We start from the raw sequence: 72,089 nt of genomic DNA on the forward strand, positions 1-72,089 counted from the left end.
TAGCTTACGGTGATAGTTGTGTTGATCCTGCTGAAAATCAGAAACTTTTGCGTCCAGTAAATTAGTTTTGATAATTCACATAAATGTGATTTTTATCTGATTCTTTTTGCTATGGATTGGTACGCAAATTGCTCAGGTTTTCCTAATTTGGTAGAATTTTAGGAGTTCCAGAAGTATATGTTTGATACGGATTACTACAGACTGTTCTGTTTTTGACAGATTCTGTTTTCATTGTGTTGTTTACTTATTTTGGTGAATCTATGAGTAGTATCGGAGGGTATGAACCATAGAGAAGTTGGAATACAGTAGATATTAAATTAATATGAATTTAGAATGAGTTCACAACAGTACCAAAAGTGGTTTTATTTTCTTATACTAACGGAGCTTATGAGTTTTCTGTTGAGTTTTGTGTTGTGAAGTTTTCAAGTTTTGGGTAAAGATTCGATGGACTATGAAATAAGGAGTGGCAAGAGCCTAAGCTTGGGGATGCCCAAGGAACCCCAAGGTAATATTAAAGGACAACCAAGAGCCTAAGCTTGGGAATGCCCCGGATGGCATCCCCTCTTTCGTCTTCATTCATCGGTAACTTTACTTGGAGCTACATTTTTATTCACCACATGATATGTGTTTTGCTTGAAGCGTCATTTTATTTTATTTTGGTTTGCTTGCTGTTTGAATAACATACCAAGATCTGAAATTCTTAAATGTTAGAGAGTCTTCACATAGTTACATAATTATTCAACTACTTATTGATCTTCACTTATATTTTTCGGAGTAGTTTGTCATTTGCTCTAGTACTTCACTTATATCCTTTTAGAGCACGGCGGTGGTTTCATTTTGAAGAAATAGATGAACTCTCATGCTTCACTTATATTATTTTGAGAGTCTTAAACAGCATGGTAATTTGCTTTGGTTCTGAATTTAGTCCTAATATGATGGGCATCCAAGAGGGATATAATAAAAACTTTCATATAAAGTGCATTGAATACTATGAGAAGTTTGATACTTGATGATTGTTTTGAGATATGAAGATGGTGATATTAGAGTCATGCTAGTGGAGTAGTTGTGAATTTGAGAGATACTTGTGTTAAAGGTTGTGATTCCCGTAGCATGCACGTATGGTGAACCGTTATGTGATGAAGTCGGAGCATGATTTATTTATTGATTGTCTTCCTTATGTGTGGAGGTGGGGATCGCGCGATGGTTAACTCCTACCAACCCTTCCCCTAGGAGCATGTGTGTAGTACTTTGTTTGATGACTTGTAGATTTTTGCAATAAGTATGTGAGTTCTTTATGACTAATGTTGAGTCCATGGATTATACGCACTCTCACCCTTCCACCATTGCTAGCCTCTCTAGTATCGCGCAACTTTCGCCGGTACCATAAACCCACCATATACCTTCCTCAAAACAGCCACCATACCTACCTATCATGGCATTTACATAGCCATTCCGAGATATATTGCCATGCAACTTTCCACCGTTCCATTTATTATGACATGCTCCATCATTGTCATATTGCTTTGCATGATCATGTACTTGACATCGTATTTGTGGCAAAGCCACCATTCATAACTCTTTCATACATGTCACTCTTGATTCATTGCATATCTTGGTACACCGCCGGAGGCATTCATATAGAGTCATATTTTGTTCTAAGTATCGAGTTGTAATTCTTGAGTTGTAAGTAAATAAAAGTGTGATGATCTCACAAGTTGGGATGATGGACGCTATGATTCCCTCACAAGTTGGGATGAGTCTCCGGACTTTATGAAAAATAAAAGAGGCCAAAAAATCCCAAATAAAAAGAGAGGCCAAAGAAGCCCACAAAAAACAAAAAATTGAGAGAAAAAGAGAGAGGGGGCAATGCTACTATCCTTTTACCACACTTGTGCTTCAAAGTAGCACCATGATCTTCATGATAGAGAGTCTCCTATGTTGTCACTTTCATATACTAGTGGGAATTTTACATTATAGAACTTGGCTTGTATATTCCAATGATGGGCTTCCTCAAAATGCCCTAGGTCTTCGTGAGCAAGCAAGTTGGATGCACACCCACTCAGTTTCCTTTTGAGCTTTCATACACTTATAGCTCTAGTGCATCCGTTGCATGGCAATCCCTACTCACTCACATTGATATCTATTAATGGGCATCTCCATAGCCCGTTGATACGCCTAGTTAATGTGAGACTTTCTCCTTTTTTGTCTTCTCCACACAACCCCCATCATCATATTCTATTCCACCTATAGTGCTAAGTCCATGGCTCACGCTCATGTATTGCATGAAAGTTGAAAGAGTTTGAGAATACTAAAGTATGAAACAATTGCTTGGCTGAAACCGGGGTTGAGCATGATTTGAGTATTTTGTGTGACGAAGATGAAGCATGGCCAAACTATATGATTTTGTAGGGATGAGGTTTCTTTGCCTATGTTATTTTGAGAAGACATAATTGCTTGGTTAGTATGCTTGAAGTATTATTGTTTTATGGCAATATTAAACTTTTGTCTTGAATCTTATGGATCTGAATATTCATGCCACAATAAAGAAAATTACATCGATAAATACGTTAGGTAGCATTCCACATCAAAAATTCCGTTTTTATCATTTACCTACTCGAGGACGAGCAGGAATTAAGCTTGGGGATGCTTGATACGTCTCCAACGTATCTATAATTTTTTATTGTTCCATGCTATTATGTTATCCATCTAAGATGTTTTATATGCATTTATATGCTATTTTGTATGATTTTTGGGACTAACCTATTAACCTAGAGCCCAGTGTCAGTTTTCTGTTTTTTCCTTGTTTTTGAGTATAGCAGAAAAGGAAAACCAAACGGAGTCCAATTGACCTGAAACTTGACGGAGATTATTTTTGGACCAGAAGAAGCCCACAGAGCATCGGAGATGGACCAGAAGAGTCCCGGGCTGCCCACGAGGGTGGGGGGCGCGCCCCCTGCCTTATGGACAGCCCGGAGACCCCCCCTGACTTGTTCCCGACGCCAATACCTCTCATATATACCCAAACTTCCAGAAAGAAACCTAGATCAGGAGTTCCGCCGCCGCAAGCCACTGTAGCCACCAAAAACCAATCGGGACCCTGTTCTGGCACCCTGCCAAAGGGGGGATCCATCACCGGTGGCCATCTTCATCATCCCGGCGCTCTCCATGACGAGGAGGGAGTAGTTCACCCTCGGGGCTGAGGGTATGTACCAGTAGCTATGTGTTTGATATCTCTCTCTCTCGTGTTCATGAGATGGTACGATCTTGATGTACTGCGAGCTTTACTATTATAGTTGGATCTTATGATGTTTCTCCCCCTCTACTCTCTTGTAATGAATTGAGTTTTCCCTTTGAAGTTATCTTATCGGATTGAGTCTTTAAGGATTTGAGAACACTTGATGTATGTCTTGCATGTGCTTATCTGTGGTGACAATGGGATATTCACGTGATCCACTTGATGTATGTCTTGCATGTGCTTATCTGTGGTGACAATGGGATATTCACGTGATCCACTTGATGTATGTTTTGGTGATCAACTTGCGGGTTTCATTTGTGAACTTATGCATAGGGGTTGGCACACGTTTTCGTCTTGACTCTCCGGTAGAAACTTTGGGGCACTCTTTGAAGTACTTTGTGTTGGTTTGAATAGATGAATCTGAGATTGTGTGATGCATATCATATAATCATACCCATGGATACTTGAGGTGACATTGGAGTATCTAGGTGACATTAGGGTTTTGGTTGATATGTTTCTTAAGGTGTTATTCTAGTACGAACTCTTGAATAGATCGATTCGAAATAATAACTTTGAGGTGGTTTCGTACCCTACAATAATCTCTTCGTTTGTTCTCTGCATTGCAATACCGTTTGTGCTCACTTTTATCATTAGTTACCTTGCTGTTTTTATATTTTTCAGATTACAAATACTCATATCTACCATCCATATTGCACTTGTATCACCATCTGTTCGCCGAACTAGTGCACCTATACAATTTACCATTGTATTGGGTGTGTTGGGGACACAAGAGACTCTTTGTTATTTGGTTGCAGGGTTGTTTGAGAGAGACCATCTTCATCCTACACCTCCCACGGATTGATAAACCTTAGGTCATCCACTTGAGGGAAATTTGCTACTGTCCTACAAACCTCTGCACTTGGAGGCCCAACAACATCTACAAGAAGAAGGTTGCGTAGTAGACATCAGAGCATGCGCGTAGTACTTTGTTTCGATAGCTAATAGATTTTTGCAATAAGTATGTGAGTTCTTTATGACTAATATTGAGTCCATGGATTATACGCACTCTCACCCTTCCACCATTGCTAGCCTCTCTAGTACCGCACAACTTTCGCCGGTACCATAAACCCACCATACCTACCTATTATTGCATTCATAGCCATCCCGAGATATATTGCCATGCAACTTTCCACCGTTCCGTTTGTTATGACACGCTTCATCATTGTCATATTGCTTTGCATGATCATGTAGTTGACATCGTATTTGTGGCAAAGCCACCTTTCATAATTCTTTCATACATGTCACTCTTGATTCATTGCACATCCCGGTACACCGCCGGAGGCATTCATATAGAGTCATATTTTGTTCTAAGTATCGAGTTGTAATTCTTGAGTTGTAAGTAAATAAAAGTGTGATGATCTTCATTATTAGAGCATTGTCCCATGTGAGGAAAGGATGATGGAGACTATGATTCCCCCACAAGTCGGGATGAGACTCCGGACGAAAAAGAGGCCAAAAAAATGAGAGAAGGCCCAAATAAATAAATAAAATGAGAGAGAAGAGAGAAGGGGCAATGCTACTATCCTTTTACCACACTTGTGCTTCAAAGTAGCACCATGATCATGATAGAGAGTCTCCTATGTTGTCACTTTCATTCACTAGTGGAAATTTTTCATTATAGAACTTGGCCTGTATATTCCAACGATGGGCTTCCTCAAATTGCCCTAGGTCTTCATGAGCAAGCAAGTTAGATGTGTTAGGGAACGTAGTAATTTAAAAAAAAATTCCTACGCACACGCAAGATCATGGTGATGCATAGCAACGAGAGGGGACAGTGTTGTCTACGTACCCTCGTAGACCGAAAGCGGAAGTGTTAGCACAACGCGGTTGATGTAGTCGGACGTCTTCACGATCCGACCGATCAAGTACCGAACGCACGGCACCTCCGAGTTCAGCACACGTTCAGCCCGATGACGTCCCTCGAACTCCGATCCAGCCGAGTGTTGAGGGAGAGTTTCGTCAGCACGACGGCGTGGTGACGATGATGATGTTCTACCGACGCAGGGCTTCGCCTAAGCACCGCTACAGTATTATCGAGGTGGACTATGGTGGAGGGGGGCACCGCACACGGCTAAAAGATCAAACGATCAATTGTTCTCTCTAGGGTGCCCCCTGCCCCCGTATATAAAGGAGCAAGGGGGAGAGGTGCGGCCGGCCAGGAGGGGCGCGCCAGGAGGAGTCCTACTCCCACCGGGAGTAGGACTCCCTCCCTTTTCCTTGTTGGACTAGGAGTGGAGGGGGAAAGAGGATGGAGAGAGGAAGGAAAGGGGGGAGCCGCCCCCCTCTCCTTGTCCTATTCGGACTAGGGGGGAGGGGCACGCGGCCCTGCCCTGGCCGCCTCTCCTCTCTTCCACTAAGGCCCACTATGGCCCATTAAGCTCCCGGGGGGTTCCGGTAACCTCCCGGTACTCAGGTAAAATTCTGATTTCACCCGGAACACTTCCGATACCCAAACTTAGGCTTCCAATATATCAATCTTCATGTCTCGACCATTTCGAGACTCCTCGTCATGTCCGTGATCACATTCGGGACTCCGAACAACCTTCGGTACATCAAAACATATAAACTCATAATATAACTGTCATCGAAACTTTAAGTGTGCGGACCCTACGGGTTCGAGAACTATGTAGACATGACCGAGACACGTCTCCGGTCAATAACCAATAGCGGAACCTGGATGCTCATATTGGCTCCCACATATTCTACGAAGATTTTTATCGGTCAGACCGCATAACAACATACGTTGTTCCCTTTGTCATCGGTATGTTACTTGCCCGAGATTCGATCGTCGGTATCTCAATACCTAGTTCAATATCGTTACCGGCAAGTCTCTTTACTCGTTCCGTAATACATCATCCCGCAACAAACTCATTAGTTGCAATGCTTGCAAGGCTTAAGTGATGTGCATTACCGAGAGGGCCCAGAGATACCTCTCCGACAATCGTAGTGACAAATCCTAATCTCAAAATACGCCAACCCAACAAGTACCTTCGGAGACACCTGTAGAGCACCTTTATAATCACCCAGTTACGTTGTGACGTTTGGTAGCACACAAAGTGTTCCTCCGGTAAACAGGAGTTGCATAATCTCATAGTCATAGGAACATGTATAAGTCATGAAGAAAGCAATAGCAACATACTAAATGATCGAGTGCTAAGCTAACGGAATGGGTCAAGTCAATCACATCATTCTCCTAATGATGTGATCCCGTTAATCAAATGACAACTCATGTCTATGGCTAGGAAACATAACCATCTTTGATCAACGAGCTAGTCAAGTAGAGGCATACTAGTGACACTCTGTTTGTCTATGTATTCACACATGTATTATGTTTCCGGTTAATACAATTCTAGCATGAATAATAAACATTTATCATGATATAAGGAAATAAATAATAACTTTATTATTGCCTCTAGGGCATATTTCCTTCAAGATGCACACCCACTTAGTTTCTTTTTGAGCTTTCATAAACTTATAGCTCTAGTGCATCCGTTGCATGGCAATCCCTACTCAATCACATTGATATCTATTGAAGGGCATCTCCATAGCCCGTTGATACGCCTAGTTGATGTGAGACTATCTCCTTCTTTTTGTCTTCTCCACAACCACCATATTCTATTTCACCTATAGTGTTATGTCCATGGTTCAGGCTCATGTATTGCGTGAAAGTTGAAAAGGTTTGAGAACATCAAAAGTATGAAACAATTGCTTGGCTTGTCATCGGGGTTGTGCATGATTCGATTATTTTGTGTGATGAAGATGGAGCATAGCCAGGCTATATGATTTTTTAGGGATAACTTTCTTTGGCCATGTTATTTTGAGAAGACATGATTGCTTTATTAGTATGCTTGAAGTATTATCGTTTTTATGTCAATATTAACCTTTTGTTTTGAATCTTATGGATCTGAACATTCATGCCACAATAAAGAAAATTACATGGATAAATATGTTAGGTAGCATTTCACATCAAAAATTCTGTTTTTATCATTTACCTACTCGAGGACGAGCGGGAATTAAGCTTGGTGATGCTTGATACGTCTCCAATGTATATATAATTTCTGATTGTTCCATGCTATTATTTTATCAATCTTGGATGTTTTATAGGTATTTATATGCTACTTTATATTATTTTGGGACTAACCTATTAACCTAGGGCCCAGTGCCAGTTTATGTTTTTTTCATTGTTTTTGAGTTTCGCAGAAAAGGAATATCAAACGGAGTCAAGTTGACCTGAAAATTTACGGTGATTATTTTTGGAAAATATGAAAAATACTGGAACGAACAGATATCGGAGAGGAGTCCCGGGGCCACCACAAGGGTGGAGGGCGCACCCCTAGGCCCCCCCCCCCGTCCTTGTCATCGCCTCGTGGGACCCCCCCTGACTTGTTCCCGACGCCAACACCTCTTATAAATCCTAAAAAACCCAGAACAGAACCTAGATTGGGAGTTCCGCTGCCGCAAGCCTCTATAGCCACCAAAAACCAATCGGGACCCTATTCCGGTACCCTGCCGGAGGGGGGAATCATCACCGGCAGCCATCTTCATCATCCCGACGCTGTCCATGACGAGGAGGGAGTAGTTCACCCTCGGGGCTAAGGGTATGTACCAGTAGCTATGTGTTTGATCTCTCTCTCTCGTGTTCTTGATTTGGCACGATCTTGATGTACCGCGAGCTTTGCTATTATAGTTGGATCTTATGATGTTTCTCCCCCTCTACCTTCTTGTAATGGATTGAGTTTTCTCTTTGAAGTTATCTTATCGGATTGAGTCTTTAAGGATTTGAGAACACTTGATGTATGTCTTGCATGTGCTTATCTGTGGTGACAATGTGATATTCACGTGATCCACTTGATGTATGTTTTGGTGATCAACTTGCGGGTTCTGTGACCTTGTGAACTTATGCATAGGGGTTGGCACATGTTTTCGTCTTGACTCTCCGGTAGAAACTTTGGGGCACTCTTTGAAGTTCTTTGTGTTGGTTTGAATAGATGAATCTGAGATTGTGTGATGCATATTGTATAATCAAACCCGCGGATACTTGTGGTGACATTGGAGTATCTAGGTGACATTAGGGTTTTGGTTGATGTGTGTCTTAAGGTGTTATTTTAGTACGAACTCTAGGGTTGTTTGTGACACTTAGAGCATCTCCAGCCGCGCCCCCAACACGCCCCCAGGCAATTTTTTCGCGCCGGCGCCCAAAAATTGGCCCAGTCGCGCCCCCGGGAGCCCGTTTTCGCCGGTTTGGGCCAAAATTGGCGCCGGCAGACCCAGTCTGAACTCGGCGCGCTGGGGGGCGCGCAAGCGATTCTGACGCGAACTAACTGCGGGCCCGCCGAGCCAGCGACACTCGCCTCGTCGTCCTCACAACGCCTCGGTTTCCCGCGGGGAATCAATGCCAAGGGTGCCGCCCGTTGATACGTCTCCAACGTATCTATAATTTTTTATTGTTCCATGCTATTATATTATCTGTTTTGGATGTTTATGGGCTTTACTATGCACTTTTATATTACTTTTGGGACTAACCTATTGACCCAGAGCCCAGTGCCAGTTTCTGTTTTTTCCTTGTTTCAGTGTTTCGCAGAAAAGGAATATCAAAAGGAGTCCAAACGGAATGAAACCTTCGGAAAAGTTATTTTTGGAAGGAAAGCAATACATGAGACTTGGAGTGCACGTCAGGGGATCAACGAGGAGAGCACGGGGCAGGGGGCGCGCCCACCCCCTGGGCGCGCCCTCCACCCTCGTTGGCCCCTCGTAGCTCCCCTTACCGACTTCTTTCGCCTATATATTCCCATATACCCTAAAACCATCGGGGAATAGAATAGATCGGGAGTTCCGCCGCCGCAAGCCTCTTTAGCAACCAAAAACTAATCGGGACCCTGTTCCGGCACCCTGCCGGAGGGGGGATCCCTCACCGGTGGCCATCTTCATCATCCCGGCGCTCTCCATGACGAGGAGGGAGTAGTTCACCCTCGGGGCTGAGGGTATGTACCAGTAGCTATGTGTTTGATCTCTCTCTCTCTCTCGTGTTCTTGAGGTGATACGATCTTGATGTATCGCGAGCTTTGCTATTCTAGTTGGATCTTATGATGTTTCTCCCCCTCTACTCTCTTGTAATGGATTGAGTTTTCCCTTTGAAGTTATCTTATCGGATTGAGTCTTTAAGGATTTGAGAACACTTGATGTATGTCTTGCATGGGATACCCGTGGTGAAAATGGGGTATCCTATTGATTCACTTGATGTATGTTTTGGTGATCAACTTGCGGGTTCCGCCCATGAACCTATGCATAGGGGTTGGCACACGTTTTCGTCTTGACTCTCCGGTAGAAACTTTGGGGCACTCTTTGAAGTTCTTTGTGTTGGTTGAATAGATGAATATGAGATTGTGTGATGCATATCGTATAATCATACCCACGGATACTTGAGGTGACATTTGAGTATCTAGGTGACATTAGGGTTTTGGTTGATTTGTGTCTTAAGGTGTTATTCTAGTACAAACTCTATGATAGATCGAACGAAAAGAATAGCTTCATGTTATTTTACTACGGACTCTTGAATAGATAGATCAGAAAGGATAACTTTGAGGTGGTTTCGTACCCTACAATAATCTCTTCGTTTGTTCTCCGCTATTAGTGACTTTGCAGTGACTCTTTGTTGCATGTTGAGGGATTGTTATATGATCCAATTATGTTATTATTGTTGAGAGAACTTGCACTAGTGAAAGTATGAACTCTAGGCCTTGTTTCCTAGCATTGCAATACCGTTTACGCTCACTTTTATTACTTGTTACCTTGCTGTTTTTATATTTTTCATATTACAAACACCTATATATATATCATCCATATTGCACTTGTATCACCGTCTCTTCGCCGAACTAGTGCACCTATACAATTTACCATTGTATTGGGTGTGTTGGGGACACAAGAGACTCTTTGTTATTTGGTTGCAGGGTTGTTTGAGAGAGACTATCTTCAACCTACGCCTCCCACGGATTGATAAACCTTAGGTCATCCACTTGAGGGAAATTTGCTACTGTCCTACAAACCTCTGCACTTGGAGGCCCAACAACGTCTACAAGAAGAAGGTTGTGTAGTAGACATCACCCGTCAGCCTTCCAATGATTCCTCACGGGCGGCGCGGCGACGCCCTCCCTCCCGCCACGCGTACACATGGCGCCCAGCCGCTATAAAAGCAACACCTCTCCCTCGCCTCTGGCCACACCCCGCCGTGCTCTGCCTCTCTCTCCTCGTGCGCAGCCGCAGCCGACGTTCCTCCCCACTCTCCCCAAGCCCAGCCACGACGATGTGCGAGCGATTCCCTGGCGATGGGGCGGCGGCCAACGGCTTCGACCGTCGCTCGCTGCACGAGTAGGAGGCGTACTTGCTCTTCGAGGCCAACATCCCGGCGCCTCCCGACATGCGCGTGTTGGGAATCGTAGCATAATTTAAAATTTTCCTACGCTCACCAAGATGCATCTATGGAGTCTACTAGCAACGAGGGGAAAGGAGTGCATCTACATACCCTTGTAGATCGCGAGCGGAAGCGTTCCAATGAACGTGGATGACGGAGTCGTACTCGCCGTGATCCAAATCACCGATGACCGAGTGCCGAACGGACGGCACCTCCGCGTTCAACACACGTATGGTGCAGCGACGTCTCCTCCTTATTGATCCAGCAAGGGGGGGAGAGGTTGATGGAGATCCAACAGCACGACAGCGTGGTGGTGGATGTAGCGGGTCTCCGGCAGGGCTTCGCCAAGCTTCTGCGAGAGAGAGAGGTGTTGCAGGGGAGGAGGGAGGCGCCCAAGGCTTAGATGTTGCTGCCCTCCCTTCCCCCCACTATATATAGGGCCAAGGGAGAGGGGGGCGCAGCCTTGCCCCTTCCTCCAAGGAAGGGTGCGGCCAGGGGGAAGTCCTTCCCCCCCAAGGCACCTCGGAGGTGCCTTCCCCATTTAGGACTCTCCCTTTTTTTCTTATCTCTTGCGCATGGGCCTCTTGGGGCTGGTGCCCTTGGCCCATATAGGCCAAGGCGCACCCCTTACAGCCCATGTGGCCCCCCCGGGGCTGGTGGACCCCCTTGGTGGACCCCCGGACCCCTTTCGGCACTCCCGGTACAATACCGATAAAGCGCGAAACTTTTCCGGCGACCAAAATAAGACTTCCCATATATAAATCTTTACCTCCGGACCATTCCGGAACCTCTCGTGACGTCCGGGATCTCATCCGGGACTCCGAACAACTTTCGGGTTTCCGCATACATATATCTCTACAACCCTAGCGTCACCGGACCTTAAGTGTGTAGACCCTACGGGTTCGGGAGACATGCAGACATGACCGAGACGCCTCTCCGGTCAATAACCAACAGCGGGATCTGGATACCCATGTTGGCTCCCACATGTTCCACGATGATATCATCGGATGAACCACGGTGTCGAGGATTCAATCAATCCGTATGCAATTCCCTTTGTCAATCGGTATGTTACTTGCCCGAGATTCGATCGTCGGTATCCCAATACCTTGTTCAATCTCGTTACCGGCAAGTCTCTTTACTCGTACCGCAATGCATGATCCCGTGACTAACGCCTTAGTCACATTGAGCTCATTATGATGATGCATTACCGAGTGGGCCCAGAGATACCTCTCCGTCACACGGAGTGACAAATCCCAGTCTCGATCCGTGCCAACCCAACAGACACTTTCGGAGATACCCGTAATGCACCTTTATAGTCACCCAGTTACGTTGTGACGTTTGGCACACCCAAAGCACTCCTACGGTATCCGGGAGTTGCACGATCTCATGGTCTAAGGAAAAGATACTTGACATTGGAAAAGCTCTAGCAAACGAAACTACACGATCTTTTATGCTATGCTTAAGTTGGGTCTTGTCCATCACATCATTCTCCTAATGATGTGATCCCGTTATCAATGACATCCAATGTCCATAGTCAGGAAACCATGACTATCTGTTGATCAACGAGCTAGTCAACTAGAGGCTTACTAGGGACAGGTTGTGGTCTATGTATTCACACATGTATTACGATTTCCGGACAATACAATTATAGCATGAATAATAGACAATTACCATGAACAAAGAAATATAATAATAACCATTTATTATTGCCTCTAGGGCATATTTCCAACAGTCTCCCACTTGCACTAGAGTCAATAATCTAGTTCACATCACCATGTGATTAACACTCACTGGTCACATCACCATGTGACCAACATCTAAAGAGTTTACTAGAGTCATCAATCTAGTTCACATCACTATGTGATTATCACTCAATGTGTTCTGGTTTGGTCATGTTATGCTTGTGAGAGAGGTTATTAGTCAACGGGTCTGAACCTTTCAGAACCGTGTGCTTTACGAATATCTATGTCATCTTGTGGATGCTACCACGCGCTATTTGGAGCCATTTCAAATAATTGCTCTACTATACGAATCCGGTTTACTACTCAGAGTCATCCGGATTAGTGTCAAAGTTCGCATCGACGTAACCCTTTACGACGAACTCCTTTCCACCTCCATAATCGAGAAAATTCCTTAATCCACTAGGTACTAAGGATAAGTTCGACCGCTGTCATGAGATCCTTTCCCGGATCACCATTGTACCCTCTTGACCAACTCATGGCAAGGCACACTACATGTGCGGTACACAGCATAGCATACTATAGAGCCTATGTCTAAAGCATAGGGGACGACCTTCGTCCTTTCTCTATCTTCTGCTGTGGTCAGGTCTTGAGTCTCACTCAATACTCACACCTTGTAACACAGCCAAGAACTCCTTCTTTGCTGATCTATTTTGAACTCTTTCAAAATCATGTCAAGGTGTGCTGTCTTTTGAAAGTATCATCAGGCGTCTTGATCTATCTCTATGGATCTTGATGCCCAATATGTAAGTAGCTTTATCCAGGTCTTCCTTTGAAAAACTCCTTTCAAACAACCCTTTATGCTTTCCAGAAATTTTACATCATTTCGGATCATCAATATGTCATTCACATATACTTATCAGAAATGTTGTAGCGCTCCCACTCACTTTATTGTAAATACAAGTTTCTAACAAACTTTGTATAAACCCAAAAACTTTGATCACCCCATCAAAGCGTATATTCTGACTCCGAGATGCTTGCTCTGATCCATGGAAGGATCGCTGGAGCTAGCATACCTTTTAGCATCCTTAGGATCGACAAAACCTTTCTGATTGTATCACATACAACCTTTCCTTACGAAAACTGGTAAGGAAACTTGTTTTGACATCCATCTGCCAGATTTCATAAATGTAGCTAATGCTAACATGATTCCGACGGACCTAAGCATCGCTGCGGATGAGAAAAACTCATCGTAGTCAACTCCTTGAACTTGTGAAAATACTCTTTGCCACAAGTCGAGCTTCATAGACGGTAACATTACCGTCCATGTCCGTCTTCTTCTTAAAGATCCATTTATCTCAATGGCTTGCCGATCATCGGGCAAGTTCACCAAAGTCCATGCTTTGTTCTGATACATGGATTCTATCTCGGATTTCATGGCCTCGAGCCATTCGTCGGAATATGGGTCTACCATCGCTTCTCCATAGCTCGTAGGTTCATTGTTGTCCAACAACATTATATCTCAGACAGGATCACGTACCACTCTGAAGTAGTGCGCATCCTCGTCGTCCTACGAGGTTTGGTAGTGACTTGATCCGAAGTTTCATGATCACCATCATAAGCTTCCACTTCAATTGGTGTAGGTGCCACAGGAACAACTTCCTGTGCCCTGCTACACACTAGTTGAAGCGACGGTTCAATAACCTTATCAAGTCTCCACCATCCTCCCACTCAATTCTTTCGAGAGAAACTTTTCCTCGAGAAAGGACTCGTTTCTAGAAGCAATTACTTTTGCTTCCAGATCTGAAATAGGAGGTATACCCAACTGTTTTTGGGTATTCTATGAAGATGCATTTATCCGCTTTGGGTTCGAGCTTATCAGCCTGAAACTTTTTCACATAAGCATCGCAGCCCCAAACTTTTAAGAAACGACAACTTAGGTTTCTATAAACGGTGTCGTCTCAACGGAATTGCGTGGTGCCCCTTTTAAAGTGAATGCGGTTGTCTCTAATGCCTAACCCATAAACGATAGTGGTAATTTGATAAGAAACATCATGGTATGCACCATATCCAATAGGGTGCAGTTATGATGTTCGGACACACCATCACACTATGGTGTTCCAGGCGGTATTAATTGTGAAACACTTTCCACAATGTCTCAATTGTGTGCCAAACTCGTACTCAGATACTCATCTCTATGATCATATCACAGACATTTTATCCTCTTGTCACGATGATCTTCAACTTCACTCTGAAATTACTTGAACCTTTCAATAATTCAGACTTGTGTTTCATCAAGTAAATACACTCAGCATCTACTCAAATCATCTGTGAAGTAAGAACACAACGATATCCACTGCATGTCTCAGCACTCATTGGACTGCATGCATCAAAATGTATTACTTCCAATAAGTTGCTCTCTTGTTCCATCTTACTGAAAACGAGGCCTTTCAGTCATCTTGCCCATGTGGTATGATTTGCATGTCTCAAGTGATTCAAAATCAAGTGAGTCCAAACGATCCATTTGCATGGAGTTTCTTCATGCATATATACCAATAGACATGGTTCGCATGTCTCAATCTTTTCAAAAACGAGTGAGTCCAAAGATCCATCCACATGGAGCTTCTTCATGCGTTCTATACCAATATGACTCAAATGGCAGTGCCACAAGTATGTGGAACTATCATTACTATTTTATATCTTTTGGCACGAACATGTGTATCACTACGATCGAGATTCATTTTAGGTGCAAGACCATTGAAGGTTTTATTCAAATAAACAGAGTAACCATTATTCTCCTTAAATGAATAACCGTTTTGCGGTAAACATAATCCAATCATGTTCAACGCAAACACCAAATCTCGATGGTAGAGGGAGCATGCGATGCTTGATCACATCAACCTTGGAAACACTTCCAACACATATCGTCATCTCACCTTTAGCTAGTCTCCATTTATTCCGCAGCTTTTATTTCGAGTTACTAACACTTAGCAACCGAACCAGTATCTAATAACCTGGTGCTGCTAGGAGTACTAGTAAAGTACACATTCATATAACGTATATCCAATATACTTCTGTCGACCTTGCCTGCCTTCTCATCTACCAAGTATCTAGGGTAGTACTGCTTCAGTGACCGTTCCTCTCATTACAGAAGCACTTAGTCTCGGGTTTGGGTTCAACCTTGGGATTCTTCACTAGAGCAGCAAACGACTTGCTGTTTCATGAAGTATCCCTTTTGCCCTTGCCCTTCTTAAACTAGTGGTTTTACTAACCATCAACAATTGATGCTCCTTCTTGATTTCTACTCTCGCGGTGTCAAACATCGCGAATAGCTCAAGGATCATCATAACTATCCTTGATATGTTATAGTTCATCACGAAGCTCTACTAGCTTGGTGGCAGTGACTATGGAGAACTATCACTATCTCATCTGGGAGATTAACTCCCACTCGATTCAAGCGATTGTGGCACTCAGACAATCTGAGCACACGCTCAACGATTGAGCTTTTCTCCCTTAGTTTGCAGGCTTAAGAAACTTGTCAGAGGTCTCATACCTCTTGACGTGGGCACTAGTCTGAAATCCCAATTTCAGTCTTCGGAACATCTCACATGTTCTGCGACGTTTCAAAAACGTCTTTGGTGCCACAATTCTAAACCGCACCTGAACTATCACGTAGTCATCAAAACGTGTATGTCAGATGTTTCGTAACATCTACAGACGACGCTGAGGTTCAGCACACCGAGCGGTGCATTAAGGACATAAGCCTTCTGTGCAGCAATGAGGACAATCCTCAGTTTACGGACCCAGTCCGCATAATTGCTACTACCAACTTTCAACTAAATTTTCTCTAGGAACATATCTTAACCAGTAGAACTAAAGCGCAAGCTATGACATAATTTGCAAATACCTATTTGACTATGTTCATGATAATGAAGTTCATCTGATTATGAACTCCCACTCAGATAGACATCCCTCTAGTCATCTAAGTGAAACATGATCCGAGTTCAACTAGGCCGTGTCCGATCATCACGTGAGACGGACTAGTCAAGATCGGTGAACATCTCCATGTTGATCGTATCTTCTATACGACTCATGCTCGACCTTTCGGTCCTCCGTGTTCCGAGGCCATGTCTGTACATGCTAGGCTCGTCAAGTCAACCTAAGTGTATTGCGTGTGTTCCGAGGCCATGTCTGTACATGCTAGGCTCGTCAACACCCGTTGTATTCGAACGTAAGAATCTATCACACCCGATCATCACGTGGTGCTTCGAAACGACGAACCTTCGCAACGGTGCACAGTTAGGGTGAACACTTTCTTGAAATTATTATAAGGGATCATCCTACTTGCTACCGTCGTTCTAAGCAAATAAGATGCAAAAACATGATAAACATCACATGCAATCAAATAGTGACATGATATGGCCAATATCATTATGCTCCTTTGATCTCCATCTTCGGGGCACCATGATCATCTTTGTCACCGGCATGACACCATGATCTCCATCATCATGATCTCCATCATTGTGTCTTCATGAAGTCGTCACGCCAACGATTACTTCTACTTCTATGGCTAACGCGTTTAGCAACAAAGTAAAGTAATTTACATGGCGTTATTCAATGACACGCAGGTCATACAAAATAATAAAGACAACTCCTATGGCTCCTGCCGGTTGTCATTCTCATCGACATGCAAGTCGTGATTCCTATTACAAGAATATGATCAATCTCATACATCACATATATCATTCATCACATCTTCTGGCCATATCACATCACATAGCACTTGCTGCAAAAACAAGTTAGACGTCCTCTAATTGTTGTTGCAAGTTTTTACGTGGTTTGTAGGTTTCTAGCAAGAACGTTTCTTACCTACGTATGACCACAACGTGATTTGCCAATTTCTATTTACCCTTCATAAGGACCCTTTTCATCGAATCCGTTCCGACTAAAGTAGGAGAGACAGACACCCGCTAGCCACCTTATGCATCTAGTGCATGTCAGTCGGTGGAACCTGTCTCACGTAAGAGTACGTGTAAGGTCGGTCCGGGCCGCTTCATCCTACAATGCCGCCGAAACAAGAAAAGACTAGTAGCGGCAAGAAGAATTGGCAAACTCAACGCCCACAACTACTTTGTGTTCTACTCGTGCATAGTAACTACGCATAGACCTGGCTCATGATGCCACTGTTGGGAATCGTAGCATAATTTAAAATTTTCCTACGCTCACCAAGATGCATCTATGGAGTCTACTAGCAACGAGGGGAAAGGAGTGCATCTACATACCCTTGTAGATCGCGAGCGGAAGCGTTCCAATGAACGTGGATGACGGAGTCGTACTCGCCGTGATCCAAATCACCGATGACCGAGTGCCGAACGGACGGCACCTCCGCGTTCAACACACGTACGGTGCAGCGACGTCTCCTCCTTCTTGATCCAGCAAGGGGGAGGAGAGGTTGATGGAGATCCAACAGCACGACGGCGTGGTGGTGGATGTAGCGGGTCTCCGGCAGGGCTTCGCCAAGCTTCTGCGAGAGAGAGAGGTGTTGCAGGGGAGGAGGGAGGCGCCCAAGGCTTAGATGTTGCTGCCCTCCCTTCCCCCCACTATATATAGGGCCAAGGGAGAGGGGGGCGCAGCCTTGCCCCTTCCTCCAAGGAAGGGTGCGGCCAGGGGGGAGTCCTTCCCCCCCAAGGCACCTCGGAGGTGCCTTCCCCCTTTAGGACTCTCCCTTTTTTCTTATCTCTTGCGCATGGGCCTCTTGGGGCTGGTGCCCTTGGCCCATATAGGCCAAGGCGCACCCCTTACAGCCCATGTGGACCCCCGGGGCTGGTGGACCCCCTTGGTGGACCCCCGGACCCCTTTCGGCACTCCCGGTACAATACCGATAAAGCGCGAAACTTTTCCGGCGACCAAAATAAGACTTCCCATATATAAATCTTTACCTCCGGACCATTCCGGAACCTCTCGTGACGTCCGGGATCTCATCCGGGACTCCGAACAACTTTCGGGTTTCCGCATACATATATCTCTACAACCCTAGCGTCACCGGACCTTAAGTGTGTAGACCCTACGGGTTCGGGAGACATGCAGACATGACCGAGACGCCTCTCCGGTCAATAACCAACAGCGGGATCTGGATACCCATGTTGGCTCCCACATGTTCCACGATGATATCATCGGATGAACCACGGTGTCGAGGATTCAATCAATCCGTATGCAATTCCCTTTGTCAATCGGTATGTTACTTGCCCGAGATTCGATCGTCGGTATCCCAATACCTTGTTCAATCTCGTTACCGGCAAGTCTCTTTACTCGTACCGCAATGCATGATCCCGTGACTAACGCCTTAGTCACATTGAGCTCATTATGATGATGCATTACCGAGTGGGCCCAGAGATACCTCTCCGTCACACGGAGTGACAAATCCCAGTCTCGATCCGTGCCAACCCAACAGACACTTTCGGAGATACCCGTAATGCACCTTTATAGTCACCCAGTTACGTTGTGACGTTTGGCACACCCAAAGCACTCCTACGGTATCCGGGAGTTGCACGATCTCATGGTCTAAGGAAAAGATACTTGACATTGGAAAAGCTCTAGCAAACGAAACTACACGATCTTTTATGCTATGCTTAAGTTGGGTCTTGTCCATCACATCATTCTCCTAATGATGTGATCCCGTTATCAATGACATCCAATGTCCATAGTCAGGAAACCATGACTATCTGTTGATCAACGAGCTAGTCAACTAGAGGCTTACTAGGGACAGGTTGTGGTCTATGTATTCACACATGTATTACGATTTCCGGACAATACAATTATAGCATGAATAATAGACAATTACCATGAACAAAGAAATATAATAATAACCATTTATTATTGCCTCTAGGGCATATTTCCAACAGCGCGCAGGGCCGGGCGGGTGGAGGCTCAGCGCCGGTGGCGTCCCCATTCCCCCGCTGCCCGATGTCAACGCGCGCGCCGAGTATTTCGCCGACGAGGTCTACCGCGTGCGGGCGTCGCTGATGGAGGAGCAGCGCGCCCTCCCGCAGTACGCCGCCGACAACCACGAGGCGTGGGTGGCGTACTTCCAGCACCGGCAGGCGCAGCGGCTGGCCTCCACCAACGGGGCGCCGGTCGTGCGGGGCACCAAGAGCAGGGAGGGGCGCCGCCTGTGGTGGGGCGCCCCCGGCCGCTCGCTTCACGCCGTTCTCAGGTACCTCGAGGGCGGCAACGACCCGCCCTTGACGTACCCTGCCGCCCTGGCCCGGAGCGGCGGCCAATGGATGCCGAGGAGGACGGCGTCCTCTTCGTCCTCCTCCTCCCGCTCCTCCTCCTTCAGGTCGCTGGCGCTGTTCAGCGCCAAGGCCTAGCCCATGAAGACACCGCTCGGCCGGCGCACCCGCAGCGCTGGCATCATCATCAACGAGGGCGGGCGTGCCTCCTCCTTGGCTCCTCCCCGCTTCGTCAAGCCGAAGACGGAGCCGGGGCTCGCCGCCGTGAAGACGGAGCCCGGGCTCGCCGCTGTGAAGACGGAGCCAGGCCTCGCCGCCGTGAAGACGGAGCCGGGGCTCTCCGACGAGGCGGCATTGAAATGGGCGCGCGAAGACTGGGAACGGACAGAGCTAGAGCGCCAGTGTCGCACCTTGGAACAGTTCGCCGCTTGGTGTCGTGGCCGCGACGAGGGAGGGGTCGTCGTTCTCGACAACGACAGCGACGACGACGTGCCGCCACCGGTCCGCCAGGGCGACCCCGGGCAGAGGAACAGCAGGGGCGACCGCGTCAAGGAGGAGAAGGACGACGAGGACAACGGCGATGGCGGCGACGGCGCGACTTCGCCGTGCTGAGCGCGTTCTTCCTGTAGTCTAGACCTTTGTGTTTTAGTAAATTTTAAATTGGCTATGTAAAAACTGTTTAAGTCACCGAAGTTTATGCCGAATAATAGCCGACTGTCTTTTAAAAAAAACCTTTTGGGTGACCCTGGGCCGGCGGCTGGGAACAGTTCGGCCCCAAGCCGATTTTATCGCCGGGTTGCCCTCAGGCGACGCTTTTTCGAGCCCCCTGGGGGGAGTCAACGGCTGGAGATGCTCTTATAGGAATAGCCCAATAGATCGATCAGAAAGAATAACTTTGAGGTGGTTTCATACCCTACAATAATCTCTTCGTTTGTTCTTCGCTATTAGTGACTTTGGAGTGACTCTTTGTTGCACATTGAGGGATTGTTATATGATCTAATTATGTTATCATTGTTGAGAGAAGTTGCACTAGTAAAAGTATGAACCCTAGGCCTTGTTTTCAAGCATTGCAATACCGTTTTCGCTCACTTTTGTTACTTGCTACCTTGCTGTTTTTATATTTTCATATTACAAAAACCTATATCTACTATCCATATTGCACTTGTATCACCATTTCTTCGCCGAACTAGTGCACCTATACAATTTACCATTGTATTGGATGTGTTGGGGACACAAGAGACTCTTTGTTATTTGGTCGCAGGGTTGTTTGAGAGAGAGACTATCTTCATCCTACGCCTCCCACGGATTAATAAACCTTAGGTCATCCACTTGAGGGAAATTTGCTAGTGTCCTACAAACCTCTGCACTTTGAGGCCCAACAACGTCTACAAGAAGAAGGTTGTGTAGTAGACATCACACGAGTCTACAAGAAGAAAATTGCATAGTAGACATCAACAGTGTGAAGCCAAATCATTTTGTCCTTTATGATGGAATCTATCCTCCGTGGGGACCTTCTTCAAAACCATCTATGAGCCAAGGGGTCATAAAATATCTCACTTTTTCTAAAAACAAGAAGGAGCTAGAAAGGATATGAAAAGGGCATTTGAAGTGCTTCAAACCTGTTTTATAGTTGTAAGGGCATACAAATTTAAGAAATCCACAGAAGTTGCAGGAGGTGATGACAACTTGTGTGATTATGCACAACATGATTGTGAAGGATAAGGGTGAGGCGGTTCGCACCCATTTGGATTTTGAGCACATGTGTAATCCTATGCAACTTCCACCACAGGATCCTGCGACGTTTCAGGATTTCATCCAAATGAATCAATTAATTCGGTATCGAGGAACTCATGAGCATCTTGCGAATGATCTGATTGAGACTATGGGCACTTCAAGGGAACATTTAGAACTGAAAGTGATAGTTATCGACTAGAGGGGGATTCGCATTATGTTTCACCACTTGACATCCTATGGCCCAATTAGGAAGCAATTAAATGGTGCTAATGGTTGCACGAGCAAGACCAAAGGGCAAGGAAGTGCCCAAAACTGCCCCCATAAAAGTTGTCGTCAGTTTCCAATGCATTCTAGTGATTTTTTCAGTGTATTTCATCATTTTTGGCGATTCTAACGGCCTGGGCAGCTTGACGAAGTTCAGCTAATTGCGGCGTTTTGCACGGGCACGTGTCCAGGGTGGAGGTACGGTAAATCATCTCTGCTTCTTGGCGAGGACTTTCGAGTTCTTCGCGATGCACTCGTCCATGAAGGCCATACATCTACGCCTATTTCACCTTCTTTTGGGCCAAGTCAAAAACCATCAACTCAAACTTGTTTTTTTTTTAATTCTATAGGTAACTTGGTTGACTTTAACCGTGCATTGTTATTGTCACATCTTTAGACAAATAGTTTAGCAACTATTTTTTCCCATTAAAACCAACAATTTAATTGTATTTGAAAATAGAAATATATACAGATTTCTTTTTTTATGTAATTACACTATATAGTGTTGGAAATTGTGTCAATTTAACTCAAAGTTCTGTTTGGACACTAAATACAATATGGAGGATTTTCGTAATATTTTCTTTCATTCGAGCATCATTTGCTAGAGCATCAATGAAAAAACTAAGCGGATCCACCTCCATTCACTATACAAGGGACCCTCCATACGAAAAGTAAGCAAATGAGCCACATAACTGGCAACATCCACATTGGCATTACAACTTAGTTGAGAACATCCCGAATGTTTTCAATTTGGTTATATATCCTTTCCATTCCATTCACATTTTTTAAAACATAATATGAGTACTTATCTTTCTAAAGAGACGGCTAGAGGACATCTCATATCTGAATTTCATCAAGGAAAATGGTAGCTAGTAGTATAACGATGCATATGCTCCCGAGGAGTCTAGAGAAGCTATTGTCAAACAAAGAAACAAAATGAAGAACATGCAAAACCTTCTCCTTCGACGAACCCATGGACATTCAAAAACTCTCCTCACAGCTGACGGTGCCACCACCGAAGGAAGAGGGAACAAGGGGACCGAGCAGATCCAGGAAGAATCCCGAATTCTCGATCATTCACAAGCTTTTGAACCGCAATACACACTTTCTTCGAGGAGCGAAATCCAGCCAGACTTCTCCTGAAGAAAATCGACAGGGCCACGTCCCAAGCCCACACATGATTTGTTTATTCGTCCCATTGACACTGCCATCACTACCACACGCTCCCAAATGCCAACACCAAATGGATATGAAGCGGAACCATCGAACACCACCGTCAATATAGAACCGTAACAGAGCATATAAGGGATGGGAGGGACATTATGCCCTACCATAACGTTGCTGCCTCTTCGTTTCAATCAAGACCAAACCTTAGACTTAGTAGGACGAAAACCACTGAAACCGATGAAGTCCCATCAAACGGGGCCGAACAAAGGCCGCCAAAGAAAAGAAGTACTTACGTTATGATTTCTTTTACTAAACTCGTGTTACAAATCAATTGGTTAATTGAAATATAATCAAATTATTTTTAAAGAATGGATAAATGAACTGACGGACCTTGGTTGACTGATTCCATCATCTCTTAGGCCAACTCATCACGGGACCCCAAACGGACGTCCGGTTTAGCTGGATTTTGTCCCTTTGGGTAGGGCGATGGGGTCGTGTCCGGGCCTGTCCTGGGATGTGGTGGCCGTGCGCCCAGCGCGCAGCCGCATCCGTTTGCTCCATCCTGTCCGCCAAGGCCAAAAATGCCCATATTTTCATATCAAAACTAGTTTGCACGTTCAAATATTAATTGTCTGAAAATAAAAATAGTTTTACAACCCAATCAAAATTGTCTCTAATAAAATAGTTTTACAACCAAATCGAAATTGTCTTCAATCAACATAAAATGAACCAATACATCTATTGGTTGCCAATGTGATCCCACACGTGCTCAATCAAGTCATTTTGAAGATCCAAATAAGTGTGCCAATCACGCAGCTCGCGATGGAATTGAACAAACTGTTCAAATGTGGCCGGTTCTTGGTGCAGGGACTCAACATTTTTACCTTGATAATCAAATCCTTGGTCGAAGATACTCTCATCACGCTCGTCCTCGACGATTATGTTGTGCATGATCACACAAGCAGTCATCACCTCCCAAAGCTTCCTTTCATCTCATGACAGTGCAGGGTTTCGAACGATACCCCACCAGGATTGAAGCACACCAAAAGCATGTTCCACATCCTTTCTTGCACTCTCTTGCATTTGGGCAAATCTCTTTCTCTTCTCACCTTGGGGGTTCGAGATTGTCTTCACAAAAGTTGACCACTGAGGATATATACCATCAGCTAGATAGTATCCCTTGTTGTACTGGTGGTTGTTGATCTCAAAGTTGACAGGTGGGGAGTGGCCTTCTGCAAGCCTTGCGAACACTGCAGAACACTGCAGCACGTTGATATCATTGTGAGAACCTGCCATGCCGAAGAAAGAATGCCATATCCAAAGATCCTGCGAAGCCATCGCTTCTAATATGACAGAGCACGCTTTGACATGCCCCTTGTACTGGCCCTGCCAAGCAAATGGACAGTTCTTCCACTCTCGGTGCATATAATCTATGCTGCCAAGCATGCCTGGAAAGCCTCTAGCTGCGTTGGTCGCCAACAATCTCTCTGTATCAGCGGCAGTTGGCTGCCTCAAGTACTCCGGGCCAAACACCTCGATCACAGCCTGGCAGAACTTGTACATTGACATCAGACATATTGTCTCACTCATACGCACATACTCATCCACCAGATCGCCTGGAATTCCATATGCAAGCATGCGGATGGCCGTGGTGCATTTCTGGTAAGAGGAGAATCCAAGCTTGCCAAGGGCATCCGTCTTGCACTCGAAGTATGGGTCATGAGCAACCACTCCCTCTCGGATACAATTGAACACATGCTTTGACATTCGAAAACGGCGACGGAATTTATCCGACTTGAAGAGCGGGGTGTTCGCAAAGTAATAGACATAGAGCAGGGTGTGGCCTCTCTCCCTGTTGCGGTTCAGGTTGGGAGCACGGCCAGGGAGTGACCCCCTGTACCGAGGAAGCTGCCGTTGAATGTGGTCGTGAACGACCAGTGCAGCCACCACCAAGATCTTCATCATCCGACGACGAATCGTCCGATGAACAAATGAAGTGGTGGAAGAAAAACTCATCTCCACTGTCCATACCATTGTGGACAAAGTGTCAAACACCTTGCGGTCGTGGTGGCAAAGAGGTCGCGATGATCACCTCGATGTAGCAGGGGTGGTTGGCGGCCGACTACTGGCCGCTCTGGAGCACTCTCGGAAGCTGGCGCGGCCGCCGTGGTACGTCGCCGGCGGTTGTATCCCCTCCGCCGCCGGCTGCGACGGCGACGACCAAACCTCCTCCGACCGACAGCCAAAACTACGGCGAAAGCGCGGGCGTGGTGGCGGCCATGTTGAGACGTGGTTTGGTATGGACGGCCGAGGGCTGCGCGGTGAGGTGGCGGCCAGAAAATAGCAGCGGCGCCGGCGGCAGGGCGGGGCGGAGAGAGGGGGTGGAAGTGAAGGGACTGCTAGTGTCCTCGACAGGCGGGCCACGGGGGGACAAGGGCGTGCGGCGAGCCCGTCCGCGTGATGTCCGTTTCACTCCAAACTCGGCGCAAGTTTGGGCCATGGATGGGTCGAAAACGGACGGAATCCGGACATTTATCCGTTTGGGGCCACGCGTTGAACCACGCTACTCGTCTGTTCTACCTTAAAAAGACGCACCCGGACAAGATAAGGTCGCACGGTGAAGTTGGCCTTATCTCTAGTTTGCCGGTAGGAAAAGTCACCCTCCCTATCTAGGAGTGCACGATGCCAATCACACTTCTTGCATGTTTCTCGGGAGTAAAGATCGAGACGCAGTGGCGCCGAACTCCAGATCGAATCTGAAATTCCCCAATCCCACACCTCCGTCCGCGTTCCTCCCGCCGGTGGTTGGTCCTCGCCGGCGCGCGCCCTCACTCACCGTCGCTGCAGGGAGAAGCCAGCGAGGCCACTCTGTCCAGCGTCTCCTCCGTCCGTCCTCCTCCCACCAGAGTAAGGACTTGGTCGTTGCCGCCCGCGTTTACCGCCGCCGCAGGAAGTAGACGGCGGCAATGTCACGCCTCCAGCCCCGCTATTTCTCCAGCTCCGTGTCCTCACGCGCCAACGAACTGCTGAGCGAATTCCACCATCATCTGGGCTCCGGAACGCTCTGGCCGGAGCTCGCGCGCCAACTGTTCGACCAAATGCTGCGCCAACCTGTCCCGGTATCAGTACGTGCACTCAACGGCTTATTTGCTGCCCTCGCGCGTGCGCCGCCCTCAACCGCCTGCACCAATGCCCCTGCCCTCGTCATTGATCTCTTCAACCGCATGGCCCAAGCAGGTCGTCGCCAGGTGACAGCACCCACCATTTACACCTACAGCATACTTATTGAGTGCTGCCACCGAGCATGCCGCCCAGACCTAGGGCTTGCCTTCTTCGGCCGCCTCCTCCAGACAGGCATCACGACGGACGTCATTACCTACAGCAGCTTACTCAAGTGCCTCTGTGACATGAAGCGCACGGAGGAGGCTTTGGGCGTGCTGCTCCACAGGATGCCCAACGACCTGCCTAATGTCATCTCCTACTCAGTAATTCTCAAGAGCTTCTGCGACAGTGGTAGGAGCCAGCTTGCGCTTGATCTGCTCCGAATGATGGCCGAAAAAGGATCTGACCACTCCCCCAGCGTGGTGTCATACAGCGTGGTAATCGATGGTTTCTTCAAGGAGGGTGAAATAAGCAAAGCATGTGATCTGTTCCATGAAATGATGCAGCAGGGGGTTGTGCCCGATGTGGTGATGTATACCTCCATTATCAATGCGCTATGCAAAGCAAGAGCAATGGACAAGGCAGAGGTGGTTCTTCGATCAATGGTTCATAATGGTGTCCAACCAGATGCTGTGACATATACTAGCCTGATCCAAGGATATTCAACTTTAGGCCAGTTGAAAGAAGTCGCTAGGTTGTTGAAAGTGATGAGAAGCCAAGGTGTTATGCCAGACGTTGTTACCTGCACCTTAGTCATGGACTACCTTTGCAAGCATGGAAGAACCAAAGAAGCTCAGGAAATATTTTATTCCATGGCTGTGAATGGGCAAAAACCTGATATTGTCGCATACTGTACTATGCTCTATGGGTACTCTATAGAAGGATCCCTTGTTGATATGATCGATCTCTGTGAGCTGATGGCAAGAGATGGAGTTGTACCCAACCTCCGTTGTTTCAACATACTGATTAATGCATATGCTAAGCATGGAATGATGGATGTGGCCCTGCTTTTCTTCGAAGATATGTTGAAGCAGGGGGTGAAGCCTAATGAATTCACTTATTTAACTGTGATATCTGCATTTTGCAAGATGGGCAGGATGGATGATGCGATGGAAAAATTCCGTGAGATGATTGATATGGGAGTACCAGTTGACACAGAAGTTTACATGTGCATGATTGAGGGTTATTTGAATCACGGTGACTCCGTGAAAGCGAAGGAATTGATTACTGAAATGAAGAACACGGATATTCGTCATAAGCCGTGGAAGGGTAATGGAAGAACATAATGTCTTTGACATGGTTGTAGGTACTGGTGAGAGGCCTGATCTTGTTACATTTACTTAAATGATCGACTAATATTGCATAGTCGTCAAGACAAAAGACACATTTATAGTACTTGGTGTCAAACACTCGTTACTTACCATGGCTATTCTCTCATGGTCATTCTTTCGAAGAGAAAGAGAACAGAACAATTTCAGTTTCCTGCCATAAATGATTTCTGAGTCCAAACACTACAATTGCCCATTGAGCATGAAGCTTTAGTATTACGCCAAATGGTTAGTATGAAGATATTATTAGCTGAGTGCTTCCTGGTAGCACCTGGCTGTGATGATGATACTGTATCAACGCTTATGTCTTTTTATATCATTTTAGTTCAAGTTTGGCATTGTTCCCGCATGTGTTTTGCATTAGCTGTTAAAACCCTGAACATGACTAGTTGATGTGCCAATAATCAGGCAAATGACCAGTCGATGACTGGGTACTTGTAGCAACAAAGCAAAGAAGAGAACAAAAAGTAGAAGGGATATGCCATTTTATCCTGGAGTTGATTATTATTATTATTATTAAGTTATGTATTTCTTCCTTATGCAACCTATATCAATGGACATCCTTTATCACCTGTTTTCTTTCACGATGCTTAAATAGGTTTTCAGAGCTTCCAGGTGTGGTTGTTTAATACAGACTGTACCTAAAATATCATAAGCTTTTCAGAGCTTTCTTTTCTGTTTGCATGAAATAACCTCGCTTTTCCGACACCGTATGACTTGTCAAGTTCTTCAATCTCTGCAAGGAAGTATCAATGCTGATTTTTTTTTTGTATTGCAGGTGCTAGCATATGCTTGATTTTATGTGTCATCATCAGCAACTGCTCGAGTACTCGACTGAATTGATAACTGGGGGAGCGATCCTTTCCCAAAAATGGCGAACAGCTCCATCACCATATCTTTCCTGGCATTCATGGTTTTTTCCACCAAGTCACTCATCTCTGCTTACAATCTCATCCACTGATCTTTAGCTTAATGTACTAACGACCTGTTGTTGATTTTTTTTGCCATTTCGGATAAAGTATTTCATGCTTACCTTTTTGTGCTGTACAATAACTGTTGTGCTCTAGACTTCCAGTAATGATATATATGTGTCCGTAGCTGCTGTGTGCATGATATATTATTGAAGTACCCCTAGCTGTTCAAGCATATACGATGTTTTGGACAAACACGGTCTTAAGCAACTTCCATAATCAATTTCCGTAGTTTTATATTATTAAATGGGCATATGAATAAAGTACAGAATACTTATGTACATATTAGCAGCCAGTATCAAGTTTGATCACTCAAACTGTGAACATCTTAAATTTTTAATCAGCAGTTATATTGGTCAAAAAGTAACGGAAGGATCAATATGTACTGATAACATCTAACTTGATGAAAGTCTGGCGATTCAAATCAAACCAGTGTGTACAATCACCTGCAGTCCTATACTACATCTTAAATATCAGAACATGATCCCAATCACACCTGACAAGCTACAACACCTGAAGCTGATGTGAATGGTAAAATAAGCAATTACACTAATACAACAGAGGCTACTTCAGCCTAAGTATAACTGAAGAATCTATTACAACTCCAGCTTGGCTGGATGACTATACTGCAAAATCAAAAGGCCACTTGATCCTAATTCAGTAATGTTAATAAATTAATGAATCTTCAAGCCCTCAAACTCCATGATATGTATGGGTTGGCAACTATTTGCACTGCAGCTGCCTCTGGTTCTAGTATTATGTACTTGTATCTATGGCAAGGATAGCACCTAATTAGCAGGCAGAGGTGATCCTTCGACAAATGGTTCATAATGGTGTCCAACCACATAATAGGATATATAATACCCTGATCCATGGATTTTTAACTTCGGGTCAGTTGAAAGAAGCGTTTAGGTTGTTGAAAGTGATGAGAAGCCAAGGTGTTCTACCAAATGTTGTTACCTGGAACTCAGTCATGAGTCATGACCTACCTTTGCAAGGATGGAAGAGTCAAAGAAGCTGCAGTTTTTTTTTATTCCATGCCTGTGAAGGGACAAAAACCTGATGTCTTCTCATACTCTATTATGCTCAATGGGTATGCTAGAGAAGGATCCCTTGTTGACATGATTGATATCTGTGACTATGTGAGTTAATGGCAGGGGACGGAGTTATACCCGATCTCCCTGTTTTCAACATACTGATTTATGCATTTGCTAAGAATGGAATGATGAATGTGGCCATGCTTTTCTTTGAAGACATGCTGAAGCAGGGGTGAACCCTAATGATTAACTTATTTAACTGTGATATCTGCATTTTGTAAGATGGAAAAGATGGATGAAGCTATGGAAAATTTCAATGAGATGATCGATATGGAAAATTTCAATGAAATTTCAATGGCATATATGTGCATGATTGAGGGTTATCTGAATCACGGTGATTCCGTGGAAACCAAGGAATTGGTTACGGAAATGAAGAACATGTATATTCATCATAGGTTTGGAAGAACACAATATCTTTGATATGGTTATACATACTGGTGAGGGGCCTGATCTTGTTACATTTACTTAAATGACGACAGATATTGCTTCGTCGTTGCTAAACACTCGTTACTTAGCATGGTTATTCTTTCGAAGAGAAAGAGAACAGAACAATTTCACTTTTCTGCCATAAATGATTTCTGAAGTCCACTACAATTGGCCATTGATCATGAAGCTTTAGTATTGCGCCAAATGGTTACTATGAAGATTGTATATACTCCCTCTGTACCGAAATACTTGTAGTTGGGGGAACTTGTACTAGTTTCCCTTAACTACAAGTATTTTGGTACAGAGGGAGTATATCATTAGCTGACTGCTTCCTGGTAGCATCTGGCTGTGATAATAATACTTTATCAGCGCTTATGCATGTATGTATCATTTCAGTTGAAGTTTGGCATATTTCCCTCATGTGTTTTGCACTCACTCTTAAAAACCTGAGCTGGGTTTAAGCACCGAGGAGTGAGGACATCATGACCAGTGCATGTGCCAAAAACCGGGCAAACGGTTTAAATGGGTACTTGTAACAATAAAGCAAAGAAGAGGTCAAAAAGTAGAAGGGTTATGCCATTTTATCCTTGCTTTTTTTATTTTTAAGTTATACTATATTTCTTCCTTTTGCCAGCTATATGAATGGACATCCTTTATTATCTGTTTCCTTGCATGATGCTTAAATAGGTTTTCAGAGCTTTCAGGTGTGGTTGTTTAATACAGACTGTACCTAAATATCATAAGCTTTTCAGAGCTTTCTTTTCTGTTTGCATGAAATAACTTGCTTTCCCGATATGGTATGACTTGTCAAGTCCTTCAATCTCTGCAAGGAGGCATCAATACTGAATTATTTATTCTGTTTGTATTGCAGGTGCTACCATATTCTTGATTTCATCTGTCATCACCAGCAACTGCCCGAGTATTCAACTGGATGTCTGGCTCCATAACTGGGGTAGTGATCCTTTCCCCAAAATGGCGAACAGCCCCATCGCCATATCTTTCCTGGCATTCATGGTTTTGCCATCAACTCACTCATCTCTGCTTACATCCTCATCCACCGTGATCTTTAGCTTAACAATATATTAATGACCTGTTCTTGATTTTTTTCCTCATTTTGGACAAAGTATTTCATGCAGACTTTGTTGTGCTGTACAATGACTGTTGTTCTCTAGACTTCCAGTAATGATATATTGTTGAAGTACCCCTAGTTGTTCAGGAGTATACGATGTTTTGGGCAAACAGAGTCTTAAGCAACATCCATAGTTTTATATTATTAAATGGGCGTAGAAATAAAGTACAGATTAATCTAAATACTTCTGTACAGACAGCCAGTATCAAATTTGACCACTCAAACTGCAAACATCTTAAATTTTTCACCAGCAGATATATTGGTCAAAAAGTAACCAAAGGAACCATATGTACTGATAACATCTACCCAGTCTGTGAAACCAACTCTTCTGGGAGTGGATTACTCAAGATAACAGAATCAGAGTCAGAAGTTTGGCCATTCAAATCAAACCAGCGTGTACAATCATCTATAGTCCTATACTACGGTACTCCTTACAGGTTACAACACCTGAAGCTGATGAATGGTAAAATAAGCAAGTACACTGATACAACTGGCTACTTCAGCCTAATTATAACTGAAGAATCTATTACGACTCCAGCTTGGCTGGATGAGTATGGGTGTGGCAAAATTAAAAGGCCACTCCAGCCTAATTCAGTAATTTTAACAGATTAATGAATCTTCAGGCCCCCAAACTCCCATGATATGGGCGTGGCAACTATTTGCACTGCGGCTGCCTCTAGTTCTAGTTTTATATACTTGTACTGGTCTCAAGGATAACATCTAATTAGCGAGTAGGGCGTTTCGATGCCCAGGCTCATCTGCACCCGGTTAGAAAAAAAATCATAAAAAATTCAAAGTTTTTTTTGTGTGGTAGACAATTTGATGTGTGAGGCCCGCTCCAAATTTCAAGTCATTTGGACATCTGAGCCACTAAACATTTTTACAGACCCCCAATTTGTCTTTTTTTCTGAGAGCTCCTCAGATGTCCAAATGATTTGAAAATCTGAGCGGACCTCATGCATCAAATTGTCTACCGCATAAAATAAATTTGGATTTTTTTGAATTTTTCTAGTATTTGTTTTGATTTTTTTCGTTAGCGCGGGTGCAGAGATGAATTTTCCCTAATTAGCAGGCAAGTTTTTTTTTCCAAAGTAATAGAAGGAGAATTGGAAAACACGTGCATGTAGATAGAAGCACCATGTGCAGATCAGCAACATGGGCAGCAGAAAAAGGTTAACAGAAGTGCTCCCTCTTGTAAACTAATATAAATAAGATCGTTTGGATCACTAAAATAGTAATCTAAATGATATTGGATTTCTGAATTTCATTAAAGAAAATAGCGGCTTCTCTATCGTAATGCCACTGTCCATTCGTCGTTTCAGACGAGCAAACCCTAGACTTACTAGGATAAAAACCACTGTAACCAATGAAGAGTCGGTCCTCCCCGCCTAACGGCGATGAAAAAAAGGCGAATTACTTATGATACGTTTTTTTTACTAAACTCATGTTGCGAATAAAGTGATTAATTGAAGTATTAAAAAATCATATGGTTGTATGATCCCATCTGGTTGGTTAACTGGTTCCATTGCGTGTAGTTTCTCGGAAGGAAATGTCACACACTCACACTCCCTATTTTGGTACGAACCCCTCCCAATCCCATGTAAAATGCATGGTGCACCCGCCCAGCAAATCGAATCCCAGCCGCGCCGAGCTCCAAATCGAATCTAAAATCCCCGAATCCAGCACCGCCGTTCACCGTCCTCCCGCCGCTGGACGCGCCCGGCCCGTGGTTGGTCGTCGCCGGCGCGCGCCCGGACTCACCGTCGCTGCAGGAAGAAGCGAGCGACACCACCCAGTCTAGTCTCTAGTGTCTCCTCTGTCTGCCTTCCTCCCACCAGGACAGGACTTGGTCGTTGCCGCCAGCATTCACCGCTGCTGCAGAAATTAGACTGCGACAATGTCACGCCTTCAGGTCCGCTCTTTCTCTAGCTCCGTTTCCTCACGCGCCCACGAGCTGCTGGACGAACTCCACGCCAATCATTTTTTTAGAAAAGGAGGATGACCCCTGACCTCTGCATCTGGAAGATGCATGCGGCCACTTTATTGATTATTCTCGAGGACCTTACAAAGTATGACAACAATCTGCCTGAATCCGTCATCTTGGCAATATATGCCACTACTCCTATCCATATGATGAAGGGGCGCTAGCTGGGCCAAATACCCAGTCCACTCACCTAAGCCTATCATCAAAAGCCAGCAGCCCCAGCCGAGCCACATACCAGGTCTGGGGCATGAACTGGTCAGACGCACTCACATGTGTCGTCGCCGCCATCTTCCACTGGTCCGTCTTCAGAGCAGATATTGAGGCTACTACCTTGCAGGCCACTCAGCCATCGACGCCACCATGACGCCAGACAGCAACCCCCTCCTGTGCGTGTCCAGCACCGCGCATCGGGCGCCGAGTCTCCACTGCACCACGCCGCCGAGATCCGCCGTCATCAATGTGCAGGATGAAGCACCGCTCCACCAAAAAAAACGCCCACTGGCCCCTCGAACCCGTGTACGCCTCCAAGAATGACGCCCCCAAGGAGGAAACGACACCAACGCGCCGCCGTCATCTGATCTACTGATCTAGGGTTTCCCCCGGAGGTAGCAGATAGAGGTCTGGAGCTTCTGCACGGCGAGGCCTTCAAGAAGGTAATGACACAACAGAGTGCCGCCAACGCCGGTCTTGGCAAAGCCGAGAACTAGGTTTTCACCCGGATCCGCTGAAGGAACCTCCATCAAGCATCGTGTGCACGGGTCACTACCGATCTGAGCCGCCGCACATCGAGGTCGCACCGGCCAGATCAGATCTGTCCGGAGGGCAAACCACACATGACCCGACCCAACCACCAGGCCCTCCATGCCGCCACCACACCTTGCTGCCGTCGAAGCCGGCCAGCAGCACCGGCGGTGAGCCAGATCTGGCCGCCTGCCAGACCCAGCAACCCTCCTCCGCAGGGCAGCCACAAGAGGCGCACAACTCCCGGCCAGCAAACCTGCAGGTAAGCAGAGGTGGGAGGGCCGCCACCCCAACCCAACCATGGCCGGATCTGAGAAGCGAAGCAGAGTCGCCGCCTCAGACCGCAGGGAGCCGGAGGCGCCATCCCGCGAGCAGCAACCGGAACCCGAGGGTCACCGGAGGAGCCACCCTCCAGATCCGCGGTCCTGGCCACCGGAGCGCCGCAACGCCGGGCCGCCGAGCAGGACGAGGGAGCGGCCTCCCTCCACCAAGATGCGCGCCTTCGTGCGGGGAACGCCCTGACGCCGCCGTCCACGGCGCGGGCTTAGCCCGGCCGCATCCTCCAGCAGCAGCGAGGGGGAGAAGGGGTGGCGAAGGGGGGCGCCGCCGGCCGACGATTAGGGTTCCCCCGAGCCGCCCAGGAGCGACGCGGGGGACGCTCAAGAGGACGCCCATCTGGGCTTCAGAACGCTCAGGCCAGAGCTCGCGCACCAACTGTTCGATGAAATGCTGCGCCAACCTGTCCCAATATCAGCGCGTGCACTCAACGGCTTATTTGTTGCACTCGCGCGTGCGCCGCCCTCAACCGCCTGCACCAATGCCTCTGCCCTCGCCATCGATCTCTTCAACCGCATGGCCCAAGCAGGTCGTCGCCAGGTGACAGCGCCCACCATTTACACCTACAATATACTAATTGACTGCTGCCATCGAGCATGCTGCCCGGACCTAGGGCCTGCCTTCTTCGGCCGCCGCCTCAAGACAGGCATACCGACGGACATCATTACCTACAGCAACTTATTCAAGTGCCTCTGCGACATGAAGCGCACGGAGGAGGCTTTGGGCGTGCTGCTCCACAGGATGCCCGATGACCTGCCTGATGTCATCTCCTACTCAGTAATTCTCAAGAGTTTATGTGACAATGGTAGGTGCCAGCTCGCGCTTGACCTGCTCCGGATGATTGCCGAAAAAGGATCTGACCACTCCCCCAGCGTGGTGTCATACAGCATGGTAATCGATGGTTTCTTCAAGGAGGGTGAAATAAGCAAAGCATGTGATCTGTTCCATGAAATGATGCAGCAGGGGGTTGTGCCCGATGTGGTGACGTATAGCTCTGTTATCGATGCTCTGTGCAAAGCAAGAGCAATGGACAAGGCAGAGGTGGTTCTTCGATCAATGGTTCATAATGGTGTCCAACCAGATGCTGTGACATATAATTGCCTGATCCAAGGATATTCGACTTTGGGACAGTTGAAAGAAGTCGCTAGGTTGTTGAAAGTGATGAGAAGCCAAGGTGTTATGCCAAGCGTTGTTACCTACACCTCACTCATGGACTACCTTTGCAAGCATGGAAGAATCAAAGAAGCTGAGGAAATATTTTATTCCATGGCTGTGAATGGACGAAAACCAGATATAGTCTCATACTCTATTATGCTCCGTGGGTACGCTATAGAAGGATCCCTCATTGATATGATCCATCTCTGTGAGCTGATGGCAAGAAATGGAGTTGTACCCGACCTCTATTGTTTCAACATACTGATTAATGCATGTGCTAAGCATGGAATGATGGATGTGGCCCTGCTTTTCTTCGAAGATATGTTGAAGCAGGGGGTGAAGCCTAATGAATTCACTTATTTAACTGTGATATCTGCATTTTGCAAGATGGGCAGGATGGATGATGCGATGGAAAAATTCCGTGAGATGATTGATATGGGAGTACCAGTTGACACAGAAGTTTACATGTGCATGGTTGAGGGTTATTTTAAAAATGGTGATTCAGTGAAAGCCAAGGATTTTATTACCAAAATGAAGAACAAGGATATTTCAAATAGGCCGCAGAAGGGTAATTGATGAACATGGAAAATTCAATGAGATGATTGATATGGCAGTACCACGTGATACAACTGTTTACATGTGCATGATTGAGGGTTATTTGAATCACGGTGACTCCATGAAAGCGAAGGAATTGATTACTGAAATGAAGAACAAGGATATTCGTCATAGGCTGCAGAAGGGTAATTGAAGAACACAATATCTTTGACATGGTCACGAGTACTGGTGATGCCTAATCTTGTTACATTTACTTAAATGATCGACGGATATTACTTAGTTGTCAAGATAAAACACACCTTTATTGTACTTGGTGCTAAATACTCGTTACTTACCATGGTTATTTTCTCATGGTCATTCTTTCGAAGGGAAAGAGAACAGAACAATTTCACTTTCCTGCCCTAAATGATTTCTGAAGTCCAAACACTACAATTGACCATTGAGCATGAAGCTTTAGTATTGCGCCAAATTGTTACTATGAAGATATTATTAGCTGAGTGCTTCCTGTTAGCACCTGGCTGTGATGATGATACCGTATTAGTGCTTATGCCTGTGTGTATCATTTCAGTTCAAGTTTGGCATACTTCCCGCATGTGTTTTGCATTCGCTGTTAAAAACCTGACTGGCTCTGAGCCCTGAGGACAACATGACCAGTCGATGTGCCAATAATCAGGCAAATGACCAGTCGATGGCTGGGTACTTGTAGCAACAAAGCAAAGAAGAGGACAAAAAGTAGAAGGGATATGCCATTTTATCCTGGAGCTGCTTTTCTATAAGTTCTACTCCCTCCGTTCCTAAATATAAGTCTTTTTAGAAATTCTAATATGGACTACATATGGAGCAAAATGAGTGAATCTACACTCTAAACTATGTCTATATACATTCGTATGTAATCCATATTGAAATCTCTAAAAAGACTTATATTTAGGAACGGAGGGAGTATATTTCTTCCTTATGCCAGCTATATGAATGGACATCCTTTATCACCTGTTTTCTTTCACGATGCTTAAATAAGTTTTCAGAGCTTCCAAGTGTGGTTGTAATACAGACTGTTCCTAAAATGTCATAAGCTTTTCAGAGTTTTCTTTTCTGTTTGCATGAAATAACCTTGCTTTTACGGACGCTCCTCGCTCCCCTGGTCGCTCCCGCGGGCGGCCCGGGAGCGAACCCTAGCCGCCGCCTGCACAAGCCCCTCCGGCCCCTCCTCCCCTTGCCGCCGCCGGCGGACGTCGCCGGGCGAAGCCCGCGCGGCTCGGCGGCGGCGGGGCCTTTCCCTCCTCCAGCTCGAGCAGGGGCGGCGCGGGCCGTTCGTTCGTGCGGGGACTCGGCTCGGCGCGGCACTCGTGCGGGTGCGCGCACCGGCGTGTGTGGCCGTGCTCGGGGCTGCGCGGCGAGGGCGCGAGGGGCACGGCCTGGGTGCGCAGGGCGCGGAGTTGGGCGTCCTCGTTCCGGTGATTTGGGGTGCGGCCTCGGTGCGCCTCGACGGGATCTGGCGGGGACGGCATGGCGGGTGGCGGCGCTCCGGCGGCTCCTGGCGCGTGGATCCGGCGGGCGGGGATGCGGACTGCGGCTCCTGGCTGCTCGACGAGACCCCTCCCGGCGATGCTGCGGCTGCAGTGGGTTGCTCGGGCTTTGGCCCGGCAGCCCTGCTCGGCGGGATGGGGTGGGGTGGCGGCCCCCCTCCCGGCTTGGTGCTATGGAGCTGGTCGGCTTGCTAGCCCTGCGTGGCTGGCAGCGTGGTGGCGTGGCGGCGGGGCCAGGCCGGTGGTCCAGCCACTTCTCTCTTTCCTGCCAGATCCAAGTCAGGGGCGGCTAGGTGCGTCCTCTGCTCATATCCTCCCGCGGATCTCGCACTCCCTGACGCGCCTTGCTCGGTTCCACCCCTGTTGGTTGCTTCGGCGGTCTGGTGTTAGTCCGGCAGGCGCTCGGTCGCCGTAGCAGGAGGTTTTCCCCTCCTTGCGGTGGTGGCTCTGGTCTCAACAGCGACGTGGCTCAGCAAAAGGGTGACGAGGGTGATGCTACTGGTGAAAGCCTTATGTCGGCTTCGGTCGGCATCGGTGGTAGCGGCGCTCTGCAGCGTCGGATCCCTCCCTGAAGGTACCGTTGTGTGATGCATTGGTTCCTCGCCTACTCTGTTCGTCCTCCGGGTGAAAGCCTTAAATCCAGCTCCTGGATCGGACGGCAGCGGCGTCCACAACGTCGTTACCACCTTGGTGGTGCCTGTCTTCGGAGACGTTGCTCCATGTTGCTTACCTGAGGTTTGGGTGGTGTTTGGCTGGCTTGAGGTCGGTGGTTGGTGGTGGTGGTGCGGCTGGTGGTGTGGTTGTGCGGCCGACTGGGGTCGACGGTGGTGTGTGTTGTGGTGGTGGTGGCGCGACCGTCCTGCGCTGCTGTGCACGGTGAAGCGATCCAGGTGTAGACTCGGCTCCTTGATGCCCTTCGGCTTCGCCGGCGGTGCCGCTGTTGTGATGTAGACTCGGCTGCGTGTGACTCTTCGTCCGGGTGTGGACTCGGTCGCTCGTTGCCCTTCGGCTGCACCAATAGCCTGGAGGCATCATGGATGGTCTCGGTTGATTGGAGCTCTTCGTCTACGGTGGTGGTGTTCTCGTGCGGCTCAGGTTGGTGATGATTGCTCAAGACTCTCTCATGGTTACCGTTGTGTTGCGGCGAGCTTCGTGCTCTTGGTATTGTCTCGGCTCATCTTTGCTCAAGGATGGCACAAGATGCCTCTCAAACTTGCTAATCGTTCCGTTCTTCTGTGGCGGAGCCCCAGTCAAGGTTCGTGTCTGGGATGACACTCGTTGATTGTGGTTGCTCCTGAGTTGTGCCATGGGGGCCGGTATGCCCGCCGATGCGTTCGGCTGTTTGCAAAGTCCTGGTATTGTGATCTCTCGACGACACCCCACATCTACTTGTGTCTCTCGTGGTGATGTCTTATGTCTGCCAGCTAGGTCGTGCCTTGTTCGGTTTTTCGGCCCGGTTTCCCTTATAAACGGGGTCAATTTGTTAAGGTTTTTGATCCGGTTTTCCTTATAAACTGGATCACTACTCAGGCTTTTTGGCCACTTTGAGCAATATATTCAGGTGGGGAAACTCCCCCCCCCCCCCCCCCTTTGATTCTCAAAAAAAAGAAATAACCTTGCTTTCCTGACATCACATCGCATGACTTGTCAAGTTCTTCAATCTCTGCAAGTAGGTATCAATGCTGAATTATTTATTTTATTTGTATTGCAGGTGCTAGCATATTCTTGATTTCATCTGTCATCATCAGCAACTGTGGATCGATAACTGGGGGAGCGACCCTTTCCCAAAAATGGCGAACAGCTATATGGCCATATCTTCCTGGCATTCATGGTTTTTGCCATCAACTCATCATCCACCATGATCTTTAGCTTAATGTACTAATGACCTGTTGTTGATTTTTTTTTTCATTTTGGACAAAGTATTTCATGCAGACTTTGTTGTGCTGTACAATAACTGTTGTGCTCAGACTTCCAGTAATGATATATATTAATGAAGTACTCCTAGTCGTTCAAGAGTGTACGATGTTTTGGATAAACAAGGTCTTAAGCAACTTCAATAGTTTTATACTCCCTCCGTTCCTAAACATAAGCCTTTTTAAAGATTCCAATATGGACTACATACAGAGCAAAATGAGTGAATCTACACTCTGAAATACGTCTATATACATCTGTATGTAGTCCATGTTCAAATATCTAAAAAGGCTTATATTTAGGGAGTATTATTAAATAGGCATAGGAATAAAGTACAAATCAATCTAAATACTTCTGTACATATTAGCAGCCAGTATCAAGTTTGATCTTCATATTTTCATCAGCAGACATATTGGTCAAAAAGTAACCAAAGGAACAATATGTACTGATAACATCTACCTTGATGGAAGTCTGGCCATTCAAATCAAACCAGTGTGTACAATCATCTGCAGTCCTATACATCTGAAATATCAGAACATGATCCCAACCACACCTGACAAGTTACAACACCTGAAGCTGATGTGAATGGTAAAATAAGCAAGTACACTGATACAACAGGCTACTTCAGACTAATTATAACTGAAGAATCAATTACAACTCCAGCTTTGCTGGATTAGTATACTGCAAGATTAAAAGGCTACTTCAGCCTAATTCAGTAATTTTAACAAATTAATGAATCTTCACGCCCCAAAACTCCATGATATGGGCGTGGCAACTATTTGCACTGCAGCTGCCTCTGCAATGGCTTTGAACTCCATGTTAGCTCTTGGATAGCAGTAGGGAAGATCACTGTAGGCTTCCTCTTGCTCTCCTCCAGGTAAGGGAAGTCCTCAGTGAAGTGCAGGCCACGGCTCTCCCGCCTCGCAAGCGCGCTCTTCACAACCAGCTTTGCGCAGCAGAAGAGGTTCCTCATTTCGCAGGCCTCGATCCCCACTGTGGCAGGCTTCCAGCCCCTCCTGAATAAGAATTCCTCCCACTCTGACTCTAGATCACCAATCTTCCATTCTGCATTCTTCAGCCGGTTCGTCGACCGCACTATACCGACGTACTCCCACATTATGGATTGCAGCTCCATCCTGGTCTTCTTTGTCTTCTCAATGATGTCAGACAGTGCACTGTCCTTAATGGAGACAGAGAGCACAGGGCGTGCCCATTTCTCCGCGAGACAAGGGTCAGCATCCGCATCCACCATGTGGTCGATAGAGGGCTGCACGGCTCTCTGAGCGAATACCAACGCTTCCAGCAATGAGTTGCTTGCAAGACGATTAGCACCGTGCAATCCAGTGCAAGCAACCTCACCAGCGACATACAAGCCTTTCACACTCGTCTCCCCTTGCAACCCAGCCCGAACACCACCGCACATGTAATGAGCTGCAGGGACGACAGGTATGGGCTGCTGTGTGATGTCCAGACCGTGCCGCAGGCATTCAGCTGCAATGTTCGGAAAATGAGCAAGAATTTTCTCCCTTGGCTTGTGGCTGATGTCCAAGAGAACATACTTCCCTCCACGTTTCTTCAGTTGATCATCTATGCTTCTTGCAACCACATCCCTCGGTGCCAACTCGGCACGGTCGTCGTATAAAGGCATAAATCTCTCCATGGATTGGTTGTAAAGAATTCCTCCATCTCCTCTGACTGCTTCTGTCACAAGAAATGCATTATCTCTTATTTTAGCTGGCTTTATTGGAAGGCCTTCGTCTGATAGTGCAGTTGGATGGAACTGCACAAACCTGTCATTGCGAAATAATGATGTTTTAGTATGCAACTCCAGAATTTTGGATACAAGCAAAAGTTGCAAAACTGAGTAAGGAAAAATTAAAGGAACTGAGATCAACATGTTGCTACTGGTTCAACATTAATCAGGGAAGCATGAGTGAGTACTTCAGTGAACAAGGGATTAAATATATCTTAGAGTAAAGGAAAACTCACTCCATATTGGATATCACAGCCTGAGCGCGATGGCACATTGCGATTCCATCCCCAGTAGCCACCTGAAACATTGAGATTTAATGAGTATTAGGAGAGTTATGAGCATTTGACAACCTATTTCATATGGAAGATAAATCAGAGGACGTGTCGCAATTATCTTTTAATATGGCATTCAAAACATATGGTGTAATGTGAGACAAAAGATAAACAAACACGCATAAAAGAATCCAACATATTAAAAGATAACGGAGACTGGGTGCTTGAAATACCGGTGGATTGGTTGTTGTGGGATATATATGGCCAGCTCCTCCGGACGCAAGCAATGTTACTTTTGAGATGAAACGGACTACCTGGATACAAAGAAAGATGATAAGACCCAAGTGATATAAATGGAAAGTAATCTTTGGTAGAAAAAGTGAGTAAATTGAAACTGATAAACAATATAAGAGTAGAAGACAAAGATACTAGATTGGATGTAAGAATTACAGTTGACGTACCTTTTGAGCTTTGGTGTCCAACGAATCCACTCCGTAACAAAAGATTTCACCATTATTCTGCAGTAAAACACTCCATTTTAATCACTGTGCTTTGTGTGGAGACTCTAATAGGAGGTGCGAGTTGGGCATGGTACATATAGCACACACATTTATGGAACATGAATTGTTATTCGGCTCCTGGGGTAACTCGAGTAACAAAATCCATTTAGCTGGATGTGTTTGAAACCAAAGGAATCAAAAGTGGACATAAGAGCAAAAATTAGGTCCAGCTTGTCAATCAAAAGTCCAGCACGTGTAAAAATAGAAAAAGGTGACCTGCAAATTTAGCACTAAGTGAAACATTTAAAGGTTGCATTTTTAAGAGGTCACTATCAACAAACATTTGGAAGCCGACAACATAAGGACACCTATCATTGGTGCCTTATCACTTTCTAGTCTGTTTCCTGTAAACAGAACAGTTTAATGACAAGACTCTTCAGTCTTCTTTTAGCTACTAACTATTTCATTCCATGATTTTGTTGCTTGTTAAGTCACTACGAGGAAAAGGTGGGAATGGCTATTCAGCCATAAATGGTAAATGACCAATCCCCAAAAATTCGCATCCAGTCAACTTGAGGACTTGTACAGAACTTTAGAGTACACAAGGTTTGAAAATGCGAAAAGAGGCAACACATCGAATCAGCAAATGATTGGCCTACAAACCACAAATACCAACCTGACAGGTCAACAGATCAATGGCGAAGTGGTGGCCGAACACAGATATGTTCTCATCATTTTCAACCGCTTGAAGCAGCGCTCTTTCAATCTCTTTTCCAGTCATATCAGCAGAATGGACGATTCTGTTGTGAGAATGTCCACCTTCCCTTGCAAGGTGCAGCCTGCCATCTTCACCATGGTCGAATGAAGCACCCATGGCTATTAGCTCCTTGACACGCTCAGGACCTTCTGTGCATACTATCTGAAAGACAACACAGGTGTTAGCAACCAAGAGTTATGAACCGATAACAGGCAAGGATCCACTAGAAGCAATCACAGCGCTTGTGACAGATGCTAAACTTACCCTGACGGTCTCCTCGTCGCAGAGATGAGCCCCTGCAACAATTGTGTCTTGCATATGGCTTTCTACAGAATCCTTGGGGCACAGAACGGCGCTGACGCCGCCTTGCGCATAGTTGGTGTTGCTCTCATGAGGCTCTGCTTTGGTGATGATAGCAACAGAGCCGTGCTTCGAGACTTCCAGGGCATACCTTAGGCCAGCGACACCACTGCCGATAACCACGAAATCGAAGTATCTTGTGGTGTCATCCTGCATGCATGGGAGGGCAGAGGCTCTGATGGAGCTGAACCTGTGCCTCATATGCTGTTGGGAAGCATTGACAGCCTTCACGCCCATGAAACGAGGGATAGTGCAAAATCTGTAGCATAACCAACATGGTGTCATCAGCTTAAACAATGAAGACCGGCATTTCAAGATTTATCACCAAAGCTTGCGATTTCATCAAGTAACCAATAGCAACCAACTGGTAGGTTTTAACAGGTTCTCAATTTCTTAGATGGATCCATTAGTAAATTTAATACTGCCTTTAAAAAAACTCATTAGGACAAAAATAATCATCGGAAAAGAAAGATGAGGAATTAAGAAGGTGAATATCTATCTCACCAAACTGAATGATCATGGCAGGCCATGGAATTACTTATTGTTATAGTAAACATTTGTTACTGGCTTAGCTTGACGGTCATTTGTTGAAACATGTACAGATAAGACCCTGCAAGAAAGAGAGCTGCAACTTCACCTGGAGATCTCGAGCTGGGCGCACGTTCTGAAGGAGAGAGAGGGCGGGCGAGACGCCTGCATGTGTGCCCCCTGCACATGGAAGCCAGCAGAGCCGCCCATTAGTTTGGCCATCCCGGCGCCGGCCCTGCACAGAGACAGAAAAAAAGAATAGGAGGCACAGAGATTGGTTCGGTCAGTAAAGAACCATGGAGAACCCACGAGATCTTGGCATGGTAGCAATAAACAAAAAAAGAAATTCGGGAAGATCTAGGGAGCCATTTGTGCCATAAAAAAACGTACCTCTAGAAAGATCTGATCGCGCCCGTAGTTGGTGGGGAGGAACAGGGGCGGCTGCCGGCCGACGCTGGTGCTCCCAATGGCAGGCAGGGGAGAAGGAGGTGTTGGTGCTCGCGGGGTGGGAGTTGAGCGCGGCGGACACGCCCTTTGGGCCTCCCCAAGGAGCGGGGCGGAGAGGCGGAGGGCGTGCGGAGGAGAGGGAGACAGCGGCGCGGGCGAGAGGGAAAGAGAGAGGGAGGGAGGGGGGAAAGGGAAAGAATTGAACGAAAAGGGAGGGGAGGGGAAAGGCGAGGAAAATTCGTCGCACCCACCCCGAGGTCGGGTGGTCTCATCGCCGCCGCCGGCGTCGTGCGGATTCGATTCTTTCTTCTTTCAGATGCTTTCTTTTTTTTTTCTTTTTTTGAGGGGTAAGCCAAACTTCTTCTTTCAGGTGCCTGTCTCGGTCGATCCTTCCTTTCCGTTTTGGAATCTCGGGGCGCGGGGCCCGGCTGGTGCGCTTTTCCACCCCTCCCTCCACCACGCCGCTGCGTCGCAGGCCCAGCCAAGAAGGGATGGGTGGGTGCTTTTTTTTTTCGGGGGAACTTCAGAGAGCTTTATTCAACACAAAAGTATTCGATCAGCAGTCAGCCAGTAGGCTGCTGATCAGGAAGCTAGGAGTAGAGCCTAACCAGCTCTCAGTCACATTAAGCGTAGAGCCACGCTTAGCACACAGATGTGCAGAACCGTTTGCTGATCTTATTACATGTTGAATATTGAAAGAGATAAAACTAAAGAGCAAGCTCTCCAATTTCAGAAAGAATAGGTGCTACCACCGACCGGTCGATGTAGCAAGAGTCCCAGAGGTTAACTGCCTGAAGACAGTCGGTCTCCATGATCACATGCGTGTAGCCTCGTAATGTTGCGAAGATCACTCCTTCCTTAAGCGCTAGGGCCTCCGTAATGAGAGGGTCCGTGACACCTGGGAACGGCTTGCACCATGCACCCTTGAATCCCGATGAGGAACGTGCAACACCCCCAGCCCTGCATTCCCGTTGTCGAGATGAACAGCGGCGTCTGTATTGATCTTGATGTATGGGTCATCAGGGGGTTGCCACCCATAGCCTGGCAGTATTGAGGCGAACTGCCGGGGTAGTTCTAGGATGGCGAGATCCTCTCTGATCCTTCTACTGAAGCAGCTGGATCCCATCCTTCCCGGTCGTGAGTCAAGCGATTGCGGGACATCCATATAGCCCACATCACAGTGACGAAGATTGCCCAGTCCTTGTCAGAGAAGCGGGATTCACAGAGGATATCTTTTGTCCATGTATGAGGATGGAGACGTGGTAAATGAACCTCAAAAATAAGTCTGGCCTCCTCCCAGAACCGACGCGCATGCGGACAGTGCAACAACGCATGTTCCAAGTCCTCTTCCATGGCAAGGCAGATCATGCAGGTGTTGATCTCTCTTATGTGACGATACTTTAGGGTGCACTCATCAGGTATAATGCCCCTCAATACACGCCACCAGAACACTCTGACTTTAGGGACTACTTTGAGCTTCCAGACTACATTCCACAACTATTTTTGATCCACTGAAGTGCCGGTAATCTGCCCCTCATCTAGAGCCAAATCGCTCTTTTTGATTCACTAGAGCTCGATACGTTGATTTAACGGAGTAAATGCCTGATTTCTCATGTGCCCAAGCAAGAAGATCTTCGCCGCCTCCCTGTCGTAGTGGAATGTTGAGAATGGCGGCTGCGTCGGGTGCAATGAAGGTCTTTCTAACCAACTCCTGACGCCAGGTCTAGCTAGTTGTATCAATGAGCTCGCTGACAGTTTGGATCACCACGTTTGCTAGTCGCATCAATGGAGTCATAGAAACAGTTGAAGGAGTCCACTTATCTTCCCATACAGAGATGGAAGTTCCCGAGCCAACTCGTTTCAGTAGCCCTATCTACAAAGCTTCCCGGCCTGCTATGATTGCCCTCCAGGTGGCAGAGGAGGATTTAGGTACCGATGCATTTAGGAAGTTCGAGTCGGGGAAATATCTACCTTTCATAACCTTGGCGCATAGAGAGTTGGGATTCATCATGAAACGCCATTCGTGCTTCCCTAAAAGCGCCAAGTTAAACAACCGAAAGTCGCGTAATCCCATTCTGCCTTTGCACTTTGGTGTAGCTAGTTTATCCCAAGCGATCCAACATAGGGAGTTCCTATCAATGGAGCTGCCCCACCAGAATTTTGCCATGCTTGAGGTGAAACCTTTACACACCTTTTTTGTCAACAGAAAGCAGCTCATGCTAAACGTCGGAATAGCATGAACAATAGATTTCAGAAGGCTCTCTCTGCCGGCACAAGCAAATAGCCTCTCTGCCCAACCTTGCATGCTGCCTCTTGCCCCGTCAGCTAGATATTCAAAAGTTCCACTATTTATCTTGCTAATAGCAGTGGGTAATCCGAGGTAGCGTTCTGAGAAAGCTTCTACTTGTACACCAAGAAGTCGCTTCAAATTTTGCCTAAGGGTCGTCGGCGTGTTTGGGCTGAAAAAGATGGAGCTCTTGCTCCTGTTAACACATTGTCCAAGATGCATCTCCATATATTGCAAGAATCTCATTCAGGCTAGTCGCACTTTCCACATTCGCCTTGATGAAATAAGGCTATCATTAGCGAATAAGAGGTGATTCACCCATGGTGCTCTGAAGTGATGGGTGGGTGCTGCTGCTAGGCAATGGCACAACGGGCACACATGTGTATAGTAGTAGATCCTTCACAAAAAAGTAGTAGGTCCTTCGCATTTCTCAAAACAAAGTAGTAAGGTATTTCACCAGTACTGAAATGTTTGTGGTCAGAGAATAAATCTGGAAAGAGAATCAATCTTCTTTTAGTAAAGGTTGTCCCAATGCCCTGCATCAAGAGGTTACAGATATCCTTAAGAACGGGAGTTCAAATATCTAAAAGACGGATTTTGGAAGGGTGTCCTAGTTAGATGAGTCGCACAAGCAATCCGGACATTCTCCATGTCTTGTTTTCGATTACCCGTAGGATTGCGCCCGCACATCAATTCCTTATTGCGGAGTATTCTGACGGGGGAGTAAAGAAGGGTAACAAACTACCTGTAGGTAGCATGGGAAGGAATTGGAATTTAGAGTTACATAGAAGTTCATGTTCAACTTAGCTTTGTTGGCCAGTTCAGCCTCGCGTATTTTGCACCATCTTAAAAGTCCAAGTGCAATTTTGTGAAGGCCAAAGGTGATTTCCTTTCGGCTAGCTTGGGCCCTAGTCCATCACAGATTTGGAGAGCATTGCTAGATGGAAGGGATACAATGAAACATGGACTCAATAAACGGATTGTTATGTGAGAAGATAAGAACCCACAGAAGGATTTTTTTTAAACTCCACGACATCGACATGGGGTATAGAAAAGTTACAGGAAGCTTTCCTTCCTATAGATATTTAGACTATCAGAACGACAAGGGGATTTCTTGTCATGGCATTTTGATAACAAGGGAATTTTCTCAGTCCGCTCTACATACATGATGTTAATCAACACTAAGGTAACTAGGAAATCTTGGCTTGATGGCTCAGCATCGAGCTGTAATGGGAAAAAAAAGGAAACAATGGACTTCAATATGGCAGGTTACAGTACCTTCAAAGTGTTGGGAAACATAGCATGCAATTTCAAAAAAAATCCTACGCCCACGCAAGATCTACCTAGGAGATGCATAGCAACGAGGGGTAGAGTGTGTCTACATACCCTCGTAGACCGAAAGAGGAAGCGTTTTGACAACGCGGTTGATGTAGTCGAACTTCTTCTAGATCCGACCGATCAAGCACTGAACGTACGGCACCTCCAAGTTCTTCACACGTTCAGCTCGATGACGTCCCTCGTCCTCTTGATCCAGCAAGGTGTCGAGGAAGTAGATGAGTTCCGTTAGCACGACGGCATGGTGGCGGTGATGGTGAAGTGATCCGCGCAGGGCTTCTTCTAAGCACCGCGAGAATATGACCGGGGGTGTAAACTGTGGAGGGGGGCGCCGCACACGGCTAACAATTGATGTTGTGTGTTCTAGGCTCCCCCACCTCATATATATAGGTGGGAGGGAGAGGGGAGAGGCCAAGGGACGCCCCAAGTGAGGCCGAATCCCACTTGGGCTCCTGCCCTGGTTCGCTCCCCCTCCCTTCCTTTTATAGGCGCCAGGGGAAGGAAGGGGGAGGTGGTGCCCCGCCTTTCCTTTCTCCCTTGAGGAGGGGAAGGAAGGAGGGACTTGCCCTCCCCCATTTCTTTTCCCTAGGGCTGGCCGGCCTGGTGGAGGGGCGCACCAGCCCCTTGTGGGCTGGTTTGTCCCTCCCTTGGCCCATTAAGCCCATATCTTTGCTGGGGGTACCCGGAACCCCTTCCGGTGACCCTATATGTACCCGGTACCCTCCGGAACACTTCCGGTGTCCGAATACTATCGTCCTATATATCAATCTTTACCTCTCGACCATTTCGAGACTCTCTTCATGTCTGTGATCTCATCCGGGACTCCGAACAACATTTGGCCACCAAATCACATAACTCATATAATCCTAAATCGTCATCGAACGTTAAGCTTGCGGACCCTACGGGTTCGAGAACTATGTAGACATGACCGAGACACCTCTCCGGTCAATAACCAATAGCGGTACCTAGATGCTCATATTGGCTCCTACATATTCTACGAAGATCTTTATCGGTCGAACCGTTATGACAACATACGTTATTCCCTTTGTCATCGGTATGTTACTTGCCTGAGATTCAATCGTCGGTATCCACATACCTAGTTCAATCTCGTTACCGGCAAGTCTCTTTACTCGTTCCGTAATACATCATCTTGTAACTAACTCATTAGTCACTTTGCTTGCAAGGCTTCTTATGATGTGCATTACCGAGAGGGCCCAAAGATACCTCTCCGATACTCGGAGTGACAAATCCTAATCTCGATCTATGCCAACCCAAAAAATACCTTCGGAGATACCTATAGAGCATCTTTATAATCACCCAGTTACGTTGTGATGTTTGATAGCACACAAGGCATTCCTCCGGTATCCGGGAGTTGCATAATCTCATAGTCGAAGGAATATGTATTTGACGTGAAGAAAGCAATAGCAATAAAATTAAACAATCAATATGCTAAGCTAATGGATGGGTCTTGTCCATCACATCATTCTCCTAATAATGTGATCCCGTTCATCAAATGACAACACATGTCTATGGTTAGGAAACTTAACCATCTTTGATTAACGAGCTAGTCTAGTAGAGGCTTACTAGGGACACAGTGTTTTGTCTATGTATCCACACATGTATCAAGTTTCCGGTTAATACAATTCTAGCATGAATAATAAACATTTATCATGATATAAGGAAATATAAAATAACAACTTTATTATTTCCTCTAGGGCATATTTCCTTCAGTCTCCCACTTGCACTAGAGTCAATAATCTAGTTCACATCGCCATGTGATTTAACACCAATAGTTCACATCTTTATGTGATTAACACCCATAGTTCACATCGCCATGTGACCAACACCCAAAGGGTTTACTAGAGTCAATAATCTAGTTCACATCGCTATGTGATTAACACCCAAAGAGTACTAAGGTGTGATCATGTTTTGCTTGTGAGAGAAGTTTAGTCAACGGGTCTGCCACATTCAGATCCGTATGCATTTTGCAAATTTCTATGTCTACAATGCTATGCATGGAGCCACTCTAGCTAATTGCTCCCACGTTCAATACGTATCTAGATTGAGACTTAGAGTCATCTAGATCAGTGTCAAAGCTTGCATCGATGCAACTCTTTACGACGAACTCTTTATCACCTCCATAATCGAGAAACATTTCCTTAGTCCTCTTAGGTAACCAAGGATAATTTTGACCGCTATCCAGTGATCTGCTCCTGGATCACTATTGTACCCCCTTGACAAACTCATGGCAAGGTACACAATAGGTCTGGTACACAGCACGCCATACTTAATAGAACCTATATATGGCTGAGGCATAGGGAATGACTTTCATTCTCTTTCTATCTTCTGCCATGGTCGAGCTTTGAGTTTCCTCAACTTCACACCTTGCAACACAGGCAAGACCCCTTTCTTTGACTGATCCATTTTGAACTTCTTCAAAATCTTGTCAAGGTATGTGCTTTGTGAATGTCCTATTAAGCGTCTCGATCTATCCCTATAGATCTTGATGCCCAATATATAAGTAGCTTTACCGAGGTCTTTCATTGAAAAATTCTTATTCAAGTATCCTTTTATGCTATCCAGAAATTCTATATCATTTCCAATCAATAATATGTCATCCACATATAATATCAGAAATGCTACAGAGCTCCCACTCACTTTCTTGTAAATACAGGCTTCTCCGAAAGTCTGTATAAAACCATATGCTTTGATCACCTCATCAAAGCGTATATTCCAACTCCGAGATGCTTGCACCAGTCCATAGATGGATCGCTGGTGCTTGCACACTTTGTTAGCACCTTTAGGATCGACAAAACCTTCTGGTTGCATCATATACAACTCTTCTTTAAGAAATCCATTAAGGAATGCAGTTTTGACATCCACTTGCCAGATTTCATAATCATAAAATGCGACAATTGCTAACATGATTCGGACAGACTTAAGCATCGCTACGGGTGAGAAAGTCTCATCGTAGTCAACTCCTTGAACTTGTCGAAAACCTTTCGTGACAAGTCGAGCTTTGTAGACAGTAACATTACCATCAACGTCAGTCTTCTTCTTGAAGATCCATTTATTCTCTATGGCTCGCTGATCATTGGGCAAGTCAACCAAAGTCCACACTTTTCTCTCATACATGGATCCTATCTCAGATTTGATGGCCTCAAGCCATTTATCGGAATCTGGGCTCATCATAGATTCTTCATAGTTTGTAGGTTTGCCATGGTTTAGTAACATGACTTCCAGGACAGGATTACCGTACCACTCTGATGCGGAACATGCTCTGTTCTACCTATGAGGTCCAGTAGTAACTTGATCCGAAGTTTCATGATCATCATCATTAGCTTCCTCTCTAGTTGGTGTAGGCATCACGGGAACGGATTTCACTGATGTGCTACTTCCCAATTCGAGAGAAGGTACAATTACCTCATCAAGTTCTACTTTCCTCCCACTCACTTCTTTCGAGAGAAACTCCTTCTCTAGAAAGGTTCCATTCTCGGCAACAAAGATCTTGCCTTCGGATCTGTGGTAGAAGGTGTACCCAATTGTTTCCTTAGGGTATCATATGAAGATGCACTTCTTCGATTTGGGTTCGAGCTTATCAGGCTGAAGCCTTTTGACATAAGTGTCGCAACCCCAAACTTTAAGAAATGACAGCTTAGGTTTCTTGCCAAACCAGAGTTCATACGGTGTCGTCTCGGTGGATTTAGATGGTGCCCTATTTAACGTGAATGCAGCTGTCTCTAATGCATAACCCCAAAATGATAGTGGTAAATCGGTAAGAGACATCATAGATCGCACCATATCTAATAAAGTACGGTTACGATGTTCGGACACACCATTACGTTGTGGTGTTCCAGGTGGCGTGCGTTGTGAAACTATTCCACATTGTTTTAAATGAAGGCCAAACTCGTAACTCAACTATTCACCTCCGCGATCAGATCGTAGAAACTTTATTTTCTTGCTACGACGATTCTCCACTTCACTCTGAAATTCCTTGAACTTTTCAAATGTTTTAGACTTGTGTTTCATTAAGTAGATATACCCATATCTGCTCAAATCATATGTGAAGGTCAGAAAATAATGATACCCGCCGCGTGCCTCAATATTCATCGGACCACATACATCGGTATGTATTATTTCCAATAAGTCATTGGCTCGCTCTGTTGTTCCGAAGAACAGAGTTTTAATCATCTTGCCCATGAGGCATGGTTCGCAAGTATCAAATGATTCATAATCAAGTGATTCCAAAAATCCATCCGTATGGAGTTTCTTCATGCGCTTTACACCAATATGACCTAAACGGGAGTGCCACAAATATGTTTGTCGCGGGAAACCACGGCCACTTATGGGACCAGGAGTCCCCTTGCTGGTTCGGCACGGGGACGTCGCGTTGCACAAAGAGCAGATGAGCATGTGGTAGCACGGCAGAGTTCACGCGAGCAGTTTTACCCAGGTTCGAGCCGCCGCGAGGCGTAAAACCCTACTCCTTCTTTGGTGGATTGATGGTGGAAAGGTGGTGGCGGAGCTTAGTACACTTGCCCGGCAAGGGTTGCCTTAGGGCGATAGTGGCTACGCGTGTATGGGAGTGTGAGTTATCCAACCTTCTAACCCTTTCTACGGTTGCCACGGGCCTCGTTTTACAGATCAAGGGGTCACCACAATGGAAAAGTAGTCATTATGCACTGATATGATAGCAAATAGTGCTATCAAACCTAACTCTGCGGGCTGACAGGGCGCATTAAATGCACCGCTTAACGTCTCGTTGGTTGCCCGGCAAGCTATCTTGCCAGCTTCGCACCTGCTTGCTTGACATGTCACAGGACGGGTGTCGTCTGTGGGTTTCTCCTGTAGGGAGAGGCAGCCATGTGGTGAATGGCTACCACTTAGTCACTATGCGGCTCGACACCGCACTGATCGATGACGTGGGTCGTGGTGGAATTGGTGAGGTGGTTTGGGCCTCCGCGAGCCCCGGCAGGTCCTGCCGGGATGCTTTGGTCGCCTGCTTCTGGGGGTGGCCTTGCCGGGCTCGCCTGCCCAGCAAAGGAGGCCTTTCTCTTGGCGATATCCTGCTTCTCTGGCTTGATCTTGGTCCCTCTGATCTGCATGTTGGTCCTTTGAATCTCTTGGTCCTTTGTACTCTGACTTGGGCTGGTGCTTTAATCTTGTTCCCGTGACTGTCTGGGCAACAGACCCAGGGTTAGTTGCACCGACAGAAGCCCCCGGGCCTACCCCGAATGCACTGCCGAGCGTCGTCGGGGTAGGGCCTAATAAGTGCACAGGCAGGGTTGCTGAAGAGGCGGGTCTCTTGAGGTCTTCTTTGCTTCTTCATTAGCCTTGATTCCGGGCCAGTTTCTGGTTTCTCCGCGCGTCGTGTAAAGACAATAATGGTGGGGCCGCTCCAGTAATGGCCCGTGAATGACTTTAACGCACAGGGTAGAAACTGGCAATTCACTCTTCCCACCACGCCCTTATCCTTGGCCATGTATGCTGCATGCATCGCGCGGGGTAGGTAACGGAGGCGCGTGGCGTAGGAGAGCATCCAGGTGAGGGCCCGGTCGTCTTGAATTGGCGGAGGAGGAAGGTGGCCGCCCGCTGAGGGAGCGGCTCCCCTCCTTGGTTCGCCTATAAAAGGAGGGGTGGAGGAGGGCAGAGTCACTCATCCTTGCATTCCACCTCTTCTTTCCTCTGCTTCTACTGGTTATGCCGAAGAGAAGAGCCTGGGGCCAGTCCCCGGGCTCTTGGTTGGGGCTAATGTCGCCACATACTGGCGCTGATGCTCGGGGAGTGAGCCTGGTCCTTGGTGTGGCGAACCTCTTGGTTCCTTCGAGGCTCGGCTGGGAGGCGGGGCTGGAAATCATTGGTAATCCTAGCACTGCCCCTCCCGGAGGTCTTGGGGCTGATGTCGACGAGAGGCGCGCCTTCTTGCCCGCCAAGGTGGGGACTAGTTTGCCTCAAGCCCCCTGGCTGTTCTGAGCGCTCGCCGTCTTCTGGGGGAAGGCGCTGGACCGGAGTCTTGGCGCTTCCCAGGAGCAGCGGTGGTGAGGAGAAAGCAAGGGAAGACGGAGAAGGCGGGTGACAAGGGGTCAGGTCGGAGTACGATGGTGTGGATTCCTTCGCCTCCGACCGGGGACCTGTCGCCTCGTCTTCCCGCTCTTCCCCTCCCTCCCCGACATCATTATCACTAGCCTCCTAGGGTGATAGCCGGGGAGGGATGTTCTCTTGGCGCCTTCGCCTCCCCTCCAGCAGTCTTCCAGCTGAGCTTTGGTGGATGACTCCACCGGCGCTCAAGCCGGGGCTTCTTGCTGGCTCTGGAGGTGGTGACCAGAGGGCACCGCCCAGTCCTCCGTACTCCTCCTTCGCAGCCTCGCCACTCCCGATCTTGTTTGGCCGCACCAAGCGGGTCCTGACGGGACCGGGGTGGGCTCCTGCTTGGGTGCTCCTTTTCTCATCTTTTCCTCCTTCCGCTGCAATGCCTGAAGGAGGGAAAACGAAAAGAGGGGATTACGGGGCACTTATCTTTTTTCAATCTTAAATCTGCAGGCACTTGCCAAATTTTAATTCAAATAATGTAATCTCTCGAGTCCATGTTTGTGTTCTGTAACGCTTGTACTTGTATCAGCATATAAATGAAAAAGATGAACCTTGCCGAGAACCCGTGCATGTATGTGTCCATGTAGAGGCGAGATGCCTATTTAATGTAAATAAACGAGTTTTCCCTGGCAGGCTATCCCGCCGGCCCCCTTTTTGTCTGCCAAAGAGCTGCGTCTACCGGGTTACAGACAAAGGGACCAACCCCCAACAACTTCTTTCTACCAAAGGCCACTGCAACCACCCTGACCAAAGCAGCGTTCGAGTCATGGATGGGAGCACCTAAGTCTCAAAAGAGTGGCGAAGCTTTCTCATGCTCAAGTTATAGCCTTACAGAACACTAATGGACAAGAGGTAGAACTTATCTGTTTGGCTTGCCGGGGATCGCTGTGCCGGGCATCCTTCTCGACTCCTCGTCGAAGTCAAGTTCACGGCAAGAACCTGCAACTTCATGCAGATGAGAATGAATGCAGGATGCGATCCTATCTATATGCATATGCAAATGCTCATGAAATGCTTATGCAGTGATCTTGGAATGCTCATGCATGCATGCAATCTTGGTCGGGGGCCCCCCCACAGCGCTTCCTTAATTTCTCTTGCACAGGGTCATCGCCCTGGCTTTGTACAATGGGTTACATGCAGCTGAGGCAAGGCCTGTACAAATGGGTGGCTGCCGGGCAGGGCTCGACAACCGTGCCTTACGGGTAGAACTTGCGGAGATGCTCAATATTGCATGAGTTTTGCAACTGAGTGCCATCTCCGGTCTCCAGACGGACTGCGCCAGGTCTGGTAACTCATACTACCCGGTAAGGGCCTTCCCACTTTGGTGACAACTTGTTTGCACCCTTGGCGGACTGAATGCGCCAAGGACAAGGTCACCTTCCTCAAAACACCGGGCGTGAACCCTGCGGCTATGATAGCGACGCAGGGCTTGCTGGTAGCGTGTAGCACACGTAGCAGCCCGGAGACGGTTCTCCTCGAGTAGCACAACATCGTCACGCCGGTGCTGATCTTGCGCTACTTCATCGTAGGCAAGCACTCGAGGCTACCCGTAAATGAGTTCCGTGGGGATAACTGCTTCTACCCCGTAGACCAGGGAGAAGGGAGTCTGCCCGGTAGCTCGGTTTGGTGTCTTTCTAAGGGACCAAAGAACTACTGGCAGCTCCTCGATCCACCGCCTGCCGTGCTTCTGCAGCGTATCCAAAGTTCTTGTCTTGAGTCCATGCAGCACTTCAGTGTTCGCCCTCTCAGCTTGTCCATTGCACCGGGGGTGTGCCACAGAGGCAAATGAGATCCTGCATCCGAGGACATGAACATATTGCATGAAGGCGTGGCTCGTGAACTGGGTGCCGTTGTCGGTGATGATCCTTGCTGGAACTCCAAAACGACACACCAATTCTTTCAAGAACTTGATAGCTGACTGAGCAGTCATGTTTCTCACGGCAGTCACTTCCGGCCACTTTGTAAACTTGTCGATGGCAACAAACAAGAATTCAAAGCCCTCGATTGCTCGGGGAAAGGGCCTAAGGATATCAAGCCCCCAGACCAAAAATGGCCATGATAGAGGGATTGTTTGAAGAGCTTGGGTAGGCAGGTGGGTTTTTTTGGAATGGAACTGGCAGGCTTCACATTTGGTGACTAGCTCTACCGCATCTTGGAGGGCTGTGGGCCAATAGAATCCTTGCCGGAATGCTTTCCCAACTAATGCCCTTGATCCAATGTGGGAGCTGCACATGCCTTTGTGTATCTCAGCCAGCAGTTCCTTTCCTTCTTCCCAGCAGACACACTTCAATTTCACACCGTTGAGCCTCCTTCTGTACAGAGTGTCATCGAAAAACTGATACATACTGGCCCTCCGAGCTACTTTTTCAGCTTCATCTTGGTTGCCGGGAAGCTCTCTGATGACCCACAAGTATAGGGGATCTATCGTAGTCCTTTCGATAAGTAAGAGTGTTGAACCCAATGAGGACCAGAAGGAAATGATAAGCGGTTTTCAGCAAGGTATTCTCTGCAAGCACTGAAATTATAGGTAACAGATAGTTTTGTGATAGGATAATTTGTAACGAGCAACAAGTAACAAAAGTAAATAAAGTGCAGCAAGGTGGCCCAATCCTTTTTGTAGCAAAGGACAAGCCTGGACAAACTCTTATATAGAGAAAAGCGCTCCCGAGGACACATGGGAATTATCGTCAAGCTAGTTTTCATCACGTTCATATGATTCACGTTCGGTACTTTGATAATTTGATATGTGGGTGGACCGGTGCTTGGGTGATGTCCTTACTTGGACAAGAATCCCACTTATGATTAACCCCTATTGCAAGCATCCGCAACTACAAAAGAAGTATTAAGGTAAACCTAACCATAGCATGAAACATATGGATCCAAATCAGCCCCTTACGAAGCAACGCATAAACTAGGCTTTAAGCTTCTGTCACTCTAGCAACCCATCATCTACTTATTACTTCCTAATGCCTTCCTCTAGGCCCAAATAATGGTGAAGTGTTATGTAGTCGACGTTCACATAACACCACTAGAGGATAGACAACATACATCTCATCAAAATATCGAACGAATACCAAATTCACATGACTACTAATAGCAAGACTTCTCCCATGTCCTCAGGAACAAACATAACTACTCACAAAGCATATTCATGTTCATAATCAGAGGAGTATTAATATGCATATAGGATCTGAACATATGATCTTCCACCAAATAAACCAACTAGCATCAACTACAAGGAGTAATCAACACTACTAGCAACATACAGGTACCAATCCCAGACTTAGAGACAAGAATTGGATACAAGAGATGAACTAGGGTTTGAGAGGAGATGGTGCTGGTGAAGATGTTGATGGAGATTGGCCCCCTCCCGATGAGAGAAGCGTTGGTGATGACGATGGCGATGATTTCCCCCTCTCGGAGGGAAGTGTCCCCGGCAGAACAGCTCCGCCGGAGCCCTAGATTGGTTCCGCCAAGGTTCCGCCTCGTGGCGGCGGAGTCTCGTCCTGAAAGCTTGCTTATGATTTTTCTTCGGACGAAAGACTTCATATAGCAGAAGATGGGCACCGGAGGGCCAATAGGGGGCCCACGAGGCAGGGGGCGCGCCCAGGGGTAGGGCGCGCCCCCACCCTCGTGGCCAGGGTGTGGGCCCCCTCTGGTATTTCTTCCGCTCAATATTATTTATTATTTCAAAAAATAACTTTCGTGGAGTTTCAGGACTTTTGGAGTTGTGCAGAATAGGTCTCTAATATTTGCTCCTTTTCCAGCCCAGAATTCCAGCTGGCGGCATTCTCCCTCCTTATGTAAACCTTGTAAAATAAGAGAGAATAGGCATAAGTATTGTGACATAATGTGTAATAACAGCCCATAATGCAATAAATATTGATATAAAAGCATGATGCAAAATGGACGTATCAACTCCCCCAAGCTTAGACCTCGCTTGTCCTCAAGCGGAAGTCGATAACGATAAATATGTCCACATGTTTAGAGATAGAGGTGTCGAAAAAATAAAATACGGACATGAGGGCATCATGATTATTCTCATAACAGCAACATATATGGATATTGTCATATGATTTCTTATGCTCAAGTAATAATCTATTCACAATGCAAAGTATGAATCGGAAACTCTATTGAGAACTAACAAACTATAATCTCAGTCATTGAAGCAATTGCAATTTATCATAACATCAGAAAGAGTCTATGTCAGAGCCTTTTAGCAAGTCCACATACTCAACTATCATTTAGTCTTTCACAATTGCTAACACTCACGCAATACTTGTGGTTACGAAGTTTTAATTGGACACAGAGAAAGATAGGGGCTTATAGTTTCGCCTCCCAACCTTTTACCTCAAGGGTAATGTCAACAATAATAGTTCATGCTAACTTACATCCAATTAGATATATATATATCAGGATCTTTCCAACATACTATGCTTGCCAAAGGATAAAATGTAAAAAGGAAAGGTGAAGATCACCATGACTCTTGCATAAGGTAGAAGATAATAACAGATAGGCCCTTCGCAGAGGGAAGCAGAGGTTGCCATGCGCTTTCAAGGTTGGATGCACAAAATCTTAATGCGAAAGAACGTCACTTTATATTGCCACTTGTGATATGAATCTTTATTATGCAGTCCGTCGCTTTTATTTCTTCCACATCACAAGATCGTATAAAGCTTATTTCCTCCACACCAATCAATCATACATATTTAGAGAGCAATTTTTATTGCTTGCACCGATGACAACTTGAAGGATCTTACTCAATCCATAGGTAGATATGGTGGACTCTCATGGCAAAACTGGGTTTAAGGGTATTTGGAAGCACAAGTAGTATCTCTACTTGGTGCAAAGAATTTGGCTAGCATGAGGGGGAAAGGCAAGCTCAACATGTTGGATGATCCATGACAATATACTTTATTTCAGATATAAGAAAACATAACCCATTACGTTGTCTTCCTTGTCCAACATCAACTCTTTAGCATGTCATATTTTAATGAGTGCTCCCAATCATAAAAGATGTCCAAGATAGTATATTTATGTGTGAAACCTCTCTTTCTTTATTACTTCCTATTAATTGCAACGATGACCAAAGCTATGTTTGCCAACTCTCAACAACTTTTAATCATCACACTCTTTCTATGTGAAGTTATTACTCTCCATAAGATCAATATGATCTCTTTGTTTCTTTTTATTCTTTTCTCTTTCTTTTCTTCCCTCAAGATCATAGCAAGATAATCAAGCCCTTGACTCAACACTAATCTTTATTATATATAGCTCACGGACTCGATTACATAAGGGATCATAAAGCAAAACTCAAAACTAGATCATACTAAAACTTTATTCTACTAGATTAAGATATTACTAAAAGGATCGAACTAAGAAAAACGGTAAGATAGGAGATGTGATGGTGATACGATACCGGGGCACCTCCCCCAAGCTTGGCAGTTGCCAAGGGGAGTGCCCATACCCATATGATTATGTCTCCTTTGCTGGTGAAGAAGGTGGAGGTGATGATGGATAGTTGCACATCGAGCATAAGAGGTCCTCCAACTTGCGGATAATGCCCTTGAGTGCAACGATATGCTCCTTCAACAAAATATTTTCACATGTGAGATACTTGTTTTGTATACGAGCTAATTCAATCATCTTGAAAGCTTCGATCTCTGTTGGGGTAAGAAGATTGTGATCAAGTTGAAGGTTGTCTTCAGGGGCTTGGTCCTCCGTGGCCTTCTTGATCCCTTCATCCTTGTTGATCTCCATGGGTTCTTCCCTCTTCAGCTCTATCTTCATTAGCCAAGCATCGTTGTCACCATTGTTGGAGGAGGGGGACGACATGATGCCTGGCCTTGATAACCCTGACAGAAAACAGCTCGAGACAAGAACAGAGGATATTTGCGTGATACAGGAGTCAAAACCTCCGGGAGATTATATAATAAATTTTTTACCGACCAAAATACATATCGTGCAAGAAAACGGAGTTCAGAGAGCGCACGAGGTTCCCACGAGGTAGGGGGGAGCGCCCTCCACCCTCATGGAGGCCTCGTGTCCTTCCCGGACTGCTTCTTATTTTTTATATTTTTCTAAATATTCCAAAACGGAGAAAAATTGCCATTAGAACTGTTTTGGAGTTGGTTTACTTACCGTACCACATACCTATTCCTTTTTGGAGTCTGAAACGTTCCGGAAAGTGTCCCTTATGTATTCTTCCGGGGTTACGGTTTCAATAACATTGGTTTCAACATTTATAGGATTACGTGAGATATAATGTTTGATTCTTTGACCATTCACCACCTTCGGATTTGTGCCTTCGAAGTTGTTGATTTTTATGGCATCGGAACGATAGACCTCCTCGATAACGTAAGGGCCTTCCCATTTAGAGAGAAGTTTCCCTGCAAAAAATCTTAAACAAGAGTTGTATAGCAATACATAATCACCTACATTAAACTCACGCTTTTGTATCCTTTTGTCATGCCATCTTTTAACCTTTTCTTTAAACAATTTGGCATTCTCATAAGCTTGGGTTCTCCATTCATCAAGTGAGCTAATGTCAAATAACCTCTTCTCACCAGCAAGTTTGAAATCATAGTTAAGCTCTTTAATGGCCCAATATGCCTTATGTTCTACTTCGAGAGGTAAGTGACATGCTTTTCCATAAACCATTTTATACGGAGACATACCCATAGGATTTTTATATGCAGTTCTATAAGCCCATAATGCATCATCAAGTTTCTTGGACCAATTCTTTCTAGATCTATTAACAGTCTTTTGCAAAATTAATTTGAGCTCTCTATTACTCAATTCTACTTGACCACTAGACTGCGGGTGATAAGGAGATGCAATTCTATGATTAACATCATACTTAGCAAGCATTTTACGAAAAGCACCATGAATAAAATGTGAACCACCATCAGTCATTAAATATCTAGGGACTCCAAACCTCGGAAAAATAACTTCTTTAAGCATCTTAATAGAAGTGTTATGATCAGCACTACTAGTTGGAATAGCTTCTACCCACTTAGTAACGTAATCAACAGCAACTAAAATATGTGTGTATCCATTGGAGGCAGGAAAAGGTCCCATATAATCAAAGCCCCAAACATCAAATGGTTAAATAACAAGTGAATAATTCATAGGCATTTCTTGACGTCTACTAATATTACCAATTCTTTGGCATTCATCACAAGATAAAACAAACTTACGGGCATCCTTGAAGAGAGCAGGCCAATAAAAACCGGATTGCAATACCTTATGTGCAGTTCTGTCTCCAGCGTGGTGTCCTCCATAAGCCTCAGAGTGACACTTGCGTAGGATCTGTTCCTGTTCATGCTCAGGTACACAACGTCTAATAACACCATCTACTCCTTCTTTATAAAGATGTGGGTCATCCCAGAAGTAATGTCTTAAATCATAGAAAAACTTTTTCTTTTGTTGGTATGTGAAACTAGGTGGTATAAATTTAGCAACGATGTAATTAGCATAATCAGCATACCAAGGAGTAGTACGAGAAGCATTTATGACATTTAATTGTTCATCAGGGAAGCTATCATCAATAGGTAGTGGGTCATCAAGAACATTTTCTAACCTAGACAAGTTGTCTGCAACGGGGTTCTCAGCTCCCTTTCTATCAATAATATGCAAATCAAATTCTTGTAGAAAGAGAACCCATCTAATAAGTCTAGGTTTAGCGTCTTTCTTTTCCATAAGATATTTAATAGCAACATGATCAGTGTGAATAGTTACTTTAGAATCAACAATATAAGGTCTAAACTTGTCACAAGCAAATACAACTGCTAAGAATTCTTTTTCCGTAGTAGCATAATTTATCTGAGCATTATCTAGAGTTTTACTGGCATATTGAATAACATTTATTTTCTTATCAACTCTTTGCCCTAGGACAGCACCTACAGCATAATCACTAGCATCACAGATGATTTCAAAAGGTAAATTCCAATCAGGTGGCTGAACAATAGGTGCAGAGATCAATGCTTTCTTAAGTATTTCAAATGCTTCTACACAATCATCATCGAAGACAAATGGTATATCTTTTTGCAATAAATTAGTCATAGGCCGAGAAATTTTTGAGAAGTCCTTAATGAACCTCCTATAAAAACCGGCATGACCAAGGAAACTTCTTATACCTTTAATGTCCTTGGGACATGGCATCTTTTCAATAGCATCAACCTTGGCTTTATCAACTTCAATACCTCTTTCAGAAACTTTATGCCCCAAGACAATACCTTCATTAACCATAAAATGGCACTTTTCCCAATTCAAGACAAGATTAGTTTCTTCACATCTCTGCAAAACTCGATCAAGGTTGCTCAAGCAATCATCAAAAGAGGATCCATAGATGGAGAAATCGTCCATGAAAACCTCACAAATCTTTTCACAAAAGTCATAGAATATAGCCATCATGCATCTTTGAAAGGTAGCAGGTGCATTACATAAACCAAAAGGCATACGTCTATAAGCAAAAGTACCGAAAGGGCAAGTAAAAGTGGTCTTTGATTGATCATCGGCTGACACAGGTATTTGAGAGAAACCAGAATAACCATCTAGAAAGCAAAAATGTGTATGTTTGGATAATCTTTCTAGCATTTGATCAATAAAAGGTAAGGGGTAATGATCTTTTTTAGTAGCCTTATTTAATTTGCGAAAATCAATTACCATCCTATAACCTGCAATAATTCTTTGCGGAATCAATTCATCTTTATCATTAGGAACGACGGTAATACCTCCCTTCTTAGGAACACAATACCTGCCTCAGGGAGCTTTAGTATTTCCTTTCTTACCACTTCTTTCATTTTAGGATTAAGCCATCGTTGGTGATCACGAACTGGTTTGGCATCTTTCTCCAAATTTATTTTGTGTTGGCATAGAGTGGGACTAATGCCCTTAAGATCATCAAGAGTGTATCCAATAGCAGCGCGGTGCTTCTTCAGAGTTTTCAATAATCTCTCTTCTTCATACTCTAAAAGGTTAGCACTAATAATAATAGGATATATCTTTTTCTCATCAAGATAAGCATATTTAAGAGTATCAAGTAACGGTTTAAGCTCAAACACGGGATCACCCTTGGGTGGAGGAGGATCCCCTAGGATTTCAACATGCAAATTGTGTTTTAGGATGGGTTCCTGTTTAAAGAATACTTCATCTATTTCCCTTCTTTCATTCATAAACATATCATTTTCATGGTTTAGCAAATATTGTTCCAAAGGATCATTAGGAGGTACGGCAATAGAAGCAAGACCAATAATTTCATCCTTACTAGGCAATTCCTCTTCACGGTGTTGTCTACGAAATTTAGAGAAATTAAACTCATGAGACATATCACCCAAACCAATAGTAACAACATCCTTTTTGCAGCCTATCTTAGCATTAACAGTGTTTAAGAAGGGTCTACCAAATATAATGGGACAAAATCTATCTTGTGGGGAACCAAGAACAAGAAAATCAGCAGGATATTTAGTTTTCCCACACAAGACTTCAACATCTCTAACAATTCCAATTGGTGAAATAGTATCTCTATTGGCAAGTTTAATTGTGACATCAATATCTTCTATCTCAGCAGGTGCAATATCATGTATAATTTCTTTGTATAAGTCATGAGGTATAGCACTAGCACTAGCACCCATGTCACATAAGCCATGATAACAATGATCTCCTATTTAACAGAAATAACAGGCATGCCTACCACAGGTCTATGTTTATCTTTAGCACAAGGTTTAGCAATTCTAGCAGTTTCATCGCAGAAATGAATAACATGCCCATCAATATTATCAGCCAAGAGATCTTTAACAATAGCAATATTAGGTTCTACTTTAACTTGCTCAGGAGGTGTATAAGTTCTAATATTGCTTTTATGAACCACAGTTGAAGCTTTAGCATGATCCTTTATTCTAACAGGGAAAGGTGGTTTCTCAACATAAGAAGTAGGAACAATAAGATCATTATAAGTGATAGTCTTTTCTTCAACTTTAATAGGTGCAGCTACTTTTACTTCTATGGGAGGATGATATTTAAACCACTTCTCCTTAGGGAGATCAACATGAGCAGCAAAAGATTCACAGAAAGAAGCTACTATCTCAGAGTCAAGTCCATATTTAGTGCTAAATTTACGGAAAACATCGGTATCCATAAAATATTTAACACAATCAAACTTAGGTGTCATACCTGACTCCTTACCTTCGTCGAGATCTCAATCTTCAGAGTTGCGTTTAATTCTTTCCAATAAATCCCATTTGAATTCAATAGTCTTCATCATAAAAGAGCCAGCACAAGAAGTATCGAGCATGGTGCGATTGTTATCAGAAAGCCGAGCATAAATTTTTTGAATAATTATTTCTCTTGGGAGCTCATGATTGGGGCATGAATATAGCATTGATTTAAGCCTCCCCAAGCTTGAGCGATGCTTTCTCCTTTGTGAGGCCAAAAATTATATATATAATTGCGATCACGATGAACAAGATGCATAGGATAAAACTTCTGATGAAATTCCAATTTCAATCGTTTGTAGTTCCATGATCCCATATAATCACATAGCCTATACCATGTCAATGCATCTCCCTTCAAAGATAAAGGGAAGACCTTCTTCTTAATAACATCATTGGGCACACCTGCAAGCTTAAATAATCCACAAACTTCATTCACATAGATTAGGTGCTCATCAGGATGCATTGTTCCGCCTCCTGCAAAAGGATTAGCCAGCAGTTTTTCTAACATACCCGAAGGAATTTCAAAGTAGACATTTTCATTTCAGTAGGTTTAGTAGGTTGAGGAGAAACTCTTTGCTCTACTGGTCGGGGTGAAGATACCCCAAACAAGCCCCTCAGAGGATTACTTTCCATAGTAACAAGTGAGAGTAAATTTCAGCACACTATATAATTTTTTTCCTTACCTAATTCCACCTACCAAAGGCGCTTCACTCCTAGGCAACGGCGCCAGAAAAGAGTCTTGATGACCCACAAGTATAGGGGATCTATCATAGTCCTTTCGATAAGTAAGAGTGTCGAACCCAACGAGGAGCAGAAGGAAATGATAAGCGGTTTTCAGCAAGGTATTCTCTGCAAGCACTGAAATTATAGGTAACAGATAGTTTTGTGATAGGATAATTTGTAACGAGCAACAAGTAGCAAAACTAAATAAAGTGCAGCAAGGTGGCCCAATCCTTTTTGTAGCAAAGGACAAGCCTGGAAAAACTCTTATATAGAGAAAAGTGCTCCCGAGGACACATGGGAATTATCGTCAAGCTAGTTTTCATCACGTTCATATGATTCGCGTTCGGTACTTTGATAATTTGATATGTGGGTGGACCGGTGCTTGGGTGCTGTCCTTACTTGGACGAGCATCCCACTTATGATTAACCCCTACTGCAAGCATCCGCAACTACAAAAGAAGTATTAAGGTAAACCTAACCATAGCATGAAACATATGGATCCAAATCAGCCCCTTACGAAGCAACGCATAAACTAGGGTTTAAGCTTCTATCACTCTAGCAACCCATCATCTACTTATTACTTCCCAATGCCTTCCTCTAGGCCCAAATAATGGTGAAGTGTTATGTAGTCGACGTTCAGATAACACCACTAGAGGATAAACTTTTGGAGTTGTGCAGAATAGGTCTCTAATATTTGCTCCTTTTCCAGCCCAGAATTCCAGCTGGCGGCATTCTCCCTCCTTATGTAAACCTTGTAAAATAAGAGAGAATAGGCATAAGTATTGTGACATAATGTGTAATAACAACCCATAATTCAATAAATATTGATATAAAGGCAGGATGCAAAATGGACGTATCACTCTCTGGTTTGGAGGAAGTGGACAATGTGCCTTGCCCAAGTTGGAGCCTGTGGCTCGGCAACGAGGACTAGCGGCACCTCCTCTGCTGTGGGAGCACATGCCTCGTTCGCAGGGTCCGTAGGCCCGGCTGGAGGGGGTGGTCCGACGGGCTGTGAGGAGTTGTTTCCGGCAGGGTCTCTGCCGGGAGCGGACGGCTCTACCGGGAGAGGCTTAACGTAGTCCAACTTTCTCCTTTTCCGGGCCATTGTCGCTGGGGATACGGAGGGCTGAGTGAGATGGAGAACAAAAGTCCCTGATTCCACAGGAAGCTTTTGCGTAGCACACTTTGACAGATGATCAGCTATGCTGTTTCCCGCACGGGGTACGTGCTTTGTTTGCAATCCGTCAAAGTGCTCCTCCAATCTCCTCACTTCCTCGACGTATGCCTCCATCAATGGACTTTGGTAATCCTTGTTGACTTGTCTCACCACAAGCTATGAATCTCCTCGAACGATAGCTTCTTAATTCCCAATTCAGCTGCAATCCTGAGCCCGACAAGGAGCCCTTCATACTCAGTTGTATTGTTGGTTGCTTCTTCCCGGGCAAAATGCATTTGAACGACGTACTTCAAGTGCTCCCCGAAGGGGGCAACAAGAAGCACGCTAGCTCCTGGACCTTGTAGGGAAAAAGCACCATCAAAATACATAATCCATTCTTGGGGAGATTCCTTGTCGGGGATAACTGTCTCCGTTACTTCCTCATCAGGGGTTGGCATCCATTCTGCAATAACCTCTGCCAATGCCCTGCTCTGAATAGTTGATGTGCTCTCAAACTTCAAACTAAAGCTGGATAACTCCAAAGCCCACTCCACTATTCTGCCGGTAGCCTCAGGGTTTCGGAGTATCATTTGCAATGGAAAACGAGTAACAACCGTGATCTCATGGGCTTGGAAGTAGTGGCGAAGTTTCCTTGAGGCCATAATGAGACCAAAGATCAACTTCTGCATGCTAGAGTATCTCAATCTAGCCCCTTGTAACAAGGAGTTGACGAAGTACACGGGGCCCTGCACCACTTTCTTCCTTGCCACGTCCTTGGGGTTGATCTTGTTGTCATGCCCATTGCTGTCTTGATCTTTTTATGATTCTGTCGGTCTCTGCTCACTTTCTGCCTCATCCACTTCTCAGTGCGCTACCAAGGCCACACTGACCACTTGGTTGGTTGCTGCCAAGTATAACAACAATGGCTCCTTGGGCTTGGGAGCAACCAAGGTAGGCATAGAGGACAAGTAGGCCTTCAACTCTTGCAAAGCTGCATCTGCTTTTGGGGTCCACTTCATAGTGTTGGAGATATGCCCTAGAGGCAATCATGTATGATGATATTTCCTATGTGTTTATGAATACAGATAGTCCTTGGACATTATCAATGATGTGTATCAGCAAGTACGTGACTTGTTTGTGGGACTATGCATTGTATGATGACTGTCCTAAAAGGTCCCTAGTCGATAGGGTTGTGTGGACGCGCAACCAACTAGACTAGCATATGACACGGTCGATGGCTTGGTCTCACTAGCCATGAAGCATTGGATGCTAACCGAATAATATGGACTTGGAAGGATCAGGTCGGATTCGACGTAGTCGGATCCGAGTTGAGATAAGGTCCGAGTCGGATAGACCCAACTATGAGATGCAACGATATGTCATCTGTGAGTCTCTAGTACAACATACGTTCTATGTCCTAAGACTTGAGCTGGCACATGTACTCGGGGTGGTGACAGACTTGCTTTGGGCCGACCAAACGCTACTCCGTGACTGGATAGTTACAAAGGTAGGTTTCAGGTTTGTCTAGACCCATGCTGCGAGACATGGTCAAGCAAGATGAGATTTGCCCCTCCGATCAGGAGATATATACTCTAGGCCCCTCATGTGATGCGACCAGGATAAGCATGGCCATGCGACAAGGATTATGAGATAATCTGGTTTGTGGTCGGCATCACTGGAACGAGAAAGAGGTCAGGCTAGCACAAGGATGACAGACTCGCCTTGAGCCCGACAACATATATCGTGTGGCAAAAGGAATGGAAGTATGATGTACAGGTTCGCCTAACCAGTTTCATAGTTTGCTTGGTGTTCGGCATGCCTTGCTAGAGGCCGCTACGAACCGTGCAGTTCGGAGGTGATCCGAACTGCGACCAAGCCGGCTTGAACCTAAGGGGTCGCGCGCTTAAGGAAAGGAACCTACGAGGTCGGATCCGGAGACACTGGTCGGATATGATCCGAGCTGTATTCGGATTGTGGCCGAGTAGACTTATGGGCTTTAGGGTCCGTGCGAGGCCCAAGTGTTGAGCCCGCGACGGAAGCCTATATAAAGTGGGGTGCGGCACACTCATGCGGTTGATCACTTCGGTGCTATCAGTAGGGTTTGCATGTGTTGCGAATATACACCTCCACTCGCCGCCGGTTGTGTGATCGGACCTAGCAGTCTGCCGCACGACGTTCCTCCTGCACGTGCGGATACCGTTAGAGGCGGTGCACTTGCGCCGCTCCGGCGAACCTGTACATGGGAACTGATGACCGGCTGTTCAAGGGAGATCGGACGAGGAGGAGACGATCCACACGGACGCGCTGCCCCAACTCTTCTTCCGCTGCACGGCACTGCGCGTCTAGTGGTAACGAACTGTGATCCATCTCCCGTAGCATGTTCTTGGTTGTTCTGCGCGTAGGAATTTTAATTTGCAGTCGACGCACCCTACCATAGATCCCAACACATAGGACCTGCCTTCTTCATTATTTTGAAGAACGACAGGGCACACTCGGCAGACTTGGAGATGAATTTGCTTAGCGCGGCAACACATCCCACTACAAAAAAATACACTTCCATGATGATACGTGTTTGTCACAGTAGGTCACGTTTTCTGTCATGCATGTACATCCATGACAATTTTATGACAGAATCAAGATAGTCATACCTATGCTGTCGTAGAAGTGTTCCATGACATTACCAAAATTATCATCACGGAAGTGTCCACTTCCATGACGATAAATCGCGCGTCACAGAAGTGCTTTCGTCAAGGGTGACCGACACGTGGCATCCACCGTAACGGAATGTCGTTAAGCTATCGGGTCCAGTTTTGATCCGATAACCCGTTAACAGCCCGGACCAATGGGGATTTTCCACGTGTAAAATTCTGATTGGCTAACGGAAACACGTGTCAGCTCCGCGTTGGCACAGGTGTCACTCATCCAATGGGCGAGATGCGCCTATGATATATTGACACGTGGACCGGCCGAAAAGTGGCCCATAAAGTTTAAATGGGCCGGCCCAACTAAAGGCCCGCAAGATTTTGTGGACTATAATGGGCCGGCCCAGCTAAAGGCCCACGAGATTTTGCGGACCATAATGGGCTGGCCCAGCTAAAGGCCCACAAGATTTTGCGGGCCATAATGGGCCGGCCCAGGTAAAGGCCCACAAGATTTTTGCAGGCCATAATGGGCCGGCCCAGGTGAAGGCCCACAAGATTTTTGTGGACCATAATGGGCCGGCCCAGCTAAAGGCCCACGAGATTTCGCCGACATTAATGGGCCGGCCCAGCTGTAGGCCCACAAGATTTTGAGGACCCTAGTAGGCCGGCCCATTAACTGGCTGCCATGTTTTGGGCCAAATGCCGGCCCATATTTGATCCGGTCCATTAATGGCCTGCCACGTTCTGGGCCTAACAATGGCCCATATGAGATCCAGCCCGTTAAAAGCCTACCACGTTCTGGGCCAAATTATGGCCCAGATCAGGTCCAGCCCTTTAAGAGGCTTTGGGCTAAATTATGGCCCATATCAGATTCGGCCGTCAACTGGACGCTATGCTTTTGGGCCCACTTGCTAAAGGCCCATTTAGAAATTCGGCCTGATATTAGTTTCGGCCTGTTAAGGGCCCGTTTAACATTTCGGCCCTATATTAATTTTGGCCTGTTAAAAGCCCGTCATATAGTTGGGCCTAACTACGGCCCGGTTTGCATCCGGCCTGCTCGCAGCCGATAATCTGATTGGGCCAAACAAGGACCGAGACAACTTTGGCCTGTTAAAAGCCTGTGATTTGATTGGCACAATCATGGGCCGGTGTCCATTTCAGGCTTCTGCCGGCCCGTGAGCTGTTCGGCACATTTCAGGCCCAACCTACTTCTCAGCCTCCTAAAAGCCCATTGAGTTTTCTTGCGAAAAGAGGGCCGACGGTTTACTCGGCCTATTAAAGGCCCGACTCTACTAGTGGGCCAGTTTACATTTAGGCCTTCTAACGGGCCAAGATGACGGGGCCCATGATGCGGATCATACATCGTGATTGCATGACGGCCCGATTATGTACCGTAATTTTACGGTTTGGCCGGTTTACTGCGAAGATAGGATATATATACAGTAAAATAGCTGCAACATCGTGAATAAGAAAAAACCTAGACTATACAAGAAAGAAATTACGGCATATTACATCCACTGGGCATCAAAGTTCGCCACTATGATAATAAAGCACAAGCAGACAGCAGATTACATACACGGGGCATCAAAGATCGCCACCGGTGCAACTAAACACGCCGACAAAATAATATACAAAACCGACAGCACTTCAATAGAGTTCAAGAAAGGTTAGCCCTGCTGGGGAGTTGCAGCGCAAGCAGCTGAGCAAGCTGATGAGACTGCGCGTGTTTAACACTTATATCCTCCTCACTCTGAAAGATAAACAAGCACACAAATGACAGGTTTTGCACATAAAAGTATCAGTGCTGACAATTCATCACATTTCTTACTGACGAATAAAGTGACACAATTTAAAATTGCATTAACACAATATGGTATTGTTCAGGTCAAGACATGGCAGGAAATGACTTTGTGAAGGAGTTGGCAGCTTCTTGACACCACTCGATTACAGATTAAGAACTCATAAGTATCAATGGTTAGTGTGTTGTCAATTTATCCCATTTCAGATTGGCAAATAAAGAGACGGTTTAAATAATAGTAGAATGATACGACATTGTTCATAGTTAAGACATTGCAGAATATGACATTGTGCTGTAGTGGGTAGGTTCACCACACCACTGGATTATGGATCAAGAACAGAAGCATACATGCAGTGCAAAAGAAGATCACTTGCTCTGTATAGTTTAATTTACATGGTACGAAGAAGGAACTTGGTTGTACAACTGAAAACTTAAATTGAGAAGGACAAACTTTTGTTTATGAACTACATAATAAACTTTAAACATGCAATTTAATGCAAACACCAAAAATAAACAGCTGTTGCAGTCATGCCTAACCAAATATACACATCAAAGTTTGAAGGCTTGAGAAGGACAAACTTACATTATTGGTGAAGGCAGGCTCTATAAAGCCCTTGTCCATGCTGATGGGGGGGGGCAATTCAAGAAGTTTACCACATAATCTTCTTCATAAGCATTGCCTTTATTCTACATTTTGTTAAGAGTAAATATAGATGTGACAATACAAGAAAAAATGGAGAATATTTAAGATAAGATGAAGAGTGATGCTACATAACCAAGTAGCTATAAATGTAAGTACAGTGATACAGGCAAAAGATACAGCCAAGAGCAATGCAGAGCTAAACTTCTTCAGTACCATCGGTGTTATCCAACCTTATGGTAAGAGTAAATATAGATCTTATGTGTAGAAAATGGAGGGCAAAGGAAAATAAGCTGCAGAGTGATGGTAGATGAACAACTACCTGTCAATATAAGTACACTGATAAAGGACAGCAGGTACTTACAAGAACAATGCAGAGCTAAAATTTTTCATTGGCATTGGATATATTCTACACTAATGTAACCATTCATACAGATCAGATAATTTGGAGTGAACAATTGATAAGCAAGCTATCATGCATACTGCTGTCGCATAATGAACCAGGTATGTATGCAAGTACAGTGATACAGGACAACAGGTACTAACAAGAGCAAAGAAGCGGGCAACATATTTGCGATATCCTGTCGTTCTTTTCAAACCGGAATTCTTTTTCGAGCAGATTTCCTACAAAAAAGATCCGTAAGGCACATGCGGAAAAGTAGAAGTTCAAATTGTCACGCGATATCATACACAGTACCTCATCCTCGGAACAAGACCAGTGCATAACAAGGTTTTTCCATTCAATGTCTTCTAAATTCAGCACATGAGACTCACCAGAAATTTGTTTATAGACTTGCCATCAAAGTGTGATTTCCTCAGGTAACACCAATACTGCTGCAATGCTTCCTTGAAAAGCGCAAGCAAGCTTTGCTCGTCATGACTATCCAGATTGACCCTCGCCTACTTACAACAATGTAATGTAAATCATTGATGTGTTCAATCAGCAGAAAATAGGAAAATAATCACCATGAATAATAGCACTTACACGTAAGTGGGACAGGAAGATGTGAAAATGGTGTTTGTCTTCACTATAATCTTCCCATGATGGGAATATATGCACGTAGTCCCTAACAACATTGAAAGCATTGTCTTTTAAACTGGGAATAACTGGAATGGGGTTCCAATCTGTAGGAATTGGCCGTCTCTGCAGTTGGTATAGGTCTTCGGCCGGTGGACTTGCTGTACTTTTTGCTGGAGTGGGATTTTTCTGTGGTACGACTGGTGCTATGGCAACTGAAATCGGCATACCTTTTGCTGGAGTGCAGGTCCTGTGTGGTGCGGCTAGTGGTGTGGCCAGTGAAGTATGGGTATAGTCTGCTGGAGTCGGTCCTACATTTTGTGTCACTGGTTGTACAGCCAATATAAGTGGGGTGCTGTCTGATTTCTCCGGCACAACCACGTTTTTCAAGGACTTTGCTCGTGCTCCTTCAGGTTCGGCAATCACCCTCTTCCTTTTTGATGTCTGATGCACAAGAACAGCATTTGAGTGGA

At 45.7% G+C, this 72,089-nt stretch overlaps 3 protein-coding genes across 6 annotated transcripts; 2 read left to right on the forward strand and 1 right to left on the reverse strand.

Moving 5' to 3' along the window:
* Positions 1 to 25,411: 25,411 nt before the first annotated feature.
* LOC123143629 (protein Rf1, mitochondrial) lies at positions 25,412 to 28,350 on the forward strand. 3 transcript variants are annotated; one of them, XR_006470962.1, is made up of 2 exons: positions 25,412 to 27,497; positions 28,048 to 28,350. XR_006470962.1 is itself a non-coding variant. In XM_044562568.1 (2 exons), exon 1 carries the CDS (start codon positions 25,746 to 25,748, stop codon positions 27,225 to 27,227), a length of 1,482 nt encoding a protein of 493 aa, XP_044418503.1. In that variant the 5' UTR covers positions 25,412 to 25,745; the 3' UTR covers positions 27,228 to 27,253; positions 28,048 to 28,350. The 3 variants fall into 3 exon arrangements, 2 of the variants coding, with proteins under 2 accessions (XP_044418503.1, XP_044418502.1); XM_044562568.1 differs by having other exon boundaries at positions 25,412 to 27,253; XM_044562567.1 differs by having other exon boundaries at positions 25,412 to 27,247.
* Positions 28,351 to 33,917: 5,567 nt separating this feature from the next.
* On the forward strand, positions 33,918 to 35,852 carry LOC123142448 (protein Rf1, mitochondrial-like). The gene is made up of 2 exons (XM_044561359.1): positions 33,918 to 34,121; positions 34,239 to 35,852. Exons 1-2 carry the CDS (start codon positions 33,918 to 33,920, stop codon positions 35,682 to 35,684), a joined length of 1,650 nt encoding a protein of 549 aa, XP_044417294.1. The 3' UTR covers positions 35,685 to 35,852.
* A 3,686-nt stretch (positions 35,853 to 39,538) lies between these two features.
* On the reverse strand, positions 39,539 to 46,229 carry LOC123143631 (L-aspartate oxidase, chloroplastic). Of its 2 annotated transcripts, XM_044562569.1 has the most exons (10): positions 45,686 to 46,229; positions 44,889 to 45,198; positions 44,471 to 44,674; positions 43,377 to 43,502; positions 42,644 to 42,998; positions 42,299 to 42,541; positions 41,584 to 41,640; positions 41,356 to 41,436; positions 41,087 to 41,148; positions 39,539 to 40,887 (listed from the first exon to the last, which is right to left on the reverse strand). In XM_044562569.1, the coding sequence occupies exons 1-10, from the start codon at positions 46,227 to 46,229 to the stop codon at positions 39,873 to 39,875; spliced, it is 2,997 nt and encodes a 998-aa protein (XP_044418504.1). In that variant the 3' UTR covers positions 39,539 to 39,872. The 2 variants fall into 2 exon arrangements, with proteins under 2 accessions (XP_044418504.1, XP_044418505.1); XM_044562570.1 differs by lacking the exons at positions 44,471 to 44,674; positions 44,889 to 45,198; positions 45,686 to 46,229 and adding an exon at positions 43,658 to 44,036.
* Positions 46,230 to 72,089: the final 25,860 nt, after the last annotated feature.

Source organism: Triticum aestivum, chromosome 6D (genome assembly GCF_018294505.1).
Source record: "Triticum aestivum cultivar Chinese Spring chromosome 6D, IWGSC CS RefSeq v2.1, whole genome shotgun sequence".
In the NCBI taxonomy this organism is placed as follows: domain Eukaryota; kingdom Viridiplantae; phylum Streptophyta; class Magnoliopsida; order Poales; family Poaceae; genus Triticum; species Triticum aestivum.

Excerpts from the sequence above, each read along its gene's own strand:
- LOC123143629 (XM_044562568.1), top strand. The coding sequence starts at position 25,746 with ATGTCACGCCTCCAGCCCCGCTATTTCTCCAGCTCCGTGTCCTCACGC.
- LOC123142448 (XM_044561359.1), top strand. The coding sequence starts at position 33,918 with ATGGCCGGATCTGAGAAGCGAAGCAGAGTCGCCGCCTCAGACCGCAGG. Across the intron at positions 34,122-34,238 it reads CCACCAAGATGCGCGCCTTC|GGTTCCCCCGAGCCGCCCAG; the intron begins GTGCGGGGAACG and ends GCCGACGATTAG.
- LOC123143631 (XM_044562569.1), bottom strand. The coding sequence starts at position 46,229 with ATGGAGATGCATCTTGGACAATGTGTTAACAGGAGCAAGAGCTCCATC. Across the intron at positions 44,675-44,888 it reads GCAATCTTCGTCACTGTGAT|GGCTGGGGGTGTTGCACGTT; the intron begins GTGGGCTATATG and ends ACGGGAATGCAG. Across the intron at positions 40,888-41,086 it reads GCTGTGATATCCAATATGGA|GTTTGTGCAGTTCCATCCAA; the intron begins GTGAGTTTTCCT and ends TCGCAATGACAG.